The sequence below is a fragment of the Miniopterus natalensis genome, chromosome 2 (genome assembly GCF_054644295.1).
Source record: "Miniopterus natalensis isolate mMinNat1 chromosome 2, mMinNat1.hap1, whole genome shotgun sequence".
NCBI lineage: Eukaryota > Metazoa > Chordata > Mammalia > Chiroptera > Miniopteridae > Miniopterus > Miniopterus natalensis.
Genome location: NC_142082.1, coordinates 128,533,361 through 128,588,545, shown reverse-complemented (window position 1 = coordinate 128,588,545; position 55,185 = coordinate 128,533,361). Strand labels below are relative to the sequence as shown.

The 55,185-nt window shown below is 36.5% G+C and overlaps 2 protein-coding genes across 6 annotated transcripts in view; both read left to right on the top strand.

Moving 5' to 3' along the window:
• Nucleotides 1-11,055: 11,055 nt before the first annotated feature.
• Nucleotides 11,056-47,173, top strand: NUP107 (nucleoporin 107). Of its 3 annotated transcripts, none has more exons than XM_016199508.2 (29): nt 11,083-11,141; nt 11,801-11,902; nt 12,754-12,845; nt 13,544-13,630; nt 14,266-14,381; nt 18,285-18,429; nt 19,808-19,911; nt 23,276-23,403; nt 24,099-24,147; nt 26,294-26,365; nt 26,776-26,864; nt 28,562-28,640; nt 30,215-30,328; nt 32,838-32,928; nt 33,072-33,148; nt 35,128-35,187; nt 35,806-35,951; nt 36,071-36,119; nt 39,231-39,300; nt 39,623-39,741; nt 40,695-40,733; nt 41,248-41,398; nt 41,704-41,816; nt 42,398-42,500; nt 42,969-43,129; nt 44,136-44,261; nt 45,090-45,203; nt 46,275-46,442; nt 46,764-47,173. In XM_016199508.2, exons 3-29 carry the CDS (start codon nt 12,770-12,772, stop codon nt 46,869-46,871), a joined length of 2,754 nt encoding a protein of 917 aa, XP_016054994.2. In that variant the 5' UTR covers nt 11,083-11,141; nt 11,801-11,902; nt 12,754-12,769; the 3' UTR covers nt 46,872-47,173. The 3 variants fall into 3 exon arrangements, with proteins under 3 accessions (XP_016054980.2, XP_016054994.2, XP_016054987.2); XM_016199501.2 differs by lacking the exon at nt 11,801-11,902 and adding an exon at nt 12,219-12,458 and having other exon boundaries at nt 11,086-11,141; XM_016199494.2 differs by lacking the exon at nt 11,801-11,902 and having other exon boundaries at nt 11,056-11,141.
• Nucleotides 47,174-51,374: 4,201 nt separating this feature from the next.
• Nucleotides 51,375-55,185, top strand: part of SLC35E3 (solute carrier family 35 member E3) — a 14,192-nt gene continuing 10,381 nt past the window's right edge. For 2 of the 3 annotated variants that reach the window (XM_016199487.2, XM_016199482.2), the window contains exons 1-2: nt 51,375-51,809; nt 52,665-52,775. In XM_016199487.2, coding sequence (XP_016054973.1) covers nt 51,408-51,809; nt 52,665-52,775 — 513 coding nt within the window. In that variant the 5' untranslated portion in view covers nt 51,375-51,407. The remainder of the gene's footprint in view (nt 51,810-52,664; nt 52,776-55,185) is intronic. The other variant, XM_016199484.2, reaches the window with a different exon arrangement.

The following is a 55,185-nucleotide window of genomic DNA, read 5'->3' as shown; positions in this document are numbered from 1 at the left end:
TTAGTGGTCCCTAATAGTGCTAATGGGTATATCCAATCAATAGAATGAAATATTCATTCTGAACAGTGGGAAATAAAATTTTTTTGCTGATATAAATGAATACTTCAGAAGCTTGAAAAATCTGTAAGAATTATTCAGGAAGTTGGAATGTGGCTGGATACAAGATAAATATGCTAAAACCAAATAGCTTTCTTCTACATTCACGATAAGCACTTAGAAGTTGATATAGGAGGAAATATTTATGACAGATAAAAACTAAGTGCCTAAAGTAATAAAGCTTACAAGAAAGCGCTATTATAAAGTCTTATTAAATGACATAAATCAAGATCTGAATAAATATTATATTCTTGAATGGGATGGAAATATCATAAAATACCAATTACCCCAAGTTAACATTTAATGTAATATGATTCCAATTTGAATTTCAACTGGGTAAAATTTTAAAATTGAAATTGAACTAAATGATCTTAAAGTTCAAGGGAAAGAAGAAATGGCATTAACCAGTAGAGTAGAATTGAGTCCAGAAGCAGATTCCAGTATATAACAGAAGTTAATATACGACAAAAATATACTTCAATAAGAAAGAATGCTATTTCATAAGTCATGCTGGCACAACTAGCTTGAATTAAATATTCAAGTTAGAAAAAAGTTATAAAGAAAATAAAAGCTCAACCCCTATATCATGTAAAAATCACCCTGTAGATATATTGAAAATTTTCAAGCTATAAATAAAACAAAAATTTTAAAAGCAAATCTAAGAGACAAGAGGTGTAGTATAGAGATAGGGGAGACTTTAGCCCATTCAAGAAATTCAGAAGCTATTGCAAAATTAAAATTACATAAATTAAATTGCTAAAATTAAAGAATTTATAGATTAAAACTTGTTTGAAAAAATATATTACAAAGTCAGTAGATTTGGGAAAACAAAATAGGGTTAATATCTATAAAATACAAATGATTCTTAGAAATTAAGAAGGAAAAAAAAAAAGAAATTAAGAAGGAACAACCCCCCCCCAATGAATGAAAGATATTACTAAGCAGTTCAGAGAAAAGCAATTCCAAATGACCCATAAACATAAAAAGATGCTCGAACAAACTAGTTACCAGAGAGATGCAAAAAGTACCAAAGAACCCAATACATCAGCAAAAAGTGCAAAGAGATAAGACTACAATCCCAGAAGGGAGTTTAGACGGCAAACAAGGAGACATATATTGCTGATAGAAATATTCATTGTAGTGCCTTTAGGTAAACCAAAATTTTAATTTGCTATCTGCTAATGTCTATTAAAATTCCAAAGAGGCATATTTGACCCAGCTATCCTACACCTGATAGCTGGACCAAAGAAATGAAAGGATATATATTCAAGACTATTTACTGAGCCCGGCCAGCATGGCTTAGAGGTTGAGCAGCGACCTAGGATCCAGGAGATCTCGTTTCGATTCCGGGTCAGGGCACAGGCCAGGGTTGTGGGCTCCATCCCCAGCAGGGGGTGTGTAGGAGGAGCTGATCAATGACTCTCTCTCTCATCATTGATGTTTCTATCTCTCTCTCCTTCTCCCTTCCTCTCTCTCTAAAATCAATAAAAACATTTTTTTTTTAAAAAGACTATTTACTGACACTGTAAAAGAAAAGCAGGAATAGGATGAATGACCATCAATAAAGAAAATTGAATAAATTATGATTCATAGAACAGTATGCAGCCATTATTAATGAGTTTGATGTTTAATTATTGACTTAGAGCAGCGATTTTCAACCTTTTTTATCTCATGGCACACATAAACTAATTACTAAAGTTCTGCACACACCAAAAAATATACTTCTTGCCCATCTGACAAAAAATAGGTATAATTTTTATTTATTTACAAAAAATAACAATAATAGCTACCCTTTTTGCTCCAAAGTGAGGTTGTTGTTTTTAAAATATATCTTTATTGATTTCAGAGAGAGAAAGGGGGAGGGAGAGAGAGAGAGAAATGATGATGAGAGAGTCACTAATCGGCTGCCTCCTGCACGCCGCCTGCTGGGGACCGAGCCCACAACCCAGGCATGTGCCCTGACCGGGAATCGATCCTCAATCTCCTGGATCCTAGGTCGATGCTCAACCATTGAGCCACGCCCAGCCAGGCAAAAATGACTTTTTTTAAAAAATCAGGTGCCTATACTTATTTATAAGGATTCCTGGTACCAAGAATTAACCAATCAGACACAAACTTATTATGTGACGTGACCAATAAGAAGCAACTCTATTATATGACCTATATTTATGGTTCAAGACAGGGCATTCACACCAGATGGCTATTGTTGTGTTGGCCGTTGTCATTTCTTTATTTGACAATCTAATGGAAAATCGGTCAGTGCCCCTGACTAAATCATTAGGTATTGCATGTTTTAAAAATTCTTGCCTCACAAAGGTTGAAAATTGCTGACTTAAAGAGATTTCTATGAGGCATGGACAGTGAACAAAGCAAAATACAGAGAAGAATTGTGGTGTGTGTGCATCTTGTGTGTGTGTGTGTGTGTGTGTGTGTGTGTGTGTGTGTGTGTGTGTATTACATGAACCTGGAAAAGGAATGAAGGATGTTTCCCAGTTTGTTAGCATGGTCACAGAGGAGGGGAGGGGGAGGAAGTTAGGGAGATCTCAGCAGGTGGAAGAAGAAAAGCAAAAATACAGTGATGGGGGCAGAACAGGAGGGCAAAGGTACAGAGAATCCTCATTGTCAGTAGCAACTAAAGTTTCTGGAATATAAATATTGAAAGCTATATGAATGTTATATTTAAAATAGAAATGTAAACATATGGGAAGGACAATGTACAATTATAAACTTACTGTGCTAGCAGTAGTAATATGGATGACTTTTGAATTTTTTCCCTCTAACGTTATTTTTACATAAAAATAAATTTAAAAAATTTTTTCATTAAGTCATCATGGTAACTTCATACTTCAATCAGAAAAACAACAAATCATCATTCAAAAAGCTGAAGGTGTTTAGCTTTCTTTTATTGCTTGAAATGCAACATTTTTGCACAGCTAAAAACTTCAGTTGATCTCATGAAGAACAAAGAAGCAGGACTCCCCTAGGATGGCAAGCAGTTTCCTAAAGATTAAACTCCATCATTTAAAAATTGCAAATAGGAAGCCAGGGTGGATTTTGAAGCACAGATTTACTCAATGCCCTTTTGCAGCACATACTCAAGCTTCCAAATAAGTGTCAAGGGTAATGTTCAAGACAGGCAAAGCTTTTTCTTGGCATTATATTGCACCGCCAATACTTACATTCTATCATTCTATGCTTTTAAATGCACTTTCATTTATAGAACCTGTGGAGTTTGCTCTTATATGTCAATATGTTTGTAATTCAAAATACTCAAAGTCTTAAAAGTCAGTTCCTGCTCTTGATGTATGAAATAAATACACTACATTTTCAACCATTAAAATAGCACCTTGAAAATGTTGTGGTTGTTAAAGAATAGATTCCTAGGATCGTGCGTGCTGTATCCCCTCAAGGATGCATTTTTATAGATCCTCTAATGAAAAAGTATTTAGTTATAGACAAAGAAAATTGTACTTATGTGGTAATTATCCATTCAAATTTTTGTTACACTGTTTGCCAAAAGGTTACCGCTGAGCCCGACAGTGGTGTGCGTCTGTCTGCCCTGTATTCCTGCCCCGCGCGGCCCTCCCGCACCGCACGCCCCCCCCCCCCGCACCGCACGCCCCCCCCCCCCCCCGCACCGCACGCCCCCCCCCCCCCCGCACCGCACGCTCCGCGTGTGCGAGCAGCGCGTGTCCCACCGTCAGCCCGACCCTGAGCTCTGGACACGCCCTGCGTTAGGTGACGGGAACTGAAGACGGAGTGTTTTCCTGTGCTCTTAGCACCACAGAGCCCCCCCTCTGGGCTCTTGTGCAACCTCAGGAAAGAGAAGAAAAGCCCCACGATGCGTGAGGTTGAATTTCCTGCCTTCAACCCACCAAACCACACAGGATGAGGGCTCAGTCAGAACTAAGACCACATGAAAAAGTTTCACCATGACTTTTCTTACCCAGTTGAATTTATGGGTTAATGTCCGTGCTAGGTACCTCCTTTTCATAATAAAATCTAAACGGTACAAATCATGCTGTTTAGAGAAAACAGAACAGAGCAAGAGACCTAATAAATCATTCTTCAGAAACGCAAATGTGTGTTTGATTTTCAGGATTTCTATGCCAAGCAGAGAAGTCAGTGACAACAGCAAGGTAAAAGGCACAAGTCTTGTGGTTTAGCTGGAGAGTGTCTTATATCAACAGGGAATAATGATTTTAGTTTTCAATAGCCCCTAAGATCATTTCCACTGTTGATGAGGCCTGAGATGTCTGTAAAGAGGAGTCATTGCAATTAATTTATTTGTCTGGCAAATTTTCTGTCAGCAAATTCCTGTCAACTACCTTGAAAATGTCACTAACTACTCTATGCTTAGGACACTAGAAGCAAAAGCCACAATGAAACCTATATTGAGCTAACCCTTACTGTTGGAATTCTATGAAGCAATAATATATTTATGATTGCATGTTAAAAATCTCCCAGGCCTCCTGGTTTAAATCACAACCCAGCAACAAAAGAGTATCTTGAAATTACAAAGTTTTACATTTCGCCATTGTATTTTCCTCTTCAAATTGAACACAGTTTGAGACAATTAAGAGGAGAGAAGCTATAGCATAAATTATTCGAGGGCTCTTCCTGTTTTTAAGATCCACAAGATTAAGGTGATTAAGAAATCTTTTGAAGTGGCAAACAGTACTATGAAATATCTGTATATGATAGAATATAATATAAATAAAAATAAATTCGATCTGATGATACAAATGTAGATACTCTTTCTAGAATATTTTTTGAGAAATTGAATGCACTTGTACTGATTGGAAATAACCTACTCATTCAAGGAAAATTTGAGCACCTACCAAGTGACAAAAGTTGGAGGTAAATAAAATAGATGTCTCCTACCTTCTTGGAACTGAACAAAAAAGCTAACACATTGAATATTTACTATATGTGGTGCATTATAATGTTAGTCAATGTTTACTGAGTGATCATTATATACCAGAAACTGTTCGAAGTGATTTTCTATATATTAACCCATTTAATCCTCATAATCTATGGGGTAGGCACTATTATTTCTGTTATATGGACATAAAGAGGGAATTTGTCCAAGACTCCACTGAGTAAGTGAGGGAGCCAGGATTCAACCCAAGGAATTTTTGTGTTCTGTACCACCTTTAATATTGCTGCATAAATATAATTTAATTACCAGTACAAACTTTTGAGGACAATACTCTTCCTATTTTACAAAAGAGGAAACAAATGCAGAGAGGTAAAATAACTCATCCATTGGGAACTGCCCAATGTCCTACCCACTGTACTACGCTACCCTGCTTTTCTGGGGAAACAGACAAGTGTCAGCTGGCTCCACATTTAACTTTGACCCCATTTGGCCTTGGGGTAAGGCATTTTTCTTCAAACTAGACACCGTCACCCTTATCTGAAAAGACAATGTACTTAATCTACAGCTTCCCTCTACTATCACCACAACTGCATTCTTTCCTAGAACCGTATCAGCGTCTCCCTGAGCCCTCCCATTAGCTTTTTTCCTATACATGAGTCCAAATAACACACCCAAACCTGGGAGGGCACACAGAGGTCACACACCACACTTATTTTTGTTCCTGTCTGATTCATAAACTTCTTGAAATTAAACATTTTTTTCTATCTCTTTTGCTGCCTAATCTATCGGGATCAAACTCATTATCTTGCGGATTTTCCCCGAAAATACATTTAAAGCTCTGTTTTGCTTCAAGTCACTGATGTTAACTACTTCGCAATATCACTGCATAAGTGTGTGTCAGAATTTTATTCTGATTACCAAGATGTGATATATCTTGAGCAGGAAACCAAATTAAATGAAAAATAATTTGGGGTTTATTTTGTACTCTATATGCCATATATGTGACTAAAACATATATATAGTTTATTGATAAAAGATGTATAGTTATATATGTATAACATATGACTAAAATATATATAGCCATATGATTAAACATTGCCTTATACAACAATGCAAATATTTAATGCTACTGAACTGCACACTTAAAATGGCTAAAATGGTAAATTTTATGTTATGTATGATACCACACATTTTTAAAATAAATAAAAGAGCTGGTTGACATCAAAGTGGGTGGGAGGAGAGAATAAAATATTCACAACCAAGCGCTAATATCAATTTGCAAGGCGTAATAGTTTTACCTCATTAACAGGGTTGAGGTAAAAATATTTTAAGAAAGTAATAGCCAAATTTTATTTGGTAACTACAGTAGTAACTACAGGGGTGATTTAAAATATTTATGTATTCTATGTTGTGTGATCAAGTAAGTATGTTTGAATAGGTCAGTTTACGTGATTTTTTTGATGAGTGAATTTCCCCCCCAATCTGTGTTTCCCAGGTCTGTTACATTGTAGACATAATAAATATTTGTGAATGGATGAAGAAAGGATTCTTCAGGCTTATATCCACTGACCTGCTTTATATGGAGGGCAAAAGGAGACTTTGCAATCACATCCGTATTTGCCAACATAGTGTTATTTATTGTGAGCTCTTCACATAGACAGGAAAAAAATATTTTGCTCTTATTACAGCATCACAGAAAAAATTATTGTAATTGGTTCAATTCAATCTATGTTACTAATGCCGCTAACTCCATGTCTCAAGTTTGATGTTGTCAAATGAACTGATAATTATTATAAGAGTAGGAATAAGATCATTTTGAAAACATATAATATGCATATTATACTGCCTGGTACTATTCTAAGGCTATGCACACATTAACTAATTAAATCCTCATAACAATCTTATGATCTAGTACTATTGATACACTCCCAAACAAGAAACTGAGGCACACACTGGCAGCCAAGGTCGCATAGCTAGTAAGTGGTGGAGCTGGGGTGTGACCCTAGGCAATCCAGCTCTCAAGTCTGAGCTTTTGACCATTTTGCTCTATTGCTATTTTTATATTTAATCCTTCATAACCACCCTAAGAGAAGATCTTGTTTGTGTATAGAAATGAGGTTTAGAACAGTTAAACAGCTGCAAAACTGCTGAACTGAGATTCAAACCTGGAGAGCCTGATTTTCAAGACTGAGCTCTTAACCCCCAGGCAATGTTGTTTCCTGAGCCGAGCCATGTTTTAAAACTACACATTGTGGCTGGTTCACAATTCAGCCAAAAACTGGTATTTGTGTTCAATTCGTGATTCATTCATTGTTCTTTGCTATACATTTGGCATGTGGTTCAATTTAGTTCCAAGACCTGAAATAAGTTACTTAATCTTTCTGCAATACTTTTTTAGATAAAAAAAGAATATTATGAAATTATAATAGCATGTTTGCAATGTTTTGAGCTCAAAAAAGAAAACTGCTCCCCAAATATTTTTAAATATCTCAAATCTGAACAAGCTGTTAAAATCTAAATACTTCCTTTTGTTTTATATAAGCTACAGTGTATCCTACAACTATAGTCAATATTTTTCTAACTTTTGGACATGGCAAAAAATATTTAAGCATCTACCATAACTTAATTCCCTAGATTCACATCTGAGTCATTGGAATACTTCATGAATTTATTAAAATATTTGTCTGCATTTCAATTGGACCATCCTATGAAAATAAATTGCCTTAAATAAAACAAGACACAGTGAACTAGACAATAACAACAAAATCATCCAGTCTCAACAAAGACAACCATTATCAACATTTGGTGTGATCTTTGTTCAGAATTTTTTTTAAGACTTAATTTTTTTAGAGCAGTTTTAGGTTCACAGCAAAATTGAGAGGAAGAAGATACAGAGATGTCCCATATGGCCCCTGTCCCCAAACATGCAAAGCCTCCCCCATGGACTGTTTGGGGAATTGTAACTGAATATAGCTAGAACATAGAATTTTAGGTATTGACAATGGCAAGATGATGCCAGTGTCAAACAGGCAAATCAGATCCTGAAGACTGAGTCTTTTACTTTTATAACGCAACCAAAGCGAGTTTGGCTGAGAAGGGGAGGACAACAGATAGAAAGGAACACCAGCTGAAAGGATGCTTCCTTTTGGGGGCAGGGGTGCGGGGTAGGAGTCAGGCAGATTTTGGAACCAAGACAAACTTACCTCATGTGCCATCTGATGTGACTGAGAAATCCTCAACAATACCTATGTAGTATCCCTGTACTCTGTCTTTCCAAGTTTTTTTAAATCCTCACCAGAGGATATTTTTTCCACTGCTTTTTCAGAGAGAGTGGAAGGAAGGTAGAGAGAGAGAAACATCGATGTGAAAGAGACACATTGATTGGTTGCCTCCCTGATCCGGGCCAGGGACTGAGCCTGCAACTGAGGTACGTGCTGTTGGCCAGAATCAAACCTGGGGCCCTTCAATCTGCAGGACGATTCTCTAACCGCTGAGCCAAACCAGCTAGGGCTCCAAGTATTCTTTAAAATGAGAAAATATTCCAAATTGAGGAATATTCTGCAAAAATTGGTCTGAACTCTTAGACCAATTTTGTTCTAACTGAAGTAGAACAAAAAGACATGACACCAAAATGTGTAATCCTCTACTGGATCCTGTATTGGAGGAGGGCTATTAAAAAGGGCATTGTTGAGACAGTTGCGGAAATTTGAATATATATCCTGTCAATGTTAAATGTTCTGAGTGTTTATTTTATTGTATTAGGTAGAAGCATGTTTTGTCCTTGATTTAGAATATGCATTCTGAAGTATTTAGGGGTGACGCCGCCCTGGCTGGGTAGCTCAGTTGGTTGGAGTGTTGTCCGGGTGGAACCAAAGTTGCAGGTTCCATCTCAGGGCAGGGCACAAACAAGCAACCAATGGATGCATAAACAAGTGGAACAGCAAATCGATGTTTCTCTCTCAAATGAACACATTTAAAAAACTATTTTTAAATAGAGTATATTGATGCCTATTTTTACAGCTTTTCTGGAGTTTTGAAATTTTTCAAAATAAAAAGTTGGGGGGGGAAGCAATGATGATTGATTTCCTCAGCTGTTGGGGGTGAGAGCGAGGAAATGGTGCTCCCGTCAGACCGTTCAGGTTTGAATATTTTGAGGATGGCTGCTTACTTACTGGACTTTAGTTCCTGAGAAGCTGTTCTTTCCCAAGCCTTTTCTCCAGCTGCTCAACAATTCCGCGAGCTCCTGATAGGCTTCTAGTAAAATCTCCTTTTCTTAAGTTAGCTATTTCTGTCACTGAAACCAAAAACCCTAAAAATAAAGCTGGAATGTATACAATATGCACCACACAAGGAGTTTATTCCAAGGAGTTTTGAAGAAATCAAATGGATATACAGGGTGTCCCCCCAAAATGTGTACACACTTTAACAGCTGGTAGCTCGATTTTTAAAATGAAATGTATTTTATTTTATTTTTAAATATATCTTTATTGATTTTAGAGAGAGGAAGGGAAAGGGAGAGGGGGAGAGAGAGAGAGAGAGAAACATCAATGATGAGAGAGTCATTGATCGGCTGCCTCCTGCACGCCCCCTGCTGGGGATCGAGCGGGCAACCCGGGCATGTGCCCTGACCAGAATCGAACCAAGATGGCCTGGATCCTAGGTCCATGCTCAACAGCTGAGCCACGCCCCACGGGGCATGAAATGTATTTTAATAAACACTACTTTTATAATTATTCAAAGTGTGTGTATATATATTTTTTGGACACCTTATATTTTGAAATATTTTAGGGTAGTATGGTGTTTATGTCTACTAACTGTGTCAAAAATGAACCCTGGGGCACTTTGCAACAAGTGTTCTCTCCCCGCTGTGAACTGAACATGGTGCTGATCCTTTGCTGGAAACCGCCCTTCCTTTGCACTGTGCGCCCTAAGGCCGTCATGTCCAGCACGTTACGTGGGTGAGACACACCGGGCTGCCTGGCAAGAGCCTGAACGGCCGGCTCACCCTGGGAGTGAACGTGCCCGCCCTCACCAGCATCACCGGGCTCGCAGTTCACTTTCCCTAAGACAACAAGCGCACCTTTGTGCAGGAGAAGGAGACGGGAAGAATGAGAGAGCGCCAGGGTGGGACTGGTCCCGTAGCTCACCGAGGGAGAAAGTCCTTCAGCCATTTCGGTGCCGACTCTGCGCAGCGCGCCTGACATCTCGTTTCCATCCCCCAGGGGCTCCGACACACGGGCGCTCTCTCCCGGCCACGGGGGAGGGGTCTGCGGTGCAGGGGGGTGAGCCTGCTTGGAGCCCAAGGCCACGTTTTTCTCCCAGTGCTGTCTCCGCGGGGACCAGGCACGAGGAGAGGCCTTTCCCGGGATGAAGTTACCCGGAACGAGAGCAAGAATGTAAACGCCTGCAACAACACGCCGGCTGCGGCCTGCGGGGCAGAATATACTTCTTTTGCCTGTATGGCACTTTGAAACGGGACAATACCAGCATCTTTTATGCTTTTTAAGGCAAGTGATCCTTTTCTCCTTAATAGAGAAACATACCAAGTAAAGAACAAATAGCCATCGCGGAAAACAATTTCAAAAACTGTGGTGGGGGGGGTTACACTACAATTCAAACAAAGTGAGCACAGTGAGAGACAGGGCCCCCCGAGGTGTAGGGCAGAGCCTGCATGTCCGAATTCCAACTCCAGGCTCCTGATCACGTGGAATACCACGAAATGACTTCACGACTTTTCTAAACTACCCGTTACGTCAAATTTCTCAGTAGGATAACCCCGCGCCCGGGCCACGCCCACATATGCCTGTCACGCAAAGCGGCGGCCGCGCAGGGCCGCTCAACCGGCCCAGGCCCCGCCCCCTGCCCCGGTAGCCGCCCCGCCCCACCCTGGCACACCGCGCCTGCGCAGGTCGGACCCGCCACTGCAGGCGGAAGTTGCCCCTGCGCTTGCTGGGAAAGTAGTTCCTTCCCCGTCCCCCTCCCCTCCCCCCCCGCCCCCAGCTTCCCCGCCGCCCCGCCCCCTCGTTTCTACTCTGAGAGAGAAGGGGAACATTCTTCCGGGTCGAAGGGTTTGCTTCCGGAGAGCGGGAAGGCTGAAACGCGGTAGCTGAACTGAAACCAAATTGACCAGGTGCTCGGTGGAGAAGGCTGTAGCCATGGACAGGTCAGTTCTGGTGGTAACTATTGAGCTCGGAGACTTGTCCCTCCTGCTTTCTGGGGAAACCCGACTCCCAGAGAAAGCCAAGGAGAGCCCGGGTGCTGACCCTAGGACTCTTTCCCGGGCTGGGAGACTCCGCAGCTGATGGAAGAAGGACCGCTCGGGTGGGAGAGGGATACGGAGAAAGATAATCCCCTGCGGTCCCCCCGCGGCTCTGCCTTCTGTTCTGAGCTTTTGTGGAACACTTTCCCCTCCTGGGGTTGTGGGGGGCGGCCAGCGAGATGCTGAATTTAACGGAACTAGACATCTCATCTCAGACATTGATTACAAGTTAGAGCATCCGGTAGTGACTGGATCGAGAATAACCCTTATACTAAGCTAGCCGCCTGCGACAAAGATGGTTTACTTAAGGTTCTTGGCCCCGGGGAATTCGTTGTGTGGTGGAGACAACCAAGCAGTACAAGCAGTTTTGTCCCCTGAATCAAGTAAGTGTCCCTGTTACGGGAGATATTGGGAAGACCTCTCAATGGAGGTAACTTTCTAGTCGGTCTTTGAGTATTAATAGTAGCCAAGTTGAGTGCCTTAAGCACTTCAGATATATTTTTAGCTAATTTAATTTTCGTTACAATGCTGTGGGGATAGATGCCATGATCCTCTTTTCATAGATAACACTGGGACCAAACAGGATAAGGAACTTGGTCAAATTTAGGAAGCTATTAATAGAAGAACCAAGGGATCTGTGCCTCCAGACTCCTGGAGACTGATGAGTAAGTGTTCACCAAGTGGACCAAGAGGGCAAATATCCCCCTCTGTAAAAGAAACATACATAGGTGTATGGATATGAAAGTGCATGCTTTGTGTAGCTAACTGGTCACATGTTTATGTTTGTATAGGGCTGATTTTTGTGGCTGAATATAAGGCTAAACTGGTAAGCTGAGATCAGATTGTAAAAACCATGGGAGGAAATTTGGACTTGATACTGTAGGCCAGAGACAGTTATCTGGAGGTTTTAAGTTGAGGAAAAGCTCGTTAGATTTTTCTCTTAAAATACACGTCTGTTAATTCACACAATTTATTTTCTAGACCTTGAGCTGAGAATGACAGAGAAGACCTGGAGCATTGTGACTTACAGTAGTGCTAAGACAAGAGACACCCTAGGTGTACTAGAATTCTTTTTTACTTAGCCTCCCACCTCACCAGCTCAAACAACAGATACCCATGGTTTGAAGTGTTTTGGAGACTACAGAAAATCCTTTCAAGAGATGGCTCCTGCAATTTTAGGGAACTCCTCAATCCAACAGAGGAAAAATTTACCTTCATGAAGTAATTATCTAAAGTAGTGTTATAGATTCCAAGTGTTGAAATAATTGCAAAGGAGAAAATACACTGAGTGCTAGAAAGTCAAAGAAGTCTTTGTGCAGGTAGAATTTAAGCAGGACTTTGAGGGATAAGTAGGATTTGGAGCTGGAAGGGCATTGTGAATAGAAGAGCAAAGACGTGGCTACTGAGATGATCTGTACCTTGACTGACTCAGGGTCCTTAGCTTCAATCATGATAAAGTTCTTTGCAAATGCTGCATTCTCGTTTCATTCACATGAGCTTGATTATGCTATTTTAGGAGTGGCTTTGGAGAGATGCCATCTCCTGTGATCCGGGAGGCAGAGGTGACACGGACTGCACGGAAACAGAGTGCTCAAAAAAGAGTTTTAAGTATCCTTTGCATTTTAATCATAAAAATTGCACATTTGGAATCAGGATTATAGAATTTTCTTTTTATGGGAGGTATTAAACACTACTTATAATAATAAAATGTTGCAGAAATTAGTTTTTTTGACTCTTCAGATGTTATTTAGTAAATATGCTGCAATTCAATAAGGTTAATATTTTATGTCTTTCTGAAAATAAGGATATTCCATTTTACTGCTAACATTGTGGTTAGCTTCTGCTGAGATTAGATATCTTTTTTTAAAATATGTTTTTATTCATTTCAGAGAGTGGAAGGGAGAGGGATAGAGAGAGAGAAACATCAGTGATGAGAGGAGAATCATTGATTGGCTGCCTCCTGCATGCCTCCTCTAGTGGGGGAATGTGCCCTGACCGGGAATCGAACCATGACCTCCTGGTTCATAAGTCGATGCTCAGCCACTGAGCCATGCTGGCTGGGCTAGATATCCTTTTTTTATTTGAAATGTGACTAAGAGCTCTTAGTTCAATGTGTAGTAATCTAAAACTGATATCTGAGAGCTTAAATGGTAGAGACTTATTTACTCTTTGCATAGAAAAAATGATAGACATAAATGCCTTGTCCTTGAAAAACATATTCATATATTTTGTATAGTGTAAACATGGTTAATTCTAACTTTAATGGTGTCTTTTCTACATGGAAAAGTTTTCTTAACTTCCTACAGTTCGGGCATCCCAAGATGACATTTTTGCTAATACCACACCAAGAAACCAGGTTACCCCTCGAACTCCCAGCTCGTTTCGACCTCCTTGTAAGATTTTTTGCTTTTAAAGCATTTAATAATAGTAGTAGGTAGTAGCGAACACTTATAATACACATGAATAATATTTGGTTGCAGTATCTATAATTAAGAACAAATAATAACGATTGCAGTTGCTATTTGTTGAACTCTCTACTTTACATAAATACATAATAATTATGACGGAGGTATTATCTCTATTTTGCCACAACTGAAAGGGAGACTTGGAGGAGTTAATTAATGCTGATAAACATAGCCAAGTAATTATGTAAGTAATGGAACCAAAATTCAAATAATAATATGCTTACTCCAAAGCCCATGCCCTCTGTACTATACTGCTTCTTTAGTATACTATTTTATAAAATTAGAATATGAAGAATCCATTGACTCATTAGTGTCGTTTTTTTACTGCTCAGTTATGTTATAATGAAAGCATCTCTATTTGCGGTAAAATTGTTCTTGATGGGCTCTGTCATACCAAAATAGGTTAAAATCTTCATGGAAATGTTAATATGTAAAGTATTCATTTGGTTATAATCAGAGTAATTGAAAACTGAAAATTATTCTTTATTGTTTGTTTACTTGTTCTATTTTCATGATCAATGCTCATGCATTCTGGATTCTTTTTACTAACTTTTTGTTTGTAGTTACTCCACCAAACCGAAGCTTTCTCAGGCAACCAGATGTTTCCTGCATTCTTGGAACAGGAGGGAGGTCTCCCCGGATTGGACAGACTTCAGGGTTCTCGGGAAATCTGTCTATGGTATGCAGAAAAATAGGGCTGAAATTTTCTCTCTTCTATAAAAGTATGATATGATGCTCTTTAGGAATCACTGTGCTACAGTATTTAAAATAGCAGAAGAAATGTCATGTAAACTGTGATGTAGAATGACTTGACCTAGGTGTTTAAAATACTACAGAAAAAGAAAGAATTATATCTCACTGACAAGGATAAGAACAAAAGTTTTGTTGAAATAGTAGAGGACTTAGTAGGCACTTTTAGTTCCAAAAACAAGATAAAACAGTTCTTCTGTATTTGGATCTGTGCTTATTAAAAAGGCACAGCCCGGCCAGGCGTGGCTCAGCAGTTGAGCATCGACCTAGGATCCAAGAGATCGCGGTTCGATTCTCGGTCAGGGCACATGCCTGGGTTGCGGGCTCGATCCCCAGTAGGGGGTGCGCAGGAGGCAGCTGATCAATGACTCTCATCATTGATGTTTCTCTCTCTCTCTCCCTCTCCCTTCCTCTCTCTGAAATCAATAAAAATATATTTTAAAAAATTTAAAATATATATATATATATATATATATATATATATATATATATATATATATAAAGGCACAGATTTTTACACTCACTTGAAATTATCTAAACTTGGTGTTTTCTGAAGAGTGGTTTTGCATGTTAAACTTCTCTTTGTCTTAGAAGGTTAACTCGATCTTTAAAATATTTATTATAGTCTTGTGGATTCATAGTGTAACGATCTGGTCATTGAACAGTTTACTCTGCTTATGAAACTGGTTTATTTTGACAAGATTTATCTTGTTGAACTTAAAAACATGAGTGGCCTGGCTGGAGTGGCTCAGTTGGTTGAACACTGTCCTGTGCGCGGAAAGGTTGCTGGTTCTATTCGTGGTCAGAGCACATACCTGGGTTGTAGGTTTGATCTGCAGCCTGGGCACTTTGGGGCAGGGGGATAGATGTTTTTCTCTCACATTGATTTATCTCTCTCTCCCGCCCCCCTTCCTGGTGAGGATTTTTAAAAATTTAATTATTAAGCCCGGCTGGGCGTGGCTCAGCGGTTGAGCGTTAACATAGGATCCAGGCGATCGCAATTCGATTCCTGGTCAGGGCACATGCCCGGGTTGTGGGCTCGATCCCCGGTCGGGGGCATGCAGGAGGTGGCTGATCAGTGATTCTCTCATCATTGATGTTTCTCTCTCTCCCTCTCTCCCTCTTTCCCTCTCTTCCTCTCTCCCTCTCCTTTCCTCTCTCTGAAATCAGTAAAGATATATATATTTTTTAAATTTAATTATAAAAAAACCAAAATGAGTGAATTGACTGCCACTGGGTTTAAGCAAAAGATGACTTTGATTATTTACTGCCTTCAGAACTGCAGGATTAATAGTAAAATTGTTACTCTCTTAAAGGCAAGGGTAGAATAGTGTGTATTGATTTTTATAAAATGTTTATGCATTACTGTGTAGTCAAATGTATTTTCTTGATTTGTTTTGCCAGTTTTAATATTGGCTAGAAGAGGTGGCCTTGGATATGTAGGTTGCCTGAAGAAAGTAAAAGTGCTACATTAATTTTACCATATGTCTGCCTACCAAGATTTTTTTTTTAAATGTTTTTATTGATTTCAGAGAGAGGAAAGGAGAGGAAAAGAGAGATAGAAACATCAATGATGAGAGAGTCATTGATCAGCTGCCTCCTGCATGCCCCTGACCAGGAATTGAACTGTGACCTCCTGGTTCATAAGTCAGTGCTCAACCACTTAGCCACACCAGCTTCATGCCTACCAAGATTTGATTGCAGAGCAAAGTATTTTTCTAAATGCAAAATGTCATTTCTGAGTAAGATTTTCACTTTGATCTGTATACTTAATGATGATAAGTACCCAGAAGGGAGTGAACTATTAATCAGTCTCTAATAGCTGAAGCTGTTTCCTCAGCCCATAGTTACTATCTCATGAATATATAGGGTTCCAACACCCGTCTTTAGCATTTTTCCTTGGGAGACTGATTTAAAGGTACATTTTTATTGTTCATGCCTGGATTTTAAATAAAGGTGACTTTTTAAAAACTTTATTATATACCTGGTTGGTGTGAGCATTGTCGTGTACATACTGAAAGATTGAGGATTCAGTTCCTGTTTGGGGCACATACCTAGTTTTGAGTTCAATCCTCAGCCCTTGTTGGGGCACATGCAGGAGGCAACTAATAGATGTTTCTCACATCAATGTTCCTCTCTCTCCTTTCCCCTCTCTCTAAAAATCAATGAAAATGTCCTCAAGTGAGGATTAAAAAATAATAATAATAAAATCTTTATTATGGATATTTTTAATATGTTCAAAAATAGAATAGCATAAGCCCCATGTGCTCATTCCTCACTTTAATAGTTACCAACATATGGCTGATCTTGTTTTATCTATGCCCATAGCATTTCCCCTATATTGCTTTACAGCTTTCAGATTTCATGACCATTTCATCCATAAATACTTCAGTACATACTTTTGAGGCATAGGGACTCTTTCTGTAACATAAGCACAATACAGGCATACCTCGTTATATTGTGCTTTGCAGATATTGCATATTTTTATAAATTGTAGACAAGACCCTCCACCAGCAAAAAAATTACGAGTCACTGATGGTTAGCATTTTTATTGCAGTAAAGTATTTTTTATTAAGGTATGTGCATTGTTTTTTTTAGACATCATGCTATTGCACCCTTAATAGACTGCAATATACTGTAAACATAACTTTTATATACACTGAAAAACTCCAAAATTTATGTGACTCACTTTATTGCTATATTTGCTTTATAGCAGTAGTCTGGAACTAAACCCACAGTATCTCTGAGATATGCCTATGCTGTTAGCACATTTAAACTGCCCCAAACACACAGAGACTAATTCCTTCATCATTTCACATATCCACTTTATATTTTTTATTATATATTTCATTAAGTGTTCACGTTTCCTCAGTTGTTTCAAATTTTAAGTTGGTTGATTCAAATCAGGAACCAAATAAGCTGAACACATTGCATTTGCTTGATATGTCTTTTTTTTTTTTTTTTTTACTATGTCTTTATTGATTTCAGAGAGAGGGAGAGAGAGATATAGAAACATCAACGATGAGAGAGTCATCATTGATCGGCTGCCTCCGGCACGTCCCCGACTGGGGCCCAAGCCTGCAACCCGGGCATGTGCCCTGACTGGGAATTGAACCACGATCTCCTGGATCCCAGGTCAGTGCTCAACCACGCCCTTTGGGCTCTTTTTAAATATCTTAAGTTTCTCCCTCATCTTTTAAAAAAATTATCATTTATTTGTTGAAAAAACTGGATCATTTGTCCAGTACAGTTTCCCCAAAGTGGAAAATTGATGTAAATTTAGAGTAGTAGGACTTTCTTATTTGCTTATTAATATCAGCTTTAATATTACAAAATGTGACCTTTATTGACTTTTTTTTTTAAGTGTGGAGTAGTACAAAGAAGAAAATTTAAAAAGCCATACTTGCCCTAGCCAGTTTGGCTCAATGGATAGAGCGTTAGTTAGCCTACTGACCGAAGAGTCTTGGGTTCGATTTCTGGTCAAGGGCACATGCCTCAGTTGTAGACTCGATCCCTACTGGCCCCTTGGGGGCATGCAGGAGACAACCAGTTGATGTGTCTCCACATCGATGTTTCTCTGTCTCTCCCCCTCCCTTCCATTCTCGCTAAAAAAAAATCAATGGAAAAAAATATCCTTGGGCGAGGATTAACAGAAAAACAAAAACAAACACTCAGAGAAACAGAAAGCCACACTTTCCTTAACAAAACAGCCCCTGTGGCTATCTTTTAAAAATGGAAAACACTAAGGTTTAAAAATTTTAACTGTATTAATGTCTTTATTCACTCAATGGCAATAGCTCCATTCCATTTCCGTATTTTCCTTTTTTATAAGGTAACTAATCTGGACGACAGTAATTGGACCTCTGCATTTTCAGCACAGCGTTCAGGGCTCTTTACAAGTACTGAGCCACATGGCGCAACAGAGGACGTAACTCTCAGTGCTGTTATGTTACGTGAGGATGATCCTGGAGAAGCTGGTAAATGGCTTTGAGCTTTGTTTGTAACTATGGGTAGCTTGTGACTTTACTAAGGTCAAGGAAACTATCTTCTCTGGTTCCTGAATGTCCTCATTTAATGTTTTGTTGTTAAGCTAATTAGCTATGGTAATGACTAAGCCATTTGATGTAGTAGCTCTGGAAGTTTGAGATTTTCACCTGAGTTCTCAGTTGGAGCAGCATCTTATCATTTCATCCTTCAGTATAAATAAATAGCAGCCTGTTAGGTTATTAGTAAACAAGTCTGTAATGTTTTTGTTCTTTTTATATTTGTGCTGTTGAAAGAACTTCTCTTTTGCTTCAGGTTTAGCTTTTATCTAAAACTGTTGACATGTCTTGCTGTGGCATGGATGCTGATGCTGTTTTTTCAAATAGTATTGAGACCTTTCCAGTTTTAGGTTGGTTATTTTCATTCCCTTTTGAGGAAAAAACTGCTTTTAGTGTCTCTGTACCTATACATTATCACATAAGTTCTTCTTAATTTTATCATCATCATAAGCTAGCATATGAGTGCTATATATATTTGGAGATTAACCCCTTATCAGGTATATGGTTCATAAATATTTTCTCCCATTCTGTAGGTTGCCTTTTTATTTTGTTGATTGTTTCTTTTGCTGTGCAGAACTTTTTAGTTTGGTATAGTCTCACTTGTTGATTTTTGCTTTTGTTGCTTGTGCTTTTGATGTCATATCCAAAAAATTATTGCCAAGACTAATGTCAAGAAGCTTTTTCCCTATATTTTTTTCTAGAAGTGGTACATTTTTAGGTCTTATGTTTAAGTTTTTAATCCATTTTAATCATTAGTGTGAAATAGGGGTCCAGTTTCATTTTTTCTGCATGTGGACATCCAGTTTTCCCAACACCATTTACTGAAAAGACTCCTTTCCTCGTTGAGTATTGTTGGCTCCCCTGTCAAATATTTGTTGGTTATATATGTGGGAATTTATTTCTGGAGGCTCTGTTCTCCATTGGTATGTGTGTCTATTTTTATGCCCAGACCATACTGTTTTGATTACTATAGCCTTGTAGAATAGTTTGAAGTCAGGAAGTGTAATGCTTCCAGCTTTTTCTTTCTCAGGGTTGTTTTGGCTATTCTGAGTTTTAGTTTTTCAAGATCTAAAGAGTTCTGTGGATTGATGGTGACAATGGTAGCAAAATAGTGTGAATGTCTTTAGTGCCACTGAACTGTACATTTGAAAATGGTTATGATGGTAAATTTTATGTGTATTTACACAATTATTTTTTAAAACATAGCAGTAAAAAAATAACACTCATAGCTGTATTTGTAAGTTTTCAAACAATTACCTAGAAATATGTCATTTAATGTTTTTTTATTCCTTTTCTTTTTAATGTGTTCTAGCATCCATGAGTATGTTTTCTGATTTCCTGCAATCTTTTTTGAAGCACTCTTCAACTACAGTTTTTGATCTTGTAGAAGAGTATGAAAACATTTGTAGTGTTCAGGTAAGTTAATTCATTCCATTGTTGGTCAAACTTCAGTACTCTTAGTTTTTGAACAGCATCAACCTGTGAATTTCTATTGGTATTTAAGGGAGATGTCTTAGGTATAACAGCAGGGGTGGCATGGTTGGGACATCAGCCAGAGTAGCTCTGCTTTTTATATACTGAGGGTCCATATAAGATTTATTTGGGAAACAAAAGGATTCTGCTGCTTTAAAAAAGGAATATCTAAACTATACAAAGAACCTTTAAAACTCAACAATGAGAAAATTAACAATCCAATTAAAAAATGGACAAAACATATTAATAGACACCTCACCAGAGAACATATACAGATGGCAAAGAAGCATATGAAAAGATACTCAACACCAGATGTCATTAGGAAATTGCAAATTAAAGCAATGAGACACCACTATACTATTGGAATGGCAAAAATCAAAACCCTAACATACCACCATTTGTTGCTGGTAGGAATGCAAAATGGTACAGCCAGTTTGGAAGACAGTTTCTGTTTCTTACAAACCTAATCATACTGTTAGCATATGATCCAACATTCATACTCTTTGGTATTTACTCAAATAAGTTAAAAATTTATGTTTACAACAAAACCTGCATGTAGGTGTTTGTAGCAGCTTTATTCATAATTGGCTTACCTTGGAATCAGCTAAGAGGCCATGCCCTTCAGTAGGTGAATGGATAAATCACCTACGTGGTACGTCCAGACAACGGAATATTATTCAGCGCTAAAAAGAAATAAGCTATCATGCCATGGGAGAGAAAGGGTGAACACTAAATGCATATTACTAAATGAAAGAAGTCAATCTGAAAAGGCTACATACTGTATGAATCCAAACGTTCTGGAAAAGGCAAAACTTGGAGAGAGTGAAAAGATCAGTGATTGCCAGGGATTAGGGAGTAGGGAAGGGTGAAAAGTGGAACACAGCAATTTTTAGGGGAGTGAATCATTTTGTATATTATGATGTTGGACACATGTCATTATACATTTGTCAGAACTCATAGAATATATAAAACCACAGTGAACCCTTATGTAAATTATGGACTTGGGGTGATAATGATATGTCAGTGTCGCTTCGTTGATTATAACAAATGCACCACATTGGTGCTAGATATTGATAGTAGGAGATGAAGTTATGTGTATGTAGGGGCAGAGAGTAATGGGAATTCTGTACTTTCTGCTCAATTCTGCTGTGAACCTAAAATTGCTCTAAAAAGTTGTCTATTAGAAGGAAAGGGGCCTTAAGAAACTTGCGTTCAAGAATAATTGAACTAATGCCAACATTTCTTGAGCAATTAATATTATTTCAATAATGTGAATTGTTCCATTATAAAAAGCAGTGGCTTCATTAAATAACAAAAGCAGTAATAATCACTTTAGTGAATCACTGGAGTTAGGATTCCAATAGAGAATTTAATAAATAGTGTTCATAGATAGGAAAAATTAACATTAAAATGTCCATACTATCCAAAGCAATATATAGATTCAGTGCAGTTCCTATCAAGATACCAATGGCACATTTCACAGAACTAGAACAAATATTCCAAAAATTTATATGGAACTGCAAAAGACCTGAATAGCCTCAGCAGTCCTGAGAAAGAAGAACAGAGTTGGAGGAATCACACTACATGATATCAAACTACAAGGCCATAGTAATCAAAACAGCATGGTACTGACATAAAAACAGATATATATCAATAGAACAAAATAGCCCTGAAATAAACCCATGCTATTATAGTCAATATTTGACAAAGGAGACAAAAACATTTGATGAGGTAAAGATAGTCTATTTAGTAAACAGTGTTGGGAAAATTGGACCAAAAAAATGAAACTAGCCCACGTTTTTACACCATACACAAGAATAAACACAAAATGGATAAAGACTTAGATGTTAGATTAGAAATCATAAAAATCCTAGAAGAAAACAAAGACAGTAAAATCTCGGACATTTCTCATAGCAGTATTTTTTCTAATCTCCTTGGGCAAGGGAAACAAAAGAAAAAATACGTGGGACTACATCAAACTAAAAAGTTTTTGTACAGCAAAGGAAACCAACAAAATGAAAAGACAACCCACTGAATGGGAGAACATAGTCATTTGCCAATGATACATCTGATAAGGGGTTAATATCCAAAATTTATGAAGAACTTATACAACTCAACACCAAAAAAAAAAAAAAATCCAATTTAAAAATGGGCAACGGACTTGACTGGACACTTCTCCAAAGAAGACATACAGATGGCCAATAGACATGAAAAGATGCTCAATGTCCCTAATCATCAGAGAAATATGCAAATTAAAACCACAATGAGATATCACTTCACACCTGACAGAGTGGCTATCAACCAGTAAATCAACGAAAAGTGTTGGTGAGGGTGTGGAGAAAAGGAAACCCTCCTGCACTGTAGGTGGGAATGCAGATTGATGCAGCCACTGTGGAAAGCAGTATGGAGTTACCTCAAAAAATTAAAATGAAACTGCCTTATGACCCAGTAATTCCACTTCTAGGAAGATAGCTGAAGAAACTTGAAACACTAATTTGAAAGAATATATGCACCCCTGTGTTCATGGCGGTGGTGTTATTTATAATAGCCAAGATTTGGAAACAGCCCAAGTATCCGTTAGATGAGCAGATAAAAAAGGTGCGGTACATTTACACAAGAAGGAAATCTTACCTTTTGTGACAGCACCGATGGACCTGGAGAGCATGTCCATGCTAAATGAAATAAGCCAGTTAGAGAAAGCTAGGTACCATATGATTTCACTCATGTGGAATCTAATGAACAAAATGAACTACCAAGCAAAATAAAGACAGACTCATAAGTAGGTTAGATTTAGCTTATCTCCTTGGTATATATATAGGGAGAAAAAAAATGTACTCAAAGCTGTTATTGTTGAGTCTGGTAAAACTTTTTTTTGAAGTATGTTTTTAATGATTTCAAAGAGGAAGGGAGAGGGGGAGAGATAGAAACATCAATGATGAGAGTCATTAATTGACTGCCTCGAGCATGTCCCCTACTGGGGATCAAGCTCTAAACGGGGCATGTTCCCTGACTGGGAATGAATCCATGACCTCCAGGTTCATGGGTCAATGCTCACCAATGATCCACACTGGCCAGGCTAAACTTTTACATATATACTCACATAAACATACCTTACTTTAAATTAAGGTCATTTCTAGTGGAAATGTTATATTACGTTCAGTTAAAAAAGACCGTAGATAGGCAGCACAAATTTATAACATAAATGTGTACATATATATGTAATTAGTTTAGCATAGTATACTTGAAGAATACAAAGTTGTTACTCAGAATTATAGAAAACTTCCTTGTATCTGTGTTTATAATTCAGGTAAATATACTGAGTAAAATAGTGAATCGAGCAACACCTGGACTTCAAAAGTTTTCAAAAACAGCCAGTATGCTCTGGCTTCTTCAACAGGAGATGGTCACGTGGAGGCTGCTGGCTTCTTTGTACAGGTAAAGTTGTGTAGAAGTCACAAATAAAATAAACACGAGGTAACAAACCAATAGGCAAATTAATTGAAAAGTTAGAGTAGGCTGTGTGTGGAAATAGGTTCTGCTGTTTTTCATGCTTATCATTTCTAATGCCTTAGTTGTTAGCAGTGAGTTAAGGAGGCGGTGAATGTCAGGTCATAAAGCTGGCAGCCACCAAAAATTGGATATGTAAAAAGATTTAAGGAAAGTGCTAAAAATACTGAAATACTTGGGAGAGGATAGGTTAAAAAAAACACCTGAAAGATGGGATTTATGTAATGTGGAAGTTTGAAAGAAGGTAACCAAATTTTCATTCTCTTAGATACTCAGTGTTTTCAACTCATTCTGTTGCTTTCTCATCCTTATGAGAAATTTTTGGAAGAATATCATATAATTTTATTTTTGCCATGTGAAACATATTAAAAGGGCAGGTGTATGCATTAGAAGGTAACTGTTAAAGACTGTAGTGTGTGTTTTTAAGAAATACCAGTTTTATTCGGATGTCAGTATCAGATTCGGAAGATATTTACTTCTTGTATCTTGTTTTTAAAGCATGATGGTAAGTTAATTGAAACTCATATTTTAGATTGTAGGTTTGTGAATGCATATAGCTTAAAAGGTAATTTTATATATTTATGTGAAGTAAGGCTTTTTTACTTTATGCTGTTTTTCTCCAGAGACAGAATTCAGTCTGCCTTAGAAGATGAAAATATGTTTGCAGTCACTGTAAGTTTTATATTAATTTTTCCCTTTACAAATGCTTAAAAATTAAAATGTTCTTAGTAGTGGAATTTGATTTTTGACATTCCATCTTGAGTTTCTTCATTTAAAAAATTTACAAGTAAATAAAAGATACAGTAAAAGATAAAATAATCAAATATTTTCTTAGCTAATATTTTATTTAGGACTCTCCCAAACATATTTTCTTTTTGTGTGTGATTTACCGTCATCCAGTTTTGGTATCTAGGACTGTGCTTGCTCTCCAGAACAAGTTTATGAATCTTCCATCATTTTTTGTGTTCTGTTTGAAAAATATAATCTGTTCTTTGAAGGCTTGGTAAAAATATGACTTTAAAACCATAAAGATCAGATGCTCTTTGGGGTTTAATTACTTTTTATTTTCTGATTGCAAAAGTAATGCATGTTTGAAGCAAAATTTAATAATATATTTAGGAATATATCATGACTTAGAGTTTATTCTATTTGAGGATAATTCAACATTAGGAAAAGTGTTAATGTAAGCTGTAACAGTAATAAATTAAAGCAGATATCTATAGAAGCAACTATAGTGAAAACAGGAGAAGATAAGTATATATTTTTATAATAAATTATTTCAGCTACACATGTCTGTTAATCTGCCTTTTCACTTAAAATATTTTTTATTGTCTTTTCAATCATTTATTTGTTTATTTACTTTTTGGCTTTCAAGCACTCTTATTTTTTTAAATTTTTCTTAAGGTATTTAAATTTTTCATTTTATTTTGATTTTTTAATTAAAATTATTGGGTGACATTGATAAATAAGATTCTGTAGGTTTTAAGTGTACATTTCTGTGATATGTGATCTGTGTATTACATTGTGTGCTCATCAACCAAAGTCAGATCATCTTCCATCACCATATATTTGACTCCTGTTACCTTTTTTTTAAATGATTTTTTTAATTGATTTTAGAGAGAGAGAGGAAGGGAGAGGGATAGAGAGATAGAACATCGATGAGAAAGAAAGAGACATCCATCAGTCTCCTACTGGGGATTGAGCTTGAAACCCGGGCATGTGCCCTGACGGAATCAAACTTGTGACCTCTTAGTTCATATATCAGTGCTCAACCACTGAGCCACACTGGCTGGGCAAACCTCTCCCCCCTTTACCTTTTACTGCCTTCCACCCCCCTTTCCTCTGTGTCTATGAGGTTTTGTTTGTTTGTTTTTCTTGTTTGTTCATTTATTGCTTTCTCAGTCTTTTAATTTATTCTGCAAATATTCATTTTATTCCAACCAAGTGATATATGCATGTCTAGGAAGATTATTTCTCTTACATGTGGCTATATAATGAACTTATTAGTTTTAATAGTTCTCCATTGATTGTCTTGGTTTTCTGGTAAGCTACCCTGTTATCTAAAAATAGTGACAACTTTGACTCTTTTTCAATACTTACTTAATTTTTTGTTTTTTTTCCCCTGGTTTTACAGTTAAGTGTAACATTTGCTCTAGGCTTTAGCTAGTCTATCATATTAGCAAAATGTTCTTCTATTTGTAATTTATGAAGATATCTTTATCAAATGACATTTTGGCATCTATCCAGATATTCCTATGGCTTTTCTTCTTGCATCTGTGAATAAGAAGAATTAATTAATAGATTCCATCACCACATACTCTCCTTCTAGTTTACTGTTTAATAATACTTGCTAATATTTTTGTCAGGTTGTCCTTAAAGTTGGTCTTAAGAGCCTTGGATTGTTAAGTTTTATCACCTGTCAACTTCTGCTGTGTAGAATATATAGATTTTTAAGTTTTTAAATGTTAATTTTCTAATATGTCATATGACTACATCCATCCCTTTATTATGATTTTTTGTTTGTTTCATTTGGTTTTGTGTTTTATTTTTCCCTAAAACAATATCTCTGGGGAAAATAGATATTTTAAATCCCAAGTGTAGCCAAAGAATTAAGATATCAAGTAAAAGCAGCTACATATTGATATAGCAGTTTGAAACTTAATTATAAAAATATTTTCTTAGATGAATGCATTAATTTGCTGTGTGGTAAAATGTTTATGGGTGATTAAATATGCTTATTTCAGATTCACTTTTACCATTCTGTTGAAATAATATTCTTAGAACTTTTTTTTCCTTTCCTTTAATACTTGTTTAATAGGCTCTTAATGCTAGTGAAAAAGCAGTTGTGGAGGCGTTATTTCAGAGAGATTCACTTGTCCGACAAAGTCAGGTATGACTAGAATTTTTAAATATTTTTTTATGAAACGTGGAAAGAAAAGGTAAATGACATAACCAAACTGAAGGTGTTTTAATTTAATTTAAAACCTTTTTTCTTAATTTTTTCTTTTTGATCTTTTTATTTGTAATTAAAAGGAATTAAGAACCTTGGCTTTGGTTTTCAAATAATAACCCAAGTACTTCCAGGAATAGCCTGTAAAATACTGTATTATTCCTGGGGAGAATTTCCATTTTTTGCCATAATATTTATATATCTTTAAAAAGTAAAAATAGTGGTTGGAAGAATTGTTACTTGGTATTTTTGTATCAGAAGCTTTTTTTTGAAATTAAGGGTAGGAGTACTACAAATGAAATACTAACAGATTTTATAGTTAATACTCTTCTTTTTTTTAACTTTCCTAGCTGGTGGTAGATTGGTTAGAGAGCATTGCCAAAGATGAGATTGGAGATTTTTCTGATAATATTGAGTTTTATGCAAAATCAGTATATTGGTAAGTCACTAAACTTTTATTTCAAAGACTTAAAGTTGGTTTTGTTTATTTATCTTTAAGCAAACACTCACTTCTTACTACTTATTCAGTCTGTGAGCAAAACAGATAAAAACCCTGCCTTTATAGAATTTATAGTTGTTTAAGAGAGGAAGAATAAATACAGATCCTGTTAGGTATTACGAGCTTTGAAAAAAAGAATCAGAGGATAGAGGATGGTAACTGGTACTATTTAAGTAGAAGGAGGTGATCAGGATGGCCTTTCTAAGGAAGTAGCATGCAGTTAAGAGTAAGAAGCTTTTAGGAGGTAAAGGAGGCAAGCCATGGAGAAATATGGAGGACAAGTGTTCAGGTTAAGAATAGAAACTGCAAAGACCCTGAGAAGATAAAATATTTCTTCATAAAGAGGCCAGTGTGAACACATCAAAGAAAAGAATGATAGGAAACGAGATTGAAGAGAGCCAGCTCACATAGGACTTCTATAGGCAGGCAAAGATAAGGGTTTGGGACTTTATTCTAAATGTGATGGGAAACCTTGAGAATAAAGGCATATGACATGGTTAGATTCATGTTTCCAATCATCTATATTTTCTTATTGTCTTAATAATCATAATTTGATCAAGAAGACATTTGTGCCATGTTTCCAGCTACTTGTGATTTGATTTTATTTTCCCCATACCCTTCAGTACTTTTAAGTTATTGTAGGCCCTTGAAACCAGAAAGCACCCCTAGGTTAAAGGGACAATTTATTTCAAGACTTGAAGAAAAATTGAGATTGCCTTAGAATTCAGTAGTATAGCATGTGTAAAAAGTCTGCAAGTCAGTTGTATATTTTCTCTGCTTAACTAGGAAATTAGTGTTACTGAATGTTTATTAAAAATTAAATTTTCAGTAGTTGTGATTTTTCTGAGCAAAAAAGGAATTTTCATTTTCAGGGAAAAAAAAGTTGTAGTAAAAATGCCCTGTTAAGATTTTTGCAAGTTTTATATGACTATAGAATAGAGAGCCCCAAAACAGACCCACACTAATATGTTCATTTGATTTTCAACAAAGCTTTCAAAGCTATTGAATTAGGAAAGGAATGTCTGTCTGTTCAACAAACTACAGAAAAACTGGATACCTATGTGAAAAAAAGATTGATCTTAACACCTCTCTTACATCATATCCAACAATTAATTCAGGATGGATCATCATCCTAAATGTAAAAACTAAAACCATAAAGCTTTTAGAGGAAAATATAGGAAGACATCTTTATGACTAGGGAAAAGACAAGTGTTTCTTTCTTAGGTCACAGAAAGCAATAATCTGGAGACAAAAATTGATTTGACTTTATCAAAATTAAAAACTTCTCATTAAAAGACATCATTGAGAAAATTAATTGGTAGTGAGCTGCAGACTAGAAGAAACATATAACCCCTAGGTCATAAAGAACTATGACTCAGTAATAAAAAGATAATAAAAAAGGCAAAGATTTGACTAGATACCTTACAGAAGCATAGACGAATGGCCAATATGGAGCTGAAAATGTGTTCAACATAATTAGTCATCTGTGCTGAAATGTAAAGTGCCCTTTTATACTTAGCATTTTTGCTTATTTATTCTGTTTATACTCTGTTTTTACTTTGATTCGATTTTTTTTTTTTTTTTAATAGACCTATCAGAATTGCTCCTTTAAAAAGAAATTGTACTTTTTCTTTCAGGGAAAATACTCTGCATACCTTGAAACAGCGGCAGCTGTCTTCTTATATAGGAAGTGTCCGTACTCTTGTCACTGAATTGGTAAGTGATCTTTGAAACAAAAGTTCTCTTCAAAAACAAAGAAAAAATTAAGAAAAATAAGGAAGTTGTCTTCAAAGTTATGTGATTTTTTTTTTTTTTAAAGGCTGAAAACTTCCTTGGATCCTTGTTTTTGTTTCCTGAAGATTTGCACATACTGTTTAACTCTAAAACTGCTAAGTTGCATTTGAATTTGATGGAATGTATTTGAACATACCTGTGACCTATGAATTACAAATTTTAAAAGAAAGTATAGAAAGTATCCTGATTTTCCAGTATTAAAAACAAATAATTTTGTTTTTACAGCAAGGTTTGGCTCTTCAACTATTTGATGGTGACCTATGAAAGCTCTTTTATATAGAAAGCAGGGAAAAGATAAAGCTTTGTGAATTAGCTTGAGGTTAGAAAGGTCATTCTAGGACATGAGTAACAGGATTTGAAAAGAATAGGAGTTTAATTATAGAAATAAAGGAATAGAGCTTTATGACAGGTGGCAGCATGTGAATTAAATGTTTATAGTGATCAGTGAAAGAAATAAGTAACAACTGAAAAAACTGATAAAATTGCATTTGTTAACAAAAGTGGTTTCTGATGAAAATTGCTTAGAAATTGCTGGAAGAGCTTGAAATAAATTGTAGCTAAACTACTCAGTAGCAAGCAACTGAAAGTCATTTCCTCTTATCTGGAAAGTGGTGGTCTCCTTTTTCCAGAAAGAGACTATATTCCTAAAGTGAATGATTGTATCTGTCTGCAAAACATTTGTGAAAATAGCCAAACCTATTGTGCATTCCATTTTCTGGATTGACATTTACATTGCCATACACAGTAACATTGGAATAAGAATTACTTCCTTTTTTAAGTTACATTAAAATAGTTTTTTATTTGAAATTCAACATGCAGATCATGGTGCTCTTTGCTGAAAAGTGAGAACAGTGTATTATCCCAAATGTTTAAAAGCATATTTCTTTCTATCTGTGAAAGGCAGTAGGTAGGAATACTGTGTTACTGTGTTTTTTTTTGGGGGGGGAGGGGTATTTATTTATTAAAAATCTGTTTATTTTTTAAATTTATTGGGTGTTGGTGTGTTTTATCTAGCATTAACCTCAAATGGTCTCTCTTCACATAGGTTATCAGAAACTACCAACTAGTCCTTTCTAGTCACAGAATACATTGAGATTCCTTCAGTTTCTCCTCTGTGCTCATTTTTTTCATTTAGGCCTAATTCTGTTTAGAATTACTTGGCCATGTAGTTGCTAATATATCAGGGTAAAGATCAAGTCATCTTGAGTTATGAGTAGCATTAGTTGTCTGGCGGGGCTGGGCTAGGCTAGGCTAGTGGTGTTTCTGCCTTTCCTGACCTATGCACCTTAATGGGCCAAAGGAGTCTGTTTTGAATGGGCAGTAAGCAGTTGTGTGGCTGTTTGGAACTCTTTGACACTTCATTCCTATTGTTAATTAACTAAATCGTAAATGAATTTATTTCAGTAATTACTCAGGAGACATTTATCATCTCTTGATGATGTTTAATTGTATGTGGTTACAAAAGACTTATAGTTGATGTGTTTTTTTTTTAATAGGACCCTGATGCTCCCATAAGACAGAAAATGCCCCTTGATGATCTGGATAGAGAAGACGAAGTTAGATTACTCAAATATCTTTTCACTCTAATCCGTGCTGGAATGACAGAAGAGGTAAATTGTCCACATCCTGCTTGTCCAATTTTAAAAAGTCATGGACTCCTCTTAAGTTGAAAGGGGTCTTTTGACCACCTAGTATGCCTCCTCAATGCAGTAATCTCTTTGATGGTGTATCTAGATCTACCGGCTGTTTGAACATTTCCAGTGATAAGAAACACATTGCCTCAGAAACACATAGCGGTGCACTCTAGTTTGCACAGCTCTAATAGAAATTTTTTTTTAAGAAGTCAGACTTTGATTCCTTATATTGTACTGCATACCCTAGGTATATTTCCTTCGTGTCCAGTTCTGATTTTTAAGAGTTGAGAATAAGTCTGACCCAAGTTGCTCTTTCAGGTGACACTATTTATGCATTTGAAGACCACCATGGCCCTTAGACTTTCCTCCTTTTAACCTCACCTCTAAAATGTAATCTCCTTTGTGATAGTTAAGATCTTGTATGTACAGGCATACCTCTGAGAGACTACAGGATCTATTCCAGAACACCACAATAAAGAGAGTGGTAACCTTTTTGCTGGTAGAGAGTCTAGCCTTCAATTTGTAAAAAAAAATGCAACATCTGTGGTGTGGTAGTAAATGAAGCGCAATAGAATGAGGTATGCCTGTAGAATGTTAAGTGTCTAATTAGTGAGGCAGTCTGATGCATAGGAGCTTCAAGCTTTAGATACTATGTTGTACCTCTTTTGCAGTACTCTTGGTGATATTCTTTTAGAATTATTTTAAAGTGTTGTTTTTCTGTGTTATAAACCATTAAGTCTTGGGTTATTAAGCACATTCTTATTTTTTAATTAAGAAAAGAAGTTGATATCATATATTCATTTACTCAGAAAATATTTAAGTCCCAGCCACTCTGTGATGTGCAAAATACTAGGAATTGCAATGGCAAACAAGGATGTATTTTTACAAACAGAAACAAAAAATGATCATATTACTGAAGGCATGAAAAACAAGAACTTTCGAAGTCCCACTTCCTTTACATTACCCCAGATAGTGGGTTTTTGTATTTACTTAACACTCTTTTTCTTGTATAACTCTTTTTAACATAATTGTAATTATAGTATACATTCGGGGTTTGTTTTTCTTTTAATGCCTTTATTGAGATATAATTCACGTACCATACAATTCACCCATTTAAAGTACATCAATGATTTTGATATATTATTAATTTTTTCTCGTTGAGGCAAAATATATGACAGACTTTGTCATTTTAACTGTTTTTAAGCGTGCATTTCAGTGGCATTAATTACATTGACAACATTGTGAAACCATTGCCTCTATATCCAAAACTTTTCATCACCCCAAATAGAAACTCGATAACGCAGTAACTCCCTCTTTCCCTCTTCCCCCCGTGTCTGGTAACCTCTTAATCTACTTTCAGTCTCTCTGAATTTGCCTCATCTACATATTTCATATGAGTGAAATCATACAATATTTGCCCTTTTGCGTTTGGCTTATTTCATTTAGAATGTTTTCAAGGTTCTACCTTCAGTTTTTACTCTTTTGATATTGCATATGAAAACATTTTTCATGTTTCCACATAGCTTTCATAATTTATTTATTTCAGAATTTTTTAAAGCCATCAATCTAGAATGGTGTTTGAGATACTCTAACTGGTTGTATTAATTAGGCTTTCTAGGTTCAAGAAACCCAACTCAAATTATGTACAAGAGAAGAATTGATTGGCTCATGGAACAGGGAAGTGCAGGGGTTTAAATCTGGCTTTAGGCAGGATCCAGGGACTCAGAAGATGTCATTAGGATACTGTCTCTCTCCCAAGCTCTTGGCTCTGCCTTATTCTCTGGCTTCATTCTCAAGAAGCCACTCCTTGCATCTGTGATGGCCACCAGCAGTTTACATCTTCCAGCCAGCTAGCAATTCCAGCAAAAGGAGTGTATCTCTTTTTTCAGTATCTTTAGCAAGAGCCCTGGTGGCGATTCTTTTTAAGTCACATGCCTAACCCTAGAGTGCAGAGATGGGACTAGGCCTCCTCAAACCATATGAACTAAGAATGGAGAAGAAATGGTTCCTGAAGAGATGAGGGACAACAAACACCTGTCTATCTTACTGGCATAGTAAGCTCATTTGATTGGACATATTTAACATAAAGAAATATCGTTAATAGAGTGAATGAGCAATAGCATCCTGTCATTCTAGAAATTAACAGTATTTTTGTAATTCTTTTACATAAATTGAGGGTCATTAACCTCTTTAGCCCCACATGGCTCTAGCAGAATTAAATGCCTGTGAGCTCCATGGGAACCTGTTAGGAAATCCAAAATCAGAGCAAAGAGATGATTAGGAAACGAAAGGCAGAGAAAAAGTAAGGCATGCATATGGTGATAAAGTGAAATGTCATTTCTAGTTCTCTGCATTATCTTTTGTAATGTGTCATAAGTTATCTAATCCTGTCATACGCTGTTTAATCTATAAGGCATGAGCACTTTGAGCACTTCTCCAGCACTGCACTGGTTATATGACTAACTGCTCTTTCTTGTTTCTGAAGGCACAACGGCTCTGTAAGCGTTGTGGTCAGGCGTGGAGAGCTGCAACACTTGAAGGCTGGAAGCTCTATCATGACCCTAATGTTAATGGAGGTATTTTAGTAGATTTTATTCTGAGATTTGAGGGTATGCTTAGCTTTAAATGCCAGTCTTCGTGAAGTACAGCTTTGTTTTTAGAAAATCAGTGAAAAATCTCATTTTAAACTGTATATTTTATTTCTTTAACTGTTTTATAGGAGCAGAATTAGAGCCTGTTGAAGGGAATCCATATAGATGCATTTGGAAAATAAGTTGTTGGAGAATGGCAGAAGATGTAAGATATAATAAAATATTTACTAATACTGGTTTTTATTCTAATTAATTGAAGACCTGCTGACGGTACTATGAAATGTTCAGAGAAGTGTGAGTCTAAAATTCCTGCTTTCAGAGAACTTCCAGTCAAATTGAGGAATCAGAGTTGGCAGGCTTAAGTATTAATCAGAATTATTCAGACAATAAGTAGTAAGAATTAAACACTGATATAAGGCAGAAATATAAAGGAGGACCAATGAGCTCTGAGAATAAGCATTGGGCTAAAGCTGGATCCCAGGAGGGAGAATTAAATTGAACTTTTAAAAATTAGTAGGATTTGGGCTGTTGAGCATAAAAATAAGGAATTCTAGGTTGGATGCATAGATTTTTATGCGACTTATGCATTCCTAAAAATCACTGCAGCATGCAAAATTGTACAGAAACCCACAGGTCTTTTGGGGGGAAAGGAGTGAAGAGCACAATACTCAAAAACCATCGGTGATACATAAAAGGATAAAAACTTAATAGAAACAGCACAGTTTCACACTGTTAAATGGTTAGGAAATACCTAAATACTACAATAAATGTGACACTTTACATTGAAAGACACCTGAAGTTTGCTTGTGGAATTGGGTATCAGGGGAGTCCAGCTTAAGAGTTACTGTGAAGTGGTAAAAGGTGGTTATCTGAAATAAAACAAAATTGTAACACTCGATGTGTGTCGGTTTAGCTTATACCACACCTGGCGAGCTGAGGTATATGTCTAAGTGGCCAGTTCAGCTGGGTATAGTTTTCTGCATTCATGTAGTCTTTCTTGGTGATGAAATTGTGCATAAGCAGATGGGAAATTTGCAATATGTTCAGATTGTTCCTTTATATCAGTTGCATTGGAACAAATTCATATTTTCAAAACAAGCATTGTAGCAGAACTGACTGTCATGGAAAGATAATGAAAGGGGTGAATTAAGAACAGGCAGTGGTGGTCCTCAAGTGCTGCTCTAAGGAATGAGGGTTTTTTTTGTTTGTTTTTTGCCTTTTTTAAAAAATTTATCTTTAGTGTTGGAAGTATTACATATGTCCCCTTTTTTCCCTTATTGATCCCCTCCACCCTGCACCCCCCCTCCAGGCCTTGACCACACTATTGTCTGTGTCCGTGGGTTATGCATATATGCATATAAGTTCTTAGGTTATTCTCTCACCTACCCCCACCCCTGCCTTCAAGAAGGTTTTTTTAATCATAGATAGTGACGAACCATTGTGAAACCTTGAGGGCACATGATAGCAGTGTTTTAAGATTAACCTGACAGTAGAAAGTAGACTTAAAATTGAATGGACTAAAGGGCAAGAAACTAGTTAGGAGCCTGTCAGAATTATTCAGACACTAAGTAAGAAGGACCTATCCTAGAATAATATTGAGAGTGGAAAGGAAGGGAGCAGGAATGGTCAGGACAAGTAATTGGAGACGCAAGGCAGAGGAGGACTCAGGTAGTGAGAGTCTCTGAAGTCTCTTGTGTGGATAATAAGAAAACCGGAAGTACCATTAATATATTCTGGAAATAAAGTGGAATCATTTGATGAATGTAATTAATTCTGTTTAGGAATTTGATGCAAAACTGATGCCTAACGGGCTCCAAGTGCTTTGTTTTAATGTTTTTAGGTTAGTATCAGGTAGTATTGAATATTTAGAAACTTTCTAGCTGAAAACACTTATACAAATTCTATCTGGAATAAAATTGGGCTATTATAAATAAAGACTCTATTAGACTTGGATCTGTTTTTACCCTGTATTTGAAGTTTAGATGTCTTACTTTTCCTAAAGATTTCAGCATTGACTATATCAGATGGCTCCTTCTTATTACCCCACTAGATCTTTCACTAAAGTTTAGCAACTATCAAATAAATAAGTTCAGTTTAGAAGACATTTTAGAATTCTAGACTATGAAAGAAGTTGACATACTAAGAAACAATTTTCCAAATTCATTTATATTTTTTGTATTTCAGGAGCTTTTTAATAGATATGAGAGAGCAATTTATGCTGCTTTAAGTGGGAATCTCAAGCAGGTATGCAGCCTATTTTAATAATTCTTTATTTTTCCTATGGAATGAAATCAGATACATAAAAATATTTTCTAATTGTATATAATAATCTTATAAACAGAAGCTACTTTTTAAGAGTAGCAGTGATAAAGATAATCATGAAATAGAATGATGACTTGAGCTGCTTAATATGTATTCCATCCACTAAATGATGCTTTAATACATGAAATCAGACTTCAATTTCTAAGGATTATAAATTTAATTACAACATACACTTATTGATGATTTATAGTATGCATAGCTTTCTGCAGAAGTGAGCCACTGAGGCACAGTGACTGTTTGGAATGTCTAACAATCCTATATGTGACCCCATTACCCCCTACATTTTACAGCTGTTTTGAGGTATATTAAAATCCCATCATAGAGCAGCATGGAAACTTGATGCTATTGTGAACTCAGTATAGAAAAAAATCCTAGTTCAAACTTAGATGTGGTTTGGCAGGGAGTAGGTAGGTTGTTTGATATGTTATTTTACATTACAATCCACAATATTTTGTGATAGTCCATATCAATGGATGTAACTGCTTTCCCTTTCTTTTTTGTTGACTATGTCTATATGTTTGTTTTGGGTTGGGGAAAAAGCTTCTTCCTGTCTGTGACACCTGGGAAGACACAGTATGGGCCTACTTTCGGGTGATGGTGGACAGTCTGGTGGAACAGGAGATCCGGTCATCGGTAATAACTCTGGATGAAACTGAAGAACTCCCTAGAGAATATTTGGAAGCAAAGTGAGTTTGCTGGTTTGTTTTAGTCATGGTGATTTTTAATATACTCTGAAGTTTTATTTTTTATCCCTCGTTCATATTATTAATATTACTTTATTCCTTTCCTGTTCTTTCTTTTGAAGTTGGAACTTAGAAAAGGTTTTTGAAGAACTTCAAGCTACTGATAAAAAGGTAAATATTATGTATATTTTACAATAACTGGAATAGGAAACAGTAAGTGTTATGCTCTTGTGCACTGTAGCTGGGAGGCAAAAACATATGTGAAACCTTGTTATCTTCTCCCTTCTTTTCCTCACCTCTTATCCAAAGAGGGACTTTTTTTAAAGGAAAAAAAACTAATTACATATTTAAGTAATACATCCTTTCTGTTTCTTTGGTTTAGGATTGGTCTCACCTGAATTATGGTATGCATGTAAGCTAATTTATCCCTTTCCTTTTGAAAAATAAAAACACATGGAAAATAATAAGACTTTCTCTAGATCTCAAAAGAATCTAATATTTTAAAGTAATATTCTTTAAAAATTTTTAAATGACCAAAGTAATAGCATATGTCCTTGGAACAAAGTAATCCAATAATAAAACTTTTATAATTTCCTTTCAACACCTTTATGGTCAGTCTCATTCCCCTGAGATGGTAAAACATATTGAATGTATCCTTCCATATCTTTCTCCATGCTCTTAAAAATTGGTAGAAATAATGTAGGTATTCTGCTGTACAATTTTGAGTTTTGTTGTTTTTCTCATACTACATATACATTATTCTCCAACTTCAACTTTTTTTTTTTTTTTTATGATAGTCCAAGTTAGTGGATATAGATTTAACAACCTAGCTTATTCTTTTTAATGGGTACATAATGTTCTGTAGAATGATAAATAATTTTTGAATCATCCCGCTTTTGGTTGTTTAGGTTGTTTCTAGCACTGTAATGAGTATACTAGTCCTCTTTCTTTAGGATAGGTTTCCTGAAAGCAGAGTTGCTGGTTAAAGGGTACATGTATATTAAGTTAATTAACTGGTCATAGCAATTAATTCATACTCCCACAAGTAATATATTAATGTGTCCATTTCCCTGCATCCTCACTGGTCCCAGATATCACCCTTTTTATTTTTTGCCAACCCATCAGATTGGGTGGAACATAAGAGTGCACTGTTCTACTCACGTTTTTCTGTGTATTCATAAGGCTGAGCAAGTTTTCTTATGTTTATTGACCATCTGTGAATTTCCTGTTCAGATCTTTTACTATTTACATTTTTCTAGTAGGCTTTATCTTTTCTGTATTGTATAATAAGCTCTTTATATAGTAAGGAAATTAATACTTTTCCTGTCAAGGGTTTATTTCCAGTTTATTATTTTGGAGATTGCAGCTAATGAAAATAAAACAGGAAAGCCAAGGAATAGATATAAATATTAGAAAGGAGGGAACATTTTCATATGATAAAAGTGTAAACCTAGAAACTCAAAATTCCATAAGTTACTAGAATTAATAAGATAAGAATTTGTTAATTAAATTTAAGAAAAAGTTACAAAAAATCATTGCCTTTCTGTACTTATTACAACTAGTTAGAAAAGGATATAGCCTTCCCCAAAAGTCCCACTTAAATTATTGACTAAAACTATAAGATACCTAGGAATAAAAATTAACCAAAGGTTTGAGAGCCTTCCTAAAGTCAACTATAGAATCTTACTGAAAAACATGATGGCCCTGGCCAGGTAACTGAGTGGGTTAGAGCGTCGTCCCCATATGCCAAAGTTGCGATTCGATCCCCAGTCAAAGCACATGTAAGAAGCAACCAATGAATGCATAAATAAGTGGAACAACAAACAGTCTCCCTCTCTCCCGATCTCTTTCTCTCTCTCTCTCTCTCTCTCTGTCTTCTCTCTCCCCTCCCTCCCTTCTAAAATTAATCAATAAAATACTTTTTTAAAAATGAAACCATGGCCCTGGTCAGTGTGCTCAGTGGTTGGAGCTTCGGCCTGTACACCCGAAGGGTCTCGGGTTCAATTCCTGGTCAAGGGCACATACCTGGGTTGCAGGTTCAATCCCTGGCCCCAGGCACATGTGGGAGGCAACTGATGAATGTGTTTCTCTCACTTCAGTGTTTCCCTCTCTCTCTCACCCTCACCCTCTTTCCCCCTCTCTCCCTTTCTCCCACTTCCTTTCTCCTTTCCACTCTCTCTAAAAAAATTAATGGAAAAATATCCCCAGGTGAAGATTAACTTAAAAAAAGAAAAACATGAATAAATAGATATACCACGTTCCTGGATGAGAAGACTTAATATAAATGTCATTCATTCTAAAATTAACATAGAAACCTAGTGCTTTAGGGGGTTATTTTCAGACAGAAATTTTCCAATTAGAAACATAAGAAAAAGAAGAAAATTTGGAAAGAATAATAGTTATGGGATAGTTGTCTTCATAATAAAACTTAATATAGAGATACAGCAAAACAGTATGGAATTGGCACAAGAATAAATAGATCAGTGGAATACAACAGTTCCTATGAGATCCAAGTATAGATGAGAACTTAACAGATGACAGAGGTGACCTTTCATATTAGAGGGAAGGGGATGGTTTATTTGGATACACAGAATGGGCATAATTGACTTTCCATCCAGAAAGAAAACAAAGCTAAATCCTACCTCATGCTATGTATTAAAATAAGTTCTAGATGAAGCAAAGGTTCAAATGTCAAAGAATAAGCACTGGAAGAAAATTTAGACATTTAAATAAAAATTTTAATATTTGACAAAAAATAAACTATTTCCTGCAAGAAATGCAGCTGTAGGTTTCTTGTAAATGGTTTTTTCTACTTTGTGCCTAATCACTGCTTTGATGGTTTTTTCCTTACTCTTGGTGCCATGTACAGAAGAGAGTACCCAAAGAATGCTTTCAGGAACTGTTCATGTCAGTAGAAATCTTTGTAATAGATCTTGCTTAGGTTACAGTGCCCTTCCTTTCTGGCCCACCATGGAGTGTCAAGGAAAGAGTAGTAAAATATAAAAAATAAAAGTTTAATAACATTCACAGAGATTAAATTGTTTTATCACAGTTCTCGGCTTTCAAAGATACTGTTCAATATTGGACTTGTAAGTCTCAAGTATATTCCAAAAGGAGTATCCTTCCCATATTTTATTTTGTTTTGCTTTCCTAAGATCCTTCTTTTCCAACTTTTTCATTGTGGATGTTTCTTCAAAAGTTTGACATTTGTTGTTTACCAATGAGTACATACTCCAGAATGACCACTAGAAGATTTATGGAAAATGTAAAAATTTTTTTCAGAGAGTTTTGGAAGAGAATCAAGAACATTATCATATAGTTCAAAAATTCCTTATCCTGGGAGACATTGATGGTAAGATTTTATAATTTTATTTTACTTTGTATGAGTTCCTTGTTTTCTTACAGTAATTTTGTAAAAAGTTGTCAAAGCAGTGCATATGACTTACCACATCTTTTAATCTGTATAAATGTCAGCCTACTTGAATGCAACTTTTTATTTAATTGTTATAAGATAAAGTTTGAATTTCACCCAGTCTGTATTATGTGATGGTTATTAACAATGAGATAGCAACTTCAAAGCACTAGAGGGATGTGGTAAATGTTCTTGGTAATGTTTATTTAGCTTCTTTTGTTTTTTATCCCTGTTGTTGAATCTTTGCTTTGATGACTTGTAGGTTTGATGGATGAGTTTAGCAAATGGCTTTCCAAAAGCAGAAATAATCTACCTGGACATCTCCTCCGCTTCATGACTCATCTCATTTTGTTTTTTCGCACGCTGGGACTACAGACCAAAGTAAATAAAATGGACCATTTACCCTTCTCTGCAAAGCTGATGCTTTATACCTATCATCAGGAAAATACTACTTTTTGGTTGTTTTCTAGAAGTGGTGATAGGGGTGCAGAAGTCTTCTATACAGTCTCATATGGTCTCTCAATGATAACTCACTGTGGGGGACCCATCTGTGGGCTCTAATCTGTGGCTGCAGAATGTTCATCTGTTTTCTGTTAAATGTGTAACTTTAATCCTCATTAGTACCCAACTCTGAATCAGCCAGCTAAGCTAACTGAACCAGACGAAGTTCTATGTGAGATTGTAAACTTTTGTTTTCTCTTTTTCTCTTTTCCTAAATGATTTATAACATTGGTTAGATAGAGTACATGTAGAAGGCAGAATGATACAGTAGTTAAAAGCTTGGGTTTTGGAGTAAGCATCCTGGGTTCACAGCCTTACCTAGCAGCTTCTAGTTTTGTAATTCTAGGTAAATAAACCTCCATAGGTGTTAGTTTCTTCCTCTATAAAATGTGAACAATAATAACTACCCACAAAGAATATGGTATGGTTAAATCAGGCACTACATGAACTTTGCTAAGCACTTAGCCTAGCATACAGTTATTTCTCAGTGTTAAATATTAAGTCATTTAATAGCAGAGTTATTATTACAGTGGTACCTCGGTTTTCTAATGTAATCTGTTCCGGAAGACCGTTCGAGTTCTGAAACGTTCGAAAACCGAGGGATCAACAGTGGACAGCTAGGCCTCAGGATCTTGCACTCGGCAAAAGCCATGTGGCGTGTTCGACTTCCGAGGCATGTTCAAAAACTGAAGAATTTCCAGGTTTACGGCCTTCGTAAACCAAAACGTTTGTCAACAGAGATGTTCGAAAACCGAGGTCCCACTGTAGATATATTGCTGGCACACATGGGCAGCTGTGTTTATAATTGAATTATCTCGTTTTTTCCTATGAAGGAAGAAGTTTCCATCGAGGTTTTAAAGACATACATACAGGTAAACTTTATGAATCCACAATATGATTCTTTTTTGTTACTGTTTTAATGTGAAAGAATGATACTTTTTTAATATATCTTTATTGACTTCAGAGAGAGGAAGGGAGAGGGGGAGAGAGAGATAGAAACATCAGTGATGAGAGAGTCTTCGTTGACCAGCTGCCCCCTGTACATCCCTTACTGGGGATCGAGCCCGCAACCCAAGCATGTGCCCTGACCGGGAATTGAACCGCGATCTCCTGGATACTAGGTCGATGCTGAACTGCTGAACCATGCCCAGCCGGGCAAGAATGATAATATTTTAATATGCAGTGGCAGGAAATTCATCAGAATCCATAAGAGATCTTTTAATTTTAAGTTTGTTCTTTTAGAGTTTAAAATTATTCAGTTTACAAGCACAAATCTATTAATTTCTCCTAAATATGTTTGAAATTTTGAAGTGTACTTTTTAAAAAGTACCACTGATCCTAGAACTTGTTTTATTGACATACTTTGATCTTTTTCTATTTTTTTAGCTTTTAGTAAATGAGAAACATACAAATCTTGTAGCATTTTATACCTGTCATTTACCTCAAGACCTAGCTGTTGCCCAGTATGCATTATTTTTGGAAGGTGTTACAGAATTTGAACAGCGCCACCATTGCTTGGAGCTGGCTAAAGAAGCAGGTAAAAATGATCGAGAACTTCATCTATTGGGCTTTGTAGGCAAATTATCATTTTGGCTTCAGTAACATCCTTCTAGTTTTAAATCTTCTCTTGAGAGAATTTCAATGAAATTCTGTTTTAGGAATAAAATATACTGTAACTCATGTATAAAATATCTTTTAATTTTGGTATTTTAAAAATAATGTTCATATTTTATGTTACATTTTTTAAAAATTGTCCCAAATTTACCAAATTATTGTGACTATTTAGAGAATATTAGTGTGAACAATTAATTCTTGCTTTTGTTTCTTCAAAAAATTCTTTAGATTTGGATATTGCTACTATAACAAAAACTGTAGTTGAGAATATTCGGAAGAAAGATAATGGTGAATTCAGTCATCATGACCTGGCCCCAGCCCTAGATACTGGCACTACTGAGGTAATCTGAGGGGGAAAAGGAAGTGTGCTTTGGTGAACTTCTACCTTAAAATACTCTGGCTGCTGCTGCTGCTGCTTTTAAGAATTTAGCTTTGTCAGCCAAACCTTTTAAATTTATAAAAATTAGGAGCAAACAAAGTCTTATGTTAGGGTTTGTTTATAGTAGTATGTTAAAGGAAGCTTATTTAATAGAAAAAATCTGAGCATTGGATTTTTGCTCATCAGATTACTCTTAGATACTTGATAAATCGTTTTTCCTATTTTCAGAAAGGAATGAGTTTTATCTAGGAAAGAAAATATATTTTAGAGTAGTATTTAAAGGAATCAATGGTAATTGGTGGGGCATAGAATATATAACTCCAGATTCACAGTCCAGTAAGCTTTTCTGTAATTTAGTAGAAAGCTATTAAGCATGAAAATAAACTAAGGAAAGCTAGGTCCTTTCATAGTTTTGTATAACTGGAAGGAAAATTATGTTCACTGAAGTGCAGGTATAAGTTAATTTTACTAATTTACAGAATATCTTAGAAAAGAATAAAATTGATGTTTGTTTTTGTTTGTTTTTTTCAATTAAATGAATAGGAGGACCGTTTAAAAATCGATGTAATTGACTGGTTGGTATTTGACCCAGCACAGAGGGCGGAAGCATTAAAACAAGGCAATGCAATAATGAGAAAGTTCTTGGGTATGCTGTATTTTTATATTCTTTTTAAAAGTTTTTGTTCAAATCCATATATTCTTGAACTTTGAGGGGGTTTTTTTGTTTGCTTTTCTAACCCTTCCAGTAAGGGAGGGTACAATGCAGCCACTCCTAATCCAACCTCGTGTTATGAAACAAAATACATTTACAGTGAATTTTCATGTCCTACTCAATTTTGCATATAATCTCAAAGCTTTGAAAAGTGTAATTCTTTTTTTTAAGACAGAAGTATGTAAAAGTAACTGCATTTAATGAATCCTTTTGTGACTATATCATTGAAGTAAGGAAAAGGCCCAGCCATTAGGTAGAAAGGTCACCCAGACCTTTAATAAGTATGTTGGGACCTGAAATGGTTACAGCTCACTGTGAACATTGCAAACCAATGATTAGACTGCATTAGAAACATTACACAGAAACTTACATATATTGAAAATTTCTATATCTTTTTCACAGCATCAAAAAAGCATGAAGCTGCAAAAGAAGTATTTGTGAAAATTCCTCAGGATTCTATAGCAGAAATCTATAATCAGTGGGAAGAACAAGGAATGGAAAGTCCACTTCCTCCTGAAGATGATAATGCTATCAGAGAATATTTGTGCATTAGAGCTTATTTGGTGAGTTCCTAAAAAAGACAACAATGTGCCTCTCTCGATGAGGATTTTTCTAATTAACTCTGACTTTGAACTGTTTCCAGAAGTGGTGATTGGCTCATTATCTTATCTCTTTTGAGACTGGTATTGACTGATCCACAAGGGTACTTAAATCAGGACCTCATCTTCATTAGCTTGAGCCTCTAGTTAATGCTAACCAACCAAGAACATCTCACATGGCAGATAGTATATGTGATGTCTGAGACTTTTTTTAAGATTCTTTGAATGCTTGTCTCGACTTTAATATTTCTGCTTTTGGCAATAATTGAAAAAAGCAATACATTCTCTGTTTTTATAACTAAAATAACAGCATACTCATTCAAAATCCATTCAACAAATAGTGACGTGATTACAGTGTGCTTGGTCCTAAGGCTAAGTCTAGATGGCTTTCTGGCCTTCTAGAAACTAATAGACCAATCAAAAGGACAAGTAAATATGTGTATATCACAGAGTAATAACATTACAGAGTGATAAATGTGTTTTGTCACTTGACAAAACATTTATTCACAATAATTTTATTTGCATGAAAGCTAAATATTAAAGTTTCATTTCTTGATGCTCCAAAATTATTTCTAAGAACCAAATTTGAGCTCTGGCTGGTACGTTTCAGTGGTTAGAACCTCGGCTCGTGCACCGTAGGGTCACAGGTTCAATTCCTGGTCAAGGGCATGCACCTGGGTTGTAGGTTCTTTCTCCGGCCCTGGTCAGGATGTGTACAGGAGGCAGCCAATTGATGTGTATCTCTCACGCCAATGTTTCTTTCTCTCTCTCTTCCCCCTCTTCCTTTCTCACCTTCCACTCTCTCCAAAAAATTTATGGAAAAAATATCAAGTGAAGATTAACAAAAAAATAATAATAATAAAATAAAGATTCTTTGGTTAAAAAAAAGAAACAAATTTGAAAAACTGTTGAACATATGTGAAAAGTTTTATTTCTTTTTTGTATTTTTCTATTTTATTTCATATTTTAGGAAGCCCATGAAACCTTTAATGAGTGGTTTAAGCATATGAATTCAGCTCCACAAAAACCTAGTTTGATACCTCAACCAACTTTTACTGAGAAAGTGGCTCATGAACACAAAGAAAAGAAATATGAAGTAAGTTGAATATAGATGAAACCTGTGTTTTTCATCTTAACAATACATGCCATATATTTAAAGAGGTCATTTTTCAACAGCTGTACTCCTATTATAGCAGGTGATCTTGCTGTTAATGTTCTACTTTGAAGGGAAAAAGAAAGGTTTCTGTTTAGTTATTTTTCTGTAGATAATTAACCAGGCCTGAAACATGCCTTCAGGTGACAGTAGTGTTCATTTATAAAGCTATTGTTTCAACATTTTATTTAACTGCAATCAGTTGATGTTTATTTTTATATTTTGCTAACTGAATGTCAACACTTTAAAAAGAATATCAACAGGAGAATAACAATAATAAGGGGTACTGACCTCTTTTCCCTTAGGTTATTAAAAACAACAGCCAACACAACAATAGCCATCTGAAGCAAATGCCCTGTTTTGAACCATAAATGCATAGGTCATATAATAGAGTTGCATCTTATTGGTCATGTCGCATAATAAGGTTGCATCTGATTGGTTAATTCTTGGTACCAGAAATTCTTATATACAAGTATAGGCACCTGATTTTTTTAAAAGTCACTTTAGAGCAACGAGGGTAGGAACTTTTTCTTTTTGTAAATCAATCAAAATTATTTTTATTTTTTGACAGATTGGCAAAAAATGTATTTTTTGGTGTGCTGCAGAATTTTAGTAATTGGTTTATATGTGCCACAAGATGAAAAAGGTTGAAAATCGCTGCTTTAGAATGATGTTCTATATATATATATATATATATTCCTGTCTGTACTTTACAAATACATTATTTAGTGGTTTTTGTCCATGCTATATTTGTCTGTATTTGTTTTGCAGATGGATTATGGTATTTGGAAAGGGCATTTAGATGCCCTAACTGCTGATGTGAAAGAGAAAATGTATAATGTCTTGTTGTTTGTTGATGGAGGCTGGATGGTGGATGTTAGAGAGGTAAGCTGTATGTATTTGTTTATAGCTAAAAGCAAAAAACAAGTCCTTTTTTTGTTGTTGTTTTATCTCTGAATAGGAGCATCTATAGTTCTTATATAACTTTTGTAATTATAACTAAACATCCCATAATTTAAGCCTAAACTGAAAATACTAGCTAGGGAATGGGAATATTCGACTCTTGCGTAAACTATTTCTTCAGATTTAATATGTTCACTCAGGATCCGAAAGTCTAATTTTTTAAATTCTGAAACCTAATTTTTTTTTTTAATTTATTGATTTTCAAGAGAGGGGAATGGGAGAGAGTAGGAGGGAAACATCAATTTGTTGTTCCACTTATTTACACATTCATTGGTTGATTCTTGTATGTGCCCTGACTGGGGATTGAACCCGCAACTTTGGCATATTGGGACTATTCTCCAATCAGCTGAGCTACCCAGCCAGGGCATGAACCTAAATTTTTAATTATACATGTATTCAGCTCAGTTTAGGGATATGAGGATAAGTTTTAGTAGTATAAGACATATATAAAGCAGTGGCTCTCACATCTGAGCTGTCCATTTAAATGACCTAGGAAACTTTTAAAAAATACTGGGTTCAGCCCTGGCCGGTATGGCTCAGTTGGTTGAGCATCGTCCCATGCACCAAGAGGTCGCTGGTTTGATTCCTGGTCAGGACACATGCCCAGGTTTGGGCCTGGATCCCTGGTGGGGGTGTACAGAAGGCAGCCAGTCGATGTTTGTCTCTTTCCACCTTTCCCTTCCTCCCTCTCTCAAGAAAATCAATAAAAACATATTAAAAGAAGAAAAATACTGGGTACTACCCCCAGAGTTTGTGGTTTAATTAGTCTAAGGTAAGGTTAAGCTTTTTTTTTTAATTACCTAGAGAGCTTTAATGTGTAGGCTGGATTGAGAACCAGTTACAAAAATACTAAATACCATAAGAAACACACAAATTCAGTATTCTTTGAGTTTAGGAAATAAAAAGTTTGCTTCTACCTGGAAGAGATCTGCACAGGATGCTTGAAAGGTAGTCATTTTAACAACTTTATGACCATTTGATGCCTGTCTGTAGGATGCTGAAGAAGATCATGAAAGAGCACATCAAATGGTTTTACTGAGAAAGCTTTGTCTGCCAATGCTGTGTTTTCTGCTTCACACCATATTGCATAGTACAGGTCAATATCAGGAATGCCTGCAGTTAGCAGATATGGTCTCCTCCGAGCGCCACAAACTATATCTGGTAAGTTCTAGAGCATTTGCACTTCTAAATTTTAGTGATTTGGTAAATTATACTTAGATTTTTTTAAAGTAAAAGTCCCATTTTAATGATTGTGCTTTTTTCCCCCCAAAATATGTATACATTCCTAAGCAGTTAGAAGTTTAAAAACTATCACAGAAAAATAGCTTTGAAATTCCTAACCAGGCTAACATACTGGCCTCCAGCTACAGAAATATTAAAAAGGAATTTCTTCTTATGTTAAGCTAATCAGGTTGATTAGGTGACTATAAGTTCTTGCTCTTCGTTCTCATTCTTAACATTTTTCTCTTTTTTAAAAATCAGGTATTTTCTAAGGAAGAACTAAGGAAATTGTTACAGAAGTTAAGAGAATCCTCTCTGATGCTCCTAGACCAGGGACTTGATCCATTAGGATATGAAATTCAGTCATAATTTATCTACTCTTTGTAATCTCACTAATTTCCATGATAAATGGAGTGTTTTGTAAAATATACATATTTGTAATTACTGGGGGTTTTCTTTTGCATTATCATGGGGAGACATTTTTTTTTTAATTTAGACATTTGAATTTTGTACTTTTCAGAATATTATGGTGACACTGAAATTTTAGTGTATTATATCAGTATTTCCCTGTGTTTATTAATAAAATTATGTAAATTAAATTTTTCTTTTCTTACAAATTCCAAGATTGTTTCTCTGATGTGTAATAAGAAATTAAAATTCCTATTATCCTATTTTTTCCTATGATTGTAAGTACTCTGGTATCTTAAAATTTGAAGAGGATGAAAAGTAGATTTAAGCCAGGTATGTAATTTCTCATAAAATTTTTAAAATATTACAGCTAAGAAGATTAAGCTTTGTTTTCTTTATTTTGAAGACATTTCTAGTTTATTGACTCTTAATTCAGCAAACCTGCCACTGAAGTGGAGCATGTAAAGATTTAGTGTGGGATCTGGCACACAGTAAACTCTGAATAACTTGAGGATACAAAATGAGTAAAATCTAATCCAGCCCTCCTAGTACGGAAAATACAATAAATATATATTATAAATGCCATTAGAAAATACAAGCAACCTGAGCAGGAAGAAACTATTTCCAGCTCGAAGGCCTCTGAGGAAGTAGCATTTGGGCTGGGGTTAAGGGTGATGCACTACAGATTAGGAAGTCAGTTTGAGCAAGGCTGAGAAATGGTGCTACATGCTTATTAATCGGCAAATATGCCACATTGACTAGAGTGTAGGATTTGTAAATGGGAAGAAATGAAGAGAGAATGGCAGTCTAATAGAAAACATGGTCTAGGTTAGTAACTGCCCAAACTGCCTAATCATCTGAATCTTCTGAGGAGTTTGTTAAATATGTATTTATAGATGCCACCTCTAGAGATGTCTGGTCCAGGAGGCCTGGAATGGGGTCAAAGAATTTGTATTTTTAAATATAATAAGCTATGGGTGATTTCTAAATATTTAAGTTTGAGCCATCCTGGCTTAAATCAGAGATGGGTATTGGTACTCCTCCTGTACCTAAATCAGACAGCAGTCATCCTGCCATCAACTGGGAAGAGGTGTATAGACAATGGACTTGGCCTCTTTTTTATTCTAGCTAAAGTGATCCAAAGATGAAATACTTATCAAAACCTCTTCAGTTTTTATATCTTACTATGTATCCATTTTTAAATGAGGTTGAGCCATGTGAACTGATAAGCAAGAGTAAATCTAACAAAACATGTACAGGACTTGTATGTTGAAAACTACAAAATACTGATGAAAGAAACCAAAGTGGAGTAAAATTAATGGAGAGACACACCATGTTCATTAACTGGAAGACTCAACATGGTAAAGATGTCATTTCTCAAATTAATATTCAGGTTTAACACAATTCCTATCCATATTCCAGTAAGAAAATATATTGTATATTAGCTGGGATGATTGGATTAATATTAATTTTCTTAGGTGTGATAATGATATTGTGGCTGGGTAGCAGAGTCTTCTTATTCTTAAAAGGTGCGTGCTGAAATAGTTAGAAATAAAAGGTGATGAAGTCTGCATTTACTTTGAAATGGTTTAGCTTTAAAATAAAAGTTTAGCCCTGGCCAGGTAGCTCAGTTGGTTAGAGAGCATCACCCGATACACCAAGGTTGCAGGTACAATCCTGGCTCAGGGCACATAGAAGAATCAACCAATGATGCATAAATAAGTAGAACAACAAGTCTTTCCCTCCCTCCCTCCCTCCCTCCCTCCCCCCCTCCCCCCTCCCACCTTCCTCTCCCTAAACAAATAAAATAAAACCCTACAAAGACAACGCAAATATGGCAAAATGTTAACTAGTGAATCTACAGAAAGATTTTTTCTAGTCTTTCAACTTTTCCATAAATTTTTAAATTTTCTAAGTAAAATGTTTGGGTGGAGTTTGATAAATCGTGACAGGACAACAGAACATCTATACAGAAAATAAACTTGACCCCCACTTTATACCATATACTGTCAATAGGAGAATGGCTAAACAAATTGTGATATGTTCATACAAAACAGTACTACTCAGCAGTATAAAAAGGAAAGAATTGATCTACTCAACAAAAGAACTTAGACACAAAAAGAGTACATACAGTATGATCTGTTTATATGAAGTTCTAGAGTGATGGTGAAAAAAAGAACAGTGGCTTCCTCTCGGGGTGGGCAGGGACTTTCTAGGGAATTTTGTGTGATGATGGAAACGTTCTATATCTCAACGGTGCAGGTTACATAGGTGCATCCATTTGTCAAAATTTATACAGTTTAAGATTTATAAATTTATCTTTTAAAAATTAACAGGAGGGTGGGGAGTGGGTATATATGAAATAAGAATGGCAGTTGGTGAAACCAGGTGATGGGTACAAGAGGGTTTACCATACTGTTTTAACTTTGCACAAGTTTCGCTTTTCCATAATAAAAAAGAAGGAAAAGGGAGCCAGAGAAGTTTGGGTTTGAACCTTACTCTCATCCCATTTTAGCTGCAAGGTAACACCCATGAACCTCTATTTTCAACATGTAAAGATGAGAGTAAGATAATAGTCACATTTCAGGATGAGTAAGGGCTAGGGCTCCTGTGCTTTGGTGAAGGAGGTAAAGAAAGCTACTTAACCAACTAAAGCAGCCTGGTGAGGTACAGGTCTGGAACAGTGGGAAACTGGATGAATGTCAAAGATGGGGTCAGACTGAGGGAGGCGTTGAATGACAGGATTAGTAACCCTAACCCAACAGGCAGTTGGAACCCACTAGATATTTTAAGCATTTTTTAAGATGTCAAGTTATGTATATTGTTAGTAGTTAACTTAGAAACATACAATAAAGTTACACTAAGAACAGGACAAATAGGTGGACTTTAAAGATTATTATTTTTAGCCTGATGACACCGAGGACTTTCCTGGGAAACACACCGGTTCTTATAAACCATTTATTTAGGGCAAGAGAAGGGCATGGAACTCAATGTGTTAAAATGGGTTAGCTGTGGGTACTTTTAACTTTTAAACCAAATTTGAGTTCATATTTTAACTATTTTCAAATATAAGAAATAGAGGGATGATAAAACAATAACTTATCATCCATGCTAAGGTTATCAGTCCAAATGTATAACACAAAGAGACAATGAATATAGGTTAATTAAAATGTAGGCTTAAACTTTGTCTAATTAATTTACACTCATTCTCAAATGTTAGTTTGAGTCGTTTCTTGAGGAAGCCCTTGACCACCTCTCCCTTCCCAAGTTTAGAACGGGTTTTCTCATTATACATTCATAGGACCATATTTTGTTACTTCAGAACATTCATTTGTTATTGTTTATAATTGTTTAGTATCAGGCTTCTCTCACTAAGTTCTACGAGAGAAGGTCTGGATTGGTTTTACTTTCTGGTATCTCCCAAGTGCCAAATACAGTGCCTGGCACAAACCAGGAGCTTAATATTTGAGTAATTCTTACATCAAAGAGTAAATTAAAACTCTCAATCAGACTACTTAGAGAATATTACATTGTCCGGAGGACTGTGGACAAAGCTATTCTGAAGGAGGGAAACTCACAGTTTCAATCCTTTAAATAAACAAACTGAACATTCTATTCAAGAAATTGGGGGGGGGGGGGGATTCCGAATGGAGAAAGTAATGACTTGAAACAAAAGCAGTAGCAGTAATCTTTGAAAAGTTCCATAAACTAGACAAATTACTGTCAAGTCTAATCAAGGGACAAAGAAAGCCCAAATGCATAATGTTTAGAATAAGTCAAGTGATGTAACAACAGATGAAATAAATTTCAAATATGATCGAATACTATATACAACTCTAACCAAGAATATTAGAACATTTAAGTAAAATGGGCACTTTTCTACAATAAAAGGCCAAACAAACATTGATTGAAAAAGAACATCTGCAGCGTTTACTAATGGTGAGTGAGTAAGGTTCACCACACTGTCCACTCTCCTGCGCATCTGGAGGAATGAAATCGCTCAGCACGGGTCTGATAGTAACACTGCCCAGCGGTTTGCACAGCCCATTCCATCAGCTTGAGCGCAGCAGTCCAGCGAGTCGAGTCAACTGACCCAGAATATACCGACACCCGGAAAGGCGCCCCAGACGGGCTCAGCGGGCTCGAGTCAGCCAGCGCAGCGGGAGGAGAGGCCCGGGGCGCCGCTCTCCGCACCCGGAGCCCCACGCGCCTGCGCACGGTAGAGGCCGCGCCGCTCCCCGCTGGGGGCGGAATCGCCGGCGCCCCGAGTCACGTGGCCGGGGCGGGGCGCGCGGGACGTGCCGCCGCGTCGTCGCGGGCTCTCTGGGCGGTGGCGGAGCATGTGTGCGTTGCTGTGGCTCGCCGGGGACCTTCTCCCCGGCCAGAAGCTGAAGCCAGCGGCTGCGGGAACGCGCCAGCGGAGAAGGAGCGCGAGGGCAGCCGGGGGCAGGCGGGGCGCCCCGCTCGGACGCTGAAGGGCCGGGCGTCGTGGGGGTCATGGCATCGCTGGCGGAGCGAGTGCGGGCCAACGGGCGCATCGCCGCCGGGCTCCTGCTCAACCTGCTGGTGTCCATCTGCATCGTGTTCCTCAACAAATGGATCTATGTGCACCACGGCTTCCCCAACATGAGCCTGACCCTGGTGCACTTTGTGGTCACCTGGCTGGGCTTGTACCTGTGCCAGAAGCTGGACATCTTTGCCCCCAAAAGCCTGCCGCCTTCCAAGCTCCTCCTCCTGGCCCTCAGCTTCTGTGGCTTCGTGGTCTTCACCAACCTCTCCCTGCAGAACAACACCATAGGCACCTATCAGCTGGCCAAGGCCATGACCACGCCGGTGATCATAGTTATCCAGACCCTCTGCTACAAGAAAACCTTTTCAACCAAAATACAGCTCACGCTGGTGAGTAGCCTCAGCTTCGCGAGGCGCAGCTCTAACAGCCCACCGCCTGGACGTCTTTTTCACCGGGAGATTTGAATGTTTAACCTTGCTCCACGCTCTCCCGTCATCTTGAAACCCACACGTGTCATCTGTGAGCATGTCGATTGAAGGCTTATTTGGGGGAGATGGAAAAAAGCCATGTAGGCGCTCCATTGGGCTCTGAGCCCAGAAGTGTGTTTGTGTGTTTTAATACCTCCTGTTTATTGTATATCCTTAAATGCTGTGATTGATAAGAAAAGTGTATTGGATAGTGCAGGTCAGTGAATCCGATACTGTATCTGCAAAATCTCAAACCGAGAACAGCCCACCTCCCCCAGGGGAACCACACCACGTATGATAAAAGTTAAAGGGTTAGCATAAAATATCTCTCAGACTATGTTAGCAGCGACATTCTGCAGAGATTTCTGGATCGATAAATGTAAGAAATGGGCTAAAATAATTTTAGCACTTAATAATTTACAATATTTAAGATCCCAATGCTTTTGTTATATGTTTATCTGTCGTTTAGACATTAGTTTGGGGGTTCTTTTACTCCTATGCCCATGCATGTGGTACTCATTTCTTGCAAAGTGCAAGGCATTGACTCATTATTTTACCCAAAATTTTCAGTAGAATTAAGTATGAACATAATGAGAACTATCATATTTAACTTTGAGGAAACAGGAGTAATAGTCAGTGTTTTCAAATAGAAAAGAAGAAAAATGTATAGAGGTTCATTGTTTCCCAGTGATTTTTTTTTAATTAACTTTGTAAGACACCATGAAAGGAATACTCTTGAATTTAATCTGAACAACGTTTACCTCTTTTTCTTTACAGATTCCTATAACTTTAGGTGTAATCCTAAATTCTTATTACGATGTGAAGTTTAATTTCCTTGGAATGGTGTTTGCTGCTCTTGGTGTTTTAGTTACATCCCTTTATCAAGTGGTTGGTAATTTTTTTTTTTCTTTATGTGCCTTTTTAGCAGATTTCATAAATTTTGAAGCTGTATCCCAAGGTTTAGAAAATACAGTATAGAGACAATAAACTGTTAGGAAGAAAGCATCATTGCATAAATTGTCTGACTCAAGGTGAAGAGAAGAAAGGAGACAGAGAAACTTGGGTGTGTGATGCTCACCAAATACCTACCTCCCTGTTTGTAAGTGTATAATACCCATGCTTAATAGTCTGAGTTTGGGGTGGTGTTATATTATATTCTGGGAAATCTTCACAAAATGAGTAGTAAGACTTGACTTTAGGACTGAGTTCATTGGTTACATTTCTCATTTTAATTATAACGTTATTGTGAAGGAGTGAGTACGCTTTCAAAAATTTGAGTGGGAAAGGAAAATTACAGATTTATAAATCTTTGCCTCAGAAAATATGCTGCTGTTACAACTTGTATATTGGCTTCGAATAATTTGTCTATATCAATATTTTATAGCAATGGGTATTTCACTTCTTGTACCAGCACAGTTCCTTGCCTATATAGCAGGCATTCATTAAAAATTTGTTCATGGATCCACTTCATTACCGTAAAACCTGAACAAGTATATTTTTTGTTATTTATGTGTGTGTGCGGGGGGAAGTAACTTGGTGTAGGGTACAGTGAAACAGTATTTTCTCTATACTGAAAACCTTGGACTGAAAATTCTGGGTGTGCCTGCATGGGGAAATTAGAGTCAAAATGTGTGACTAATTTTACTTTTTTTGCAAACATCTACTGGTTATAAACTAAGACATTCTTGTTGAGTGTTAGTTTAATAATACAGTCTTAGCATCTTAAACTTTATAATACTGATCATTTCAGAAGTATTGTTATATAAAAATTCTAGGGTGAATAGATATTTTAGTGGCAGAGAAGTAGTCTAAAAAAGATACCAGTGGCATGAAAGGATGGAGCACCTACTCACTCTTGTCACTTGGCTCCCAGATATTATCTTTTACTGCAGAGAGTAATGAGAGGAAGCTCAGCTTTGTGCTTCAAGAAAATTATATTTGGGTGTACTTCAGTGAGTTTAAATTTGTTGCTAGAGACAGTAAATGAACATTCTTTTTTGCCCAGTATGGATTAAATATTTATTAAATATAGCAAGAAATTTTATTTGTTGAACATTAGACTTTCTTGCATTCATTATATATAATTTAAATTTAGAGTACTCACTGTTCATGCCAATATCACGATTTTTGTTCACACAAGTCTCAACATTGTTATAGATTAGAATCAAAGGATTCAATATCCTTCAGGTAGATATTTGGAATGAGACTGACCAAGAAATGATTATAGAGTAACAAATAGGCAGAGTTCTCCATTATTAGTAAATGGTAAAAAGTACTGTTCCAAAATAGGTGTATTTCCCAAAAATTCATTTTAGAGAAAGTTGTATTTTCCCACTGCATCCAGGTATAATTTCTAAGTTATTTCTGCTGGGGCATTAAAAGGAGTTAAAAGATGAGTGATCAGCTATTAGCTTTCATTGTAGAAAGACTGTTGAGTCATTCATTCATTCAGCAGACATTTCTTCTGCTTTATGCTCAGCCTTGAGGGTACAAAGATGAAAAGCAGCTACAATTCAGTATTGTAGACACATGTTTAGACAGCTTATCACGAGTAGGATAGCTCAGGGTATGAGGAAAGTTTTGAGGTACACCAGGGAGGAAGTGGCAGTTCTACCAGAGAAGGGTGAGATAAGACTTCATGGAAAAGTTAATTTAAATTGAAGGACACATGCAAATTTACTTAGCAAAGAAATATAGCAGAGGTCTTTCTTTGCAGTGATGTATGGAGCATTTTTGGAGAACTTGACTTGTTTGGCATTGTGGAAGGCTAAGGCTTAGGGGTGGGTGAGACCAAATGGCAGAGTCTTAAATGTCATGTAAAGGAATCAGGCACCAGGAAAGGAGTGTGGATAGGGGAGTGACTTGATCATTCCCTGTACTTTAGAAAATTAACTCTGGTGGCAATGAAGAGTGAATAAGAGAGGGAAGAAAGGGTGACAGGAAGCTCTCCATGGTTTGAAGGGAAGACAGGAAGGCACTGGCCAAGGGCAGTGGTAGTGGAATAGGTAAGGAAAACACTCCGGAAACCTTTTGGAGAAAGAATTAGTGGGACCTGACCGAATGTGAGTGAGGAAAGTAAAGAGTATGATTCTTGGAGGAGATTATATCAATTATTAGAGCAACATAGGATGAATTAATTCGGGGAAGAAAGTAACGAGCTTGATTTTAAATAAATCCCTGCAGATTATCTAAGTGAAGATGGCCTGTAAGCTGTTGAAGATGTGAGTTTAAGGATGCTCAAGCAAAGAGGTCAGAGCTATGGACGTCAGCGGATAGTAAAAGAAATCAGTTAGGGAGT

Coding starts and splice junctions, on each gene's coding strand:
- NUP107 (XM_016199494.2), top strand. Junction 39,742..40,694: donor CGCTGGGACTACAGACCAAA/GTAAATAAAATG, acceptor TTTCCTATGAAG/GAAGAAGTTTCCATCGAGGT. Junction 45,204..46,274: donor GGATGGTGGATGTTAGAGAG/GTAAGCTGTATG, acceptor GCCTGTCTGTAG/GATGCTGAAGAAGATCATGA.